Source organism: Thamnophis elegans, chromosome Z, assembly GCF_009769535.1.
Source record: "Thamnophis elegans isolate rThaEle1 chromosome Z, rThaEle1.pri, whole genome shotgun sequence".
NCBI classification, from domain to species: Eukaryota; Metazoa; Chordata; class Lepidosauria; order Squamata; family Colubridae; genus Thamnophis; species Thamnophis elegans.
In genome coordinates this window covers 78,193,832-78,265,920 of record NC_045558.1, presented here as the reverse complement: position 1 = coordinate 78,265,920, position 72,089 = coordinate 78,193,832, and the positions used below count along the sequence as shown (strand labels likewise).

Below are 72,089 nucleotides of genomic sequence, written 5' to 3'. Positions count from 1 at the left end.
ATAAAGCAAAGACAAGCCTTTAAAATATTAGACGATGATTACAAGAGACTTGAAAAAGAGTTACAGAAAACTCCACAAAAAAGGACATTAAAATAAAAATGGAAACAATTAAACATAAAATGGGGTTAATGGAAAAGGAGGAATTAGCACAAAAAATTAGAGGTGCTAAACAGAATTATTTTGAAAATGCAAACAAACCAGGCAGATGGTTAGCATACAAACTGAAAAAAGAGAATAAAGAAAAATAATGCAATTAATCAAGGGCAAATTTGTTATGGAAATGAAGGAAGAAAAAAATTATACAAGATTATTATGGAAAATTGTATGAACAAAAGAATACAGAAGAAGGAGAAGTTAAACTGTATTTGCAGAAAGTGAATTTACCCCAGCTACCTAAAGAAACTGAAATGATGCTTGAAGGCAATATAACGATGATGGAGTTAACTGAAGCACTTAAAAAACAAAACAATGGAAAGGCTCCGGCCCGGATGGACTGCCAGTGGAATTTTATAAGACATTGCAGGAATCATTGTGTCTTCCATTACTAGAAGTTATGAATGAGATTATGTCAAAAATGAGGATACCCAAATCGTGGTCAGAAGCACATTTTACACTTGTACCAAAAGAGGAGGCCGAACCACTTCAAATTAAGAACTATAGACCTATTTCTCTGCTAAACTCAGACTATAAGATATTTGCTTCAATATTGGCAGAACGACTCAAAAAATACTTAAACAATTTTATTCATCCTGATCAAAATGGGTTTCTACCAAGGAGACAAATTAAAGATAATATGAGAATAATTCTGGACACTTTGGAATACTATGAGGCACATCCTGAAAAACAAATGGCTTTGATATTTTTAGATGCACAGAAAGCCTTTGACAATGTGAACTGGCAATTTATGTTGTTACAGATGGAACAGATGGGTTTTGGTAAGCCATACAAATTATATGCCATAAACAAACAGCAAAGATAAATGGAGAATTTACAGACTCTATTAAAATAAAGAAAGGGATGAGACAAGGTTGTCCACTATTGCCTCTGTTGTTCGTCTTAACATTAGAAGTCCTAAATATAAACATCAGAGAAGAAAAAGACATAAAAGGAATGAAAATTAAAAAAGAAGAATATAAATTGCAGGCATTTGCAGATGACCTGGTCTTCATCTTAAAGGACCCACTAGAAACTGCACCTAAATTGATAGAAAAATTGGAGGAATATGAAAAAGTAGCAGGTTTGAAAATAAATAAAGACAAAATGAAGATTTGGCAAAGAACATGTTATTAAGACAAAAGGAAGAATTGACGGAAGCTTTGAAGATCCAAGTCACAAATAATGTCAAGTATTTGGGGATATATTTGACAGCAAGATGTAGTACACTTAAAGAGAACAATTACCATAAACTCAAACAACAGATTGCGACAGATTTGGCTAAATGGGGAAATTTACAATTATCAATAATAAGGAGAATATCAACAATCAAGATGAACATACTACCCAGTAGTTTATATTTGTTCCAGACAATCCCAATTAGATTAGCAAAAGATTATTTTGACAATTTAAACAAAATAGTGTTGAAGTATATTTGGCAGGGAAAGAAAGCGAGAATAAAATTAAAATTGTTACAAGGTGTTAGAATAAGAGGAAGATTTGGTCTACCTAACTGGGAATTATATTATCAGGCAACAAGATTGATTTGAGTTAAGGAATGGATAACATTAAGAAATTCTAGATTATTGACTGTAGAAGTACATGATTTGTTGTTGGGATGGCACACTTTCCTATGGTACAAGGGAACTAAAATGCAGGGGTATTTTAGAAGACATTTCATATGTGAGGCTTTGCTATTAAATTGGGAGAAGATTAAAAGGCAACATTATTTAAAAATTCCAGTCTGGTTATCAACTATTGAAGCTTTTTCATATCCAATAACATACAAAAAGGAACAAACAGTTAGATATGATGAAATATTGAATGTAAGGGGTGAACAAGAACTGGAACAGCAGGGTATAAAGATGAACTGGTTTTCATATGCGCAAATACATTCCAGATATGATAAAGATCTTAAAATGGAAGGTTTCCATGATAAAATGACTGAGGTAGATAAACGTTTGATGGTAATTTAAAAAACTATATGGATATTTATTAGAAGTTAAGATAGAAGAAGAACAAGTTAAATAATCTATGATTGCTTGGGGGGAAAACTTTGGACGTGGGATTGACTTAGAGAATTGGCAGAAATTGTGGTCTCAAAATTATAAAATGACAATGTCAACAGCCTATAAAGAAAATTTGTATAAGATGTTTTACAGGTGACACCTATCCCAATGAGAATAGCAAGAATGTTCAAGAATAAATCAGAAAAGTGTTGGAAATGTCATTATATACTGGATTCATATTACCATATGTGATGGACTTGCATAGAAGCTAAAAGATATTGGACTAAAATCCACACTGGTTGGGAAAAATGATACAAAAACATATAACTTTAAATCATAAATCTTTTTATTGGGAATTATACCGGAAACATACAATAGAGAATTGAAATATTTGATTGTAAATGTGTTAATGGCAGCTAGAATTGTATTTGCTAAAAATTGGAAAAATAAGAAAATACCAATTTAGAAGGAAGTTATTCACAAAATAATGGAATGTGCAGAAATGAGTAAATTGACATTTGAAATTAGAGAACAAGAAGATAAACAATTTTATAAGACATGGGATTTTATAAAACATGGAAATGAAAGATACTAGAGAATGTTATCAATACAAGAATAATAGAATGATATTGAAAATAATATAAAGATATATTATTATTGAATAAATTGAAGATGATGTAACGAATTTTTATAATATAAATGATCCCAATATTTAATATATATCATTGAAAATGAAGGAATAAATAGTGATAGTTAAATAAATAAGATAATGATAATATAATGATAATAATGTACATAAACATATTTGATTTGATAATATGTGATTTCATATAAATTGAAAGTGATGACTATGGAAAGGATGAACAAAAACCTTGTAACCAATTGACACACTGTACCTAATGGAAAATGGTTTTTATGTTTTATCTCTTGTTTGTCTATGTCTGTCTAAAAATTTAAAAAAATAAAGGAAAAAGAGATTGACACTTGTGATTTGCAAAATATCTTCCATGTATGTGCTTATGCCATAGAGAACCAAAATTACAAATGTACCATATGTAGACTAAAATGAATTATTGGAAGAAAAAAATAAAGGGCCTAAAGACAACTCTAGCCACTGTGAAACTCAGCCTACGAAAGCCTAATCTAAGCAAGAAAACTATATCCAAATTGAATATACTAAAGAACAAATAGTTTCCAACAGAAATGACTGTATATGAACCTTTGGAGGAAAACTGATGGAAACATGTCACTCATAGAAGAAAACAGCAAACTTCAGAAGTTCAAAAACTTCATAAATTGTGGGTGTTTCATCACTGGGGGCTTTCAAAAAGAGACTGGACAATCTATCTGAAATGTACAGGAGGGTTCAAGGAGGGTGTTGGATTAGAAGACCTGCAAGATCTTTTCCAACTCTACTTTTCTATGTTTTATGTTCTAAGAACAATGCTCCTGTTGTCTATCTAGTTCAACCCAATTCAGTTCAGCACCACTGGAACTGAGCAATCAATTTCATAGCCTGAAAAATGCTTTGGACATAGTACACTTGGATTTCAGTAAGACATTTGACAATGTAGATCTCAGCCTTCTTCTTGGTAATCTAGAAAAATGCGGTATAGCCAGATCAGCACCAGATGGATTTGTAACTGGCTGACAGATCACAACATTTAGTCTTTAATGAAACTATTTGCCAGACTTGTCCTAGCTTGCATATTTAGGAAAGAAATATCATCAACTCTATTTGTAATGAAAGATGTGGTTTTACGGAAACCATGGTTACAGCATAGTCATTTTTTTTTAGTCATTTTATTGACATTTATAGGCCGCCCTTTTCCCTAAGGGGACTCAGGGCGGCTTACATTTCATAGGAGGGGAGTGTAAGACAGGACACAAAAGAAATGTGAATAAAAGAAAATAACCAATAAAACACAACATTCATTCAACATTCAGGCGGGGCGAGATTAGGGACTTATCCCCAGGCCTGATGGGATAGCCAGATCTTGAGGGCTGTGCGGAAGGTCTGGACGGTGGTGAGGGTGCGAATCTCCACGGGGAGATCGTTCCAAAGCATCGGAGCTGCAACCGAGAAGGCTCTCCTCCGCGTAGTCGCCAGTCGGCACTGACTGGCGGATGGAATTCGAAGGAGGCCTACTCTATGCGATCTGATGGGACGAAGGGAGGTAATTGGCAGAAGGCGGTCTCTCAAATAGTCAGATCCACTACCATGAAGGGCTTTATGAATGGTGAGTAGCACCTTGAAGCGCACATAGCAAAGCCAGATCTGAGGATTTCCCACATAACTCTAGTTATTTCCCCTTCTCCCAGGCCCTCCCTCCCTTGATCACCTTGGTGATGTCCAATAAGTTTCAAATTATGTTTTTTAGTAACAGTTCCACATTTTGGCACCTCTTTAGATGGGCATTTTTCATTCCATTCCCAAGCTTGTGTCCTTGGATTTTTCAAACATTGTCTGTGGATGACCAGCTCTGATTCCTGTCAACCCCCTTCCTGTCTTCTCATTCCACCTCCCCACATTTTATGGCAGGCTGCCATCAGAGTGAAGTGAAACAATGCTGAGGTTTGATGGCAGATCTGACATTATATCTACGTGCAGAGAAGTAAACAGTGGAGTACTGTTTTAGGTCCAGTACTCTTCAATATTTCATAAACAATTTAAATGGGGGAATAGAAAGGGAATTCATCAAATTTGCAGAAGACACCAAGCTGGCAGGAATAGCCAATACCCCAAAAGATAGGCTTAATATACTTGAATACTGGGCCTAGCTAAAAAAAAAAAGGAAATTCGATGGAGAGAAATGTAAGGTTAGACAGGAAAAACCATAGGTACAAGTATAGATTAGGAATAACCTAGCTTAATAGCAGTAACTGTGAGAGGGATCTTGTAGTCCTAATGGACAGTCACTTAAATATGAGCCGGCAGGGTGCTGCAGTCACCAAAAAAGCCAAGGCAATCTGAGGTTGCATTAACAAAGAAATAGAATCAAGATCATGTGAAATGTCAATATTGCTTTATGATTCCTTCACACTTTGAATACTGTATCCTGTTTTGGTCACCACAATATAAAAAAGATATTGAGAATCAGGAAATAATGCAGAGAAAAGCAACAAAGATGATTGGTGGCTGAAGAACAGTTGCAAGAATTGGGTATGTCTAGTCTAGTGAAAAGAAGGACTGGATGGAAACTAATCAAGGAGAGAGGCAACTTAGAACTAAGGAGAAATTTCCTGACAGTGAGAATAATTGACTTATGGAACAGCTTACCTTCAGAGGTAATGGGTTCTCTCTCTCTCTTTTAAGAAGAGATTGGACAGTAATTTGTCTGAAATAGTATAGGACTGTGATGGTGAACCTATGGCACATGTGCCAGAGGTGGCATGCAGAGCCCTCTCTGTCGGCACGTGCACCATCCCAGCTCAGCCAGCTGGTTGTCAGGTTTCGGGTGTTCTGGCACACGCGCATGCACCTTCTGGTTTGGGCACTCTATGCCAAAAAGGTTCGTCATCACTGGTATAGGGTCTCAGGCTTGAACAGGGGGGTGTTGAAGACGTGAATACTTCCAAGTCTTTTCCAGCTCTGTTATTCTGTTATCAAATAGATATTAGTGTAATAATAGATAATGAAACTCTCTATTTGTTGAGGATTTTAAGCTGTGCTAATAAATGTGAGAAAGGAAAACTCTAGTCATTTCCTATTCAGAACAACAAAATAACAGAGTTGAAAGAGACCTTAGAGGTCTTCTAGCCCAACCCCCTGTTCACGCAGGAGACCCTATACTAAAAGTAGTGACATCAAAAGTATAATGCTTTCTAAATGCACAGTCTCTAATGACTGGATGTTAGATCAGCGAGAAACAGCAGACGAGAGGTGCGAGTTTCAGCACTTTTTATTTCAAGAGTAAGTGACTGCGCTCTGTCAACTGGGCTGCCAGAGCTGGCCTTTTAAGGAGCTCCAGCAGACCAGCCAGCCAATGACAGTTGTTTAAACTTCCTGGGGTTTGGACAACCAATCCCCAGTAAGCATGTGAAAACATGTAAATTTAACAATGTATACATAATACCACCTCCTAGAATGAACAATGTCCAATCCCCGGCCTAGGTGACGTAGTCTTTCAGGTAGGCGGGGCATGCCGGTCTCCTACTTGACCTGCACAGATCACTTGTCCCTGGGCACTCAGCTTGCTGTTCCTCCGGCTGCCTGGGAAGGAACCTTCTGAAGCTCCTTGGCCCACGAGTCGAGCTCCATCCTGGTTCCTTCAGCTCCTGAGATAAAATTTCTTCGCGGGATGGCTTCGGACACAGCTACGTGTTCGCAACTCGGGTTGGATGGTCATCCCTTGATCTCCTGGCTTGGTGGGGTGTGTTCTGAGCCAAGGTGGCGCAGTGGTTAAATGCAGCACTGCAGGCTACTGCTAGATCAGCAGGTCAGCGGTTCAAATCTCACCGGCTCAGGGTTGACTCAGCCTTCCATCCTTCCGAGGTGGGTAAAATGAGGACCCAGATTGTTGGGGGCAATATGCTGACTCTCTGTAAACCGCTTAGAGAGGCCTGAAAGGCCTATGAAGCGGTATATAAGTCTACTGCTATTGCTATTGCTATCTGCTTCCCAGCTGATGATTGAACATGCTCTGCGGGCCAGAGACCTGGGGTTCTTTTCCATTCTCCCACCACAGATACCCCAACTTATTTCTACTTAAGCCTTCTATATTTACTTGCAAAATATGTAATATATTAGGATTAATGACACTCCAAACCGGCTGAATACCATACCTGGATATATTCCTTAGATATTGAATTATAACATCTATCCTATTGTGATTCTATGGAGCCATCTTATGGTGATTTTTATAGTTTTATTTTAATATTAAATTAATATTAGGTTACCAAAGATGTTTGAAAACTTATCAGCTAAATGTTGGATGTGTAATCAGACACCAGGTTCATATGCCCAAAGGCAAAAAAATAAATAAATAAATACTGGATTAAAATACATGCTTGGTTAGAAAAAATGATAAAGCAACATATAGATTTGAAACCAGAAATTTTCTGTTTGGGATACTACCAGAACAGTATAATATAGGGAATACATATTTAATTCTGCATGTAGTAACAGCAGCAATAATAGGGTTTGCACAACAATAAAAAAATGATGAAGTTCCAACAGATGAAAATATAATTAAAAAAATACTAGAATGTGCTGAGATGGGTAGATTGACACTTAAGATGAAAGAGGAACAAACAGAATACTTTTTACCAATAGAAACAGAGGTAAGAATTTAAAGAGATAATAAACATTTGTATTGAAAATATGGACAGACAAACTAACTATATTATTATTTTGTGATTAATATTGATATGTTTATTAAGATTACTATGGTTATGATATTGTTGTGTTATTGTTTATGGTTATTGTTGTACCTTTACTCAAAATTAATTATGCCAGACAACACACTGTTCAGATAGACATGGAATTTTTTATGTTTTTAGAGAGAAAATGTACGTATAAAACATATTTAAAAAAAATCACAACTGCTCTATACTGCACTAGTAATATTGCATCCACTTCAGGTCTCCAAATGAAAAAGATGCTGAGACCCTAGAAAGAGTGCAAAGAGCAAGAAAGAGGATAAGGAGTCTGGAAGCTCAATCATATGCTACAGGGCTAACGGAACTAGGTATGTTAACTTTATTAAAGAGAAAGCTTGGATGTCATGATAGCCATTTTCCAATACTTGAAAGGCTGTCATAGAAAAGAGGGAGTTGATTTATTCTCCAAATCAACTGATGGTTGGCAAGAAGCAATGGATGATATTGCTCATCAGAAGGAGCTCCAACCTGAAACTAAGGAGAAATTTCTTGACACTAAGAACAATTGGTCAATGGAACATCCTGGTCCCTGGAGTTGTGGGTACTCTATTGCTGGAGATTTTTAAGAAAAGGTTGGACAACCATTTGAGGTGGAATAAGGACTCCTGTCTTGGGAGAGGGGGGCTGGACTAGAAGATTTCCATGGTCCTTTCTAGTTTTATGATTCTTTTATTTTTTTTTTTATTATTATAATTTATAGGCCGCCCTTTTCCATGAGGGGACTCAGGGCGGCTTACAAAACACGGGAAAGGGGGTACAAAGACAAAAAACATAAGACAATACATAATATTAAAAATAGAGCACAACATTCATTCATCATTCGGGAGGGGACAAACTAAGATTTTTTATCCCCAGGCCTGACGGGATAGCCAGATCTTGAGGGCTGTGCGGAAGGCCTGGGCGGTGGTGAGGGTGCGGATCTCCACGGGGAGATTGTTCCATAGCGTCGGAGCTGCAACTGAGAAGGCTCTCCTCCGCGTAGTCGCCAGTCGGCACTGACTGGCGGATGGAATTCGGAGGAGGCCTACCCTGTGCGATCTGATGGGACGCAGGGAGGTAATTGGCAGAAGGCGGTCTCTCAAATAGCCAGATCCACTACCATGGAGCGCTTTGTGAATGGTAAGTAGGACCTTGAAGTGCACCCGGAGATCAACAGGTAGCCAGCGCAGCTCACGGAGGATCGGTGTTATGTGGGCGAACCGTGGTGCACCCACGATCACTCGCGCGGCCGCATTCTGGACTAGCTGAAGTCGCCGGATGCTCTTCAAGGGCAGCCCCATGTAGAGCACGTTGCAGTATTCCAGCCTGGAGATCACAAGGGCTCGAGTGACTGTTGTGAGGGCCTCCCGGTTCAGGTAGGGCCGCAACTGGCGCATCAGGCGAACCTGAGCAAATGCCCCCCTGGTCACAGCTGACAAGTGATGGTCAAAACTCAGCTGTGGGTCCAGGAGGACTCCCAAGTTGCGGACCCTGTCTGAGGGGTATAAATTTTGTCCCCCCAGCCTGATTGATGGAACATTAGCCAAATTATTGGGAGGAAAACACAACAGCCACTCGGTCTTTTCCGGGTTGAGCACCAGTTTGTTAGCTCTCATCCAGTCTTTGACAGCCTCAAGGCCCCGGTTCATCACTTCCACCGCTTCATTGAGTTGGCACGGGGCGGACAGATACAACTGTGTATCGTCCGCATATTGATGGTATTTTATCCCGTGCCTCCGAATGATCTCGCCCAGCGGTTTCATGTATATGTTAAATAGTAGGGGGGATAAGACCGAGCCCTGCGGCACCCCACAAGTAAGGGGCCTCGGGGACGATCTCTGCCCCCCCACCAACACCGACTGCGACCTGTCCGAGAGGTAGGAGGAGAACCACTGCAAAACAGTGCCGCCCACCCCCACCTCCCGCAATCGTCGCAGAAGGATACCATGGTCGATGGTATCGAAAGCCGCTGAGAGGTCAAGGAGAACCAGGATGGACGCATAGCCTCCATCTCTGGCTCTCCAGAGATCATCGGTCAATGCGACCAAAGCGGTTTCTGTGCTGTAACCGGGCCTGAAGCCAGACTGGAAGGGGTCAAGATAGTTAGCTTCCTCCAAGGTACGCTGAAGCTGGAAGGCCACCACCTTCTCAACAACCTTCCCCACAAAGGGGAGGTTGGAGACTGGACGGTAGTTGTTAAGAACTGCTGGATCCAAGGACGGTTTCTTCAGGAGGGGTCTCACCACCGCCGCCTTCAGCGCGGTGGGGAGATGCCCCTCCCGAAGAGAGGTGGTAACAACCGCCTGGATCCAGCCTCGTGTCACCTCACTGCTGTTGGCAACCAGCCAGGAGGGACACGGGTCCAGTATACAGGTGGAGGCGCTCACAGCTCGCATAGCCTTGTCCACATCCCCGGAGGCAACATCCTGAAACTCAACCCAGAGATGGTCTGCCAGATCATTCCCTTGTGTCTCGGCTGGATCTGCAGGAGTGGAGTCCAGGTCCGATCGAAACCGAGCAACTTTGTCCGCCAAGAACTGTACATACTCCTCAGCCTTACCCTGTAAGGGGTTCTCCGTCTCCCTCCTATTTAGGAGGGAGCGGGTTATCCTAAACAGGGCGGCTGGGCGGGACTCGGCGGACGCTACCAAGGAGGCAATGTGTGATCTTTTGGCTGTTCTTAGAGCCCGAATATACTCCTTGGTGCAAGCTGTCAACAGTGCCCGGCTCGACTCGGACCTATCGGACCTCCACAGGTGCTCTAGGCGTCTCCTCCGGCGCTTTATCTCACGGAGATCCTCGGTGAACCAAGGAGGCCTCCGTGGGCCGCTGACCCGGAGGGGCCGTAGTGGCGCAATCCGGTCCAGAGACTCTGATGCTGCCGAGTGCCAGGCCGCAGCAAGAGTCTCCGCCGAACTGTGGGCGAGAGCATCTGGAATAACCCCAAGCTCCGTCTGGAACCTTACTGGGTCCATAAGTCGCCTGGGGCGGAACCACCTGGTCGGTTCCTCCTCCCTACGGTGGGGGTTTGGCCTCCGGAAGTCTAGCCTCAGTAGGCAGTGGTCTGACCACGACAGGGGAATGATCTCATTTCCCCTCAGACCAAGATCATAACTCCACTGCTCCGAGAGGAATACGAGGTCGAGCGTGTGACCCGCTGAGTGGGTTGGGCCTCGAATTACCTGGGTCAAGCCCATGGCTGTCATGGAAGCCATGAACTCCTGCGCTCCATCAGAGTGTTCACCGAGCGAAGGCAGATTGAAGTCCCCCAGAACCATAAGCCTAGGGAACTCAACTGCCAGCTCGGCTACTGACTCGAGGAGCGAGGGGAGGGCTGCTGCAACGCAGTTGGGAGGCAGGTACGTAAGCAGCAAACCCACTTGACCCTTGAGGTCCAGCGTCACCAGTAGGGACTCACACCCGACAAGCTCCGGAGCAGGGATCACTCTATAATATTACTTATTTTTGTGTTATGTTTTTCAAGCAAAAGCATGAATAAGAGTTGGGATTATATATTCTTACAGAACATCAAGATATTTAAGTATCACCCTAGCCTTACTGAGAATCTGCTGTAATTTTGCACATTTTCATAAAATTAATTGGGGATTAATCATTGTCCTCAGAAAAATAAAAGATAACAAAATTCTTTTGAAATAAAGTGTGAGATTATTATTCCCTTTTAATACAATACTTCCTTAAACTGCATCCTATTCAAATGTATAGACTTCAAATTTTTCCCTTGTCAGATTTGCTTCAGAGAATATTTGCTTCAGAGCAATATACAGATAGAGTTAGGGATATTAATCATATTTGCTTCAGAGCAAATATGATTAATATCTCTAAACTCTGTATCTTTAACATCATGCATTATATCAGCAGTCAATTAAATTAAAATCAGGCTTCCAAAACTTCAGCAGTGATTCAAGTACAGAGTATGGAAAAAAGTAGAACAGTGATATATAATTCCAGAGGTGCATGTTTAAAAATTATAACTACAACTGGGTTTATTAGGAAGGTAGTTCTTGTGAAGTGAATTAAGGACAATAGTGTAAAAATTCACATCTAAATAGGATCATTTAATGGTGTACGGTTAAAATAAGGGCATTTATGCAGCCAATCCTGCCAAGTCTTCCTCACTTTTGCCAATTAATCAGGCATATACAGAGAACATCAAGGCAAAGGAAAGTACTCGTAAAAACCTTATTTCATTCATTTCATAAATGACACAGTACATAAATGGGATATGAGAAAAATAATAATAAATGATTTAAGGAGCACTAGAAATTCTTTAGAAATGTTAAAAATTTTCAAGACAAATGAGTAAAGCTATATTCAAGAATTTTACTAGCTACAAAAACACACCATTGCTCGATTTTTATGACTCTTTAATATTTGGAGTTCTTCCATTTAGGACCATTTAGTCCATAAAATATCCATTTATATATATTATGTTGATTAGTGTTGCATATAAAAGGCAAGAACACAGAGCACTAATCAACAAAAATGCTGCTAAGATTACTCTTCTTAAAAGTTATACATTAAGCCATTAAAATCAAATCATTTTCCTAAATCAGACTGAGCAATGCGGCAAGCATTGGAGGAATATTATATAACTCCAATATGAATAAGAAGTCTACATGTGTTTAGCTCCACCGATGTGACGAATTCTGAAAGGAAAACTCACCAACTTCAGCTTTTATCTTACAAAATTTGGCACAATTCATTCTGGACACACTATAAACCTTCATCGCTCATTTAAAAAAAATCACTTTATAAATATGGTTCAATAGGTCTCTTGTTATTAGACTTTCATTATTCACAAACAGCAAACTGAGCATCAGGCTTCCTTGTGTACTATGGCATGGAGTTCCAAGTAACTCTTTTTGAATCAATAGCATTTTAGTGCAAGACATGTTTTCAAATATTTATCATGTAAAACATTGTCCTTTCTCACCTCTCCAGTCAATAAGATTTTTTCATGTTCATTCTGCTGCATTTAATTTCACAATTAATAAATTAAGTACTTTTCTGATTCCAACATGTATTGTTTAGATTCTAAAAGCAACTTGTTCTTCAGAGACATAAAACAGTTCATTTGGAATATAGAATTCTTACCTTACATAAGTGGCAAGCTTGCAGTAAAACCTGATGGTGATGGTGTTGGCTTATCCCACTAAAAATATGGTGGCTGTTTTCTACATCTTCCAGAAGAAGCAATCCAATGAACTTTGGATAATATCCTTCCTCTTTTCCTCATAGATGAGATTATAGCAGTGCACTGTATCATGGACAGCTGCACACATTTTCGTGAAGCGTTTGACAGTAGTCTTGTGTCTTGGACAATGACCCTAACCCTAGAACTGCTTTGGCGGGGCAATTTTTCCTCGTTTTTACTAGCTTTCAAATTCCATGAGATCTTTGTTGGAGATTTCTTCCATGTGTGTGACTAATTGCTTATCTCCAAGTCGAATTGAAACTCCCTGCTCTCCCTCCCTCCCCCCACCCACCCACCCCGGTGCTTCATTGCAGACATTCAGTTGCCAGACACCACATACAACTTAGCAGCAACAGTACTGATCTGTGTCCGAGTGGATCTGAGAACAGTACATGAGAGATTGGCGAAGTTGAGAGAAAGCAGGAAAGGAAGTTGAGAAAAGGTTAATTTTCAGCAGGCCACATATGCATGTGATAGAAACTAACTCTTTCCCGCCTTCTCCTGACTTCTGGAACCTTCTAGGATGGACTTGTGAACCAATTTGTTCATATCACTGAAAGTTTGCAACTCAAAAGTTTGTAAGTTGAGCAATATTTCTGTATTGATATATCATCACTCAGCACACAATTTCAAAAAATTTTTTTTAAACTTCTTAAATGTTTCCTGTAAGGTGAAATAATATTCAAAAATGTTCTTTAAGGCATTGCCTAACAAATTTCCTGCAAATTACTTTTTCATGATAAATTATTTGAAAATAACCATTTACAACCATATCAACAGAGTATTAAAAACAGTTTTATTTGTAGATAAACACATGACTTTATATAATAGAACTACCTTCCATCATCATAGAATGCAGTCTTTGGTGTAAGCAAGAATACTGCTACATTCCATAATTGTTATGAAGTCCATTAAAGAATTGAAGTTCTATCTTGCAAAGATTTTTAAATCACCTAATTTTTAACTTTGAAAATAGCAATATATATGTAATAGAAAAAGTTGCATTAATTTTATTGCAATACATTTTAATTGATTAGCCATGATTGAGGAAATTATTCAATTTATGATTTCTTTTAAATAGCCAAGGCTACAATAGCTTCAATTCAAAAAAATCATAAATACAGAATGTAGCCATAACAAATGGAAATAAGTATAGAACATTAGAAACCATTATTTATTGTGAAACAAGTACCAAATCAAAGCATACAATCACCATTATTTTTAACATGTAAATGGTTTTCTTACTTTCAAATATAACAATTTTGGTTAGTTCTATCACCTATAGGATTAGGAGTTGCTCATATATAGTGGCAGACCAAAAAAATTAATTGTTTGATACAAGAGAGATATCGTAAGTAGAGAAAAGCAAATCACTTAAGGCTATGATATTTAGACATTCAAGAAAAGTTCCAAAGTATCTTCAAATATACAATTTATAGATTTAGAAATAGTATTCTTCTTCCAGAAGAATAAGCACCTTTAGCATAATTGGTCCTTCTCCTGTAGCCCTTTATATAGATTCCACAGGATTAAATAATTCTGTAAAGTCATATTGCATAAGAATAAATCTATTTCTATAATATTGGGGCTAGGCCAATGGAAGAATAGGCATAAGAAGCTGTAAAAATTCCTATTTTACAGATATTGATCTCTTAAGAAAAGATTCCTGAAATTAACCGAAGACTGAAAACACAGAAGACTGATATAAAGAACTTATAGAAGAATGCTTAGAATTTGTCTGAAAAATACTGAAATATAATTCCTAGATAAATGGCAAAGGGCTCATATTGCCTTTGCCAACTTATGGAGTAGCAATCCAAATTACTTGTGTAAGTTAGTCTTCTTTTTAAAACTAATATTATGCCGAATAAATTATCAAGTAGTTCAGGTTTATGATTAATATTTCTCCAAAGATGGTGTTAAGTTTATTTGCAGTGGTTTAGTTGGAGATCCAAGAATATTGACACAAATTGTACTGCATGTTATCATATTTATGTTCTCTGCATACTCTACTGGCATTGGCAAGTTTGTGTTGGAAAACTGTATTTGTTCTAGATTTTCTTCCTCAAAATATTTTTAGATCTTTATAAATAATTTCAACTTAAAAATTATTCTCTCATTTACAAATTGGGAGTGTTTTATAATAATAAAAATAAAACTTAGAAACCTTAGTTGTACATACTTTGTCATTGCTTTAATTCAGTGTGGGTGATTTTTGCTTCTCAAAATAATTATGATAGGATAATTTTCATGTTTTCTGGTTTTTGAAATAGTAGAAATATAATATTATAACAGAAATGGTCAGACAAAGTTAACATATACTAAAAGACTGAAGCACCTGTTTTTACTTTAAATATAACTATCTTGTCATGGAAGTATTGATTGGAATGAGTTTTAATACCTACAAGGGAATTTTTATTTAACATGTATTTTAATTTTATTTAAAAATGGAAGAAAAGAAAAATGAACATAATGCTGGGCTTTATTAATGTAAAAAAAGTGTTTTTTTCATTATGTCTCAACTGAATTATAAAGACCTGCTCTTTATAGATTCAAAAGACCTACTCTTGGCTTTTGGAGGACAATGGAACCTTCTTCTGAAAGCTTCAAAAGTATTGGCAGAGAAGATTTCAGAATATGTCAATTATACTTGTTTTCAAACTATCAAAATGAGTGATACAGGTAACGAGTTACAAATGTAATGGAGCCTGCCAATTACATTCGTAACTTGAGGATTCATAGGAGTGACCCATATAACTTGAATGTGATCACTTCCTAATTTCGTCCATGCATTCATGAGGTATCTCAGGGTGGGGAAGGCCATGGGGGGCCTAGTGCTTCTCACCACACAAGGCTTGCCCTGACCCACGGAGATATTTCATGCTTCCTGCCCGACCAGGTCACTTACCTTACGTACATCTTGATGATCAAGGGAACTATCTCCTCTCCAGCCTCTCCACTGTGGTTTTGCCTTGAGCAAAGGCTTGCCAAGGCCTGAAGAGATGAGAGATTGTATCCCTGTAGGCTCCAATCATCTTTACAAAAAATCTTTGCTGCCGAGAACAAAGACCAAGAGGGGCTCCATTCTTGGTGGCAAAGGCCTTGAGGAAAGGCCTTTGCGGATGCAAATGGAGGAACAAAAGAACACATGTTCCCCTTCCCAGGCTCTGTTTTTAGCAGCAAAGGCTTTTTGTAAAGACGGTAAAAGGCTTTATAAATGGAGGGAAGGGTTCGGTATTTTAAGCCTCCATTCTTTGCAAATGCATCGAAGGCCTGAAGCACCGCACCGAAGCAAGCCAAGAAGCCAAAGGCTCACTAGATTTTCGCAAGGTGAGTATCCACAGGCTCAGTGCCTGTGGAGACCTGGTCGGGGGGCAGGATAGGCAGTGCCTCTGCGATCATTTGTAAAACTGCTGCAACATTTGTAACTTTGAGACTGTGTCGTAAGTACTTGGGTGGAGAGGTTATGTTGAAACTTCAAACTGTCTCTAAGTGTCATAACTCGATTACTAAACAAAGAATATTCTTCCAACTTTACAAGTTTTTCATTTCTCAATTTTAGTTGATCATATCAACCTACTGAATTATCATACATCTCAACAAGCACACTTAGGATCTATACTTAAAAGGTCACGTTCTTTGTTGTATTATACTGGATCGGAACATATACTGCTACTTTTCCATATAATTTTTAAACATATTATGATGGTGCAAGAGAAAAACAGAAAAAACTCTAAAATAGACAAAATTTCTACCTACTCACCTATTTTCTCCTTATTTCCTCAGATGAACTCTTTAATTAATTGACATGCCATGCCATGCCATTTATAAGGTTATTTCAAGCTGAAATAAATGTAAACAGATTTCACAACATATCTTGGGAAAATGTCTTTCCCAAACCAATTTAGATTTATGTTGAGGTAGAACTTAATTTTAATTTCTTTCCATTCATTATTGAAAGCTGTCCAATAACATATAAGCAATTTTTCTTGATAAATGTAAATTTAACAGCAAAATGCATAATGGTGAAGGTGAGTAAGGGAATGAAATCTTTTTCAGCAACTTTAAGAGTTTGTAATGTTTTCTTTTTTATTTTTATTGTGGAAATATTTTCTAGTCCATGCTCCATTTAGACCCGTGGCATCTATTGCAATATCAATAAAATCATCTGGTATCAGCCATTTCAGAAATATCAAAAAAAGAAAGCTGAGCATAGCCAAAAGAGTAAAAATGCAACCAGTCACTGGGCCACAATGAGTGATAAGTCTCTCAAGTCGTTTGCCCATTGGCAACACAGTTTCCTTTGCCACTCTGTTGTACACCTGCAGGAAGATAAATACATAAATTAGGTTATTAGATTTGTTTGCAATATGTAAATTGTATTAACTCAGAGACACTCATTCTTAATCATAAATATATTATAAATGAAACACTAGAATACTCTAGGGAATATCCTTTGATATATCTAAAGGAGTCAGCTAGAAGAATTTATTTCCCTAATTTTCCAGATGTTTTCCTAGAATAATCTAGATTCCTAAAATTTGTCATTCAAGTAATTTTATACATTTCCTATCCATAATATAGTAGGTTTGGGCATGTAATCCAAACTGGATTAAGATTACAAGTGTATGATTATTAAATAATTACAGAATATAATTACATCTTCAAATGAATATGGACAATGAATTAATCAGACCATAATAACTCTTTCTTCAAATCTCTGGATATAAAATCAGATGTTAGAAACAACCCATAAAAAAATAACTTTTACAGCAGCATCAATTGGTCATGGTTTTGTGCCACATTGTTGGCTCCCAAAGATTATTTTTCCAAAGCAAAGGGTTATGGAAGAAATTTCTCCTACCCATATGCAGTAACTCCAATCTTAATAGGACAGCAAGCAGCTTTTAAAATAAGTAAGATATACTGGACAAGTAGCCCACAAAAATGAGACTGAGGTTATCAGATGGATATGAAGGGATCTGCAAACTGCTGTAGGCAGAAATTTTCCATGTGAGCTAGTACACCATTAATAGATAAGTCCCTTGTCTATACGTATTCTGGCACCCCAAATTCTCTATATGTAAGATCCTAGCTGGCCACAGGTTAAGTGCATAAAGAAAACAATATACCGTAACTAAATTTCCACAATGAGATAAATTATTAGAAAACATGAAGATGTTTTCAAATGAATGTAGAGTTTCCAAACAAGAAAGTCCACCCACTTTTTCAGTTCTTTTTGCAACATTTCTCCAAGTGTAGAATGTTCTAACTTTGTCATGCATAATTTCTGGAGACAATAATGATCCTGACTTCAGTTGACTAATAGCCTTTTCCAATCCATTACAAAGGGATTTCACTGAAGGTTCACACAAAATTATAAAATCATCTGGAAGTACTTCAGGAATCCCACCAACTCTTGTACTGACCACCTGAAACAACAGATAAATTATTATGCTTTTGCTAGGCAATTTGTGCCCCCAAAATACAAATACTATACAGATAATATATAATAGTTTGTTTTGTAAAAAAGAGGTCTATTGTTTTTCTGACAACTATACAATTTTTTTAATATAATCATAAAACCTTTATCTCACTTCTGAACTATTTCCTAACAATAACCAGCATTATTTTAATTTGTTTGTAGGAATCTTTTTCTCAATAATTCTGCCTATTATTATTCTATTAAAATATTTCACATTACTTGCTTTGACTGTATTGTATTCGTTCTTAATCTGCTTATCCGCTCTTCCTTTGTAAAATACTTATTACCTTCAATCATTTAAAAGCCCAGTGCTTTGAAAAATGTTTACATGGGGACCTGCATTAAATAAGTCTGTTTAGATTGTCCTGCCACTCCAAAGTAGAAAATAAAGCAATTGATTTACCGTTACCATTCTTTAAAATAGTACCAGTTTGTGTAAAGATTAAGGCACCAGGCTAGAAACTGGAAGACCACGAGTTCTAGACACAACTTATATGCAAAGTCAGTTGGGGAACCTTTAGCCATTCATTCTCTTTCATTCCTAAAAAAAAGGCAATGCTAAATCATTTTAAAAAAAAAACAACCCAAAAAACCCCCAAGAAAACTGCAGTAACTAGTCCAGGCAGTTGACGGGAGTCAACCCTGATTTGAAGGCACACACACACACACACGAAAGGATACAATTGTCATTTGTTCCCATTTCGTTTTTTTAAAATGTAATTTTCATATTTTAGTAGAAGTAGAAAAAATATAAAGAAGAATGTAAATATATTGCTACCAATTTCTTCACAGTAGTTATAAATGCCCATTTTTCCTTCTGCATAAAATACTTGTATTGATAGCCTTTATGCTGTTTTCAGGAACAACCTGGATTTGTACCTATTCCACATTCTCTATAAGCGGATCTAACATAATGATTTTTGAAATCTGCATTGACTTTGGCATATCACAAATATCCATACAGCCAAATATCAGGTCATGTCCTCCTAACTTTTTTATTTAGTCTTTAATTTTCAACAATACCCAAGCAAAACAATGAACTGTAAAATTCAATTTCAGATTAGGTAAACTTAATCCTCTTCTTTTCTTAGCATTTCATAACATATTTAACACATAGCTTTTTCCTTGGCATGCAAATTTAGAGATACCTTTTAGGTCTTATTTAAATGGTCTATCAGTTGCCAAAACAGGTAGTGTCTGGAAAATAAAATCATTCCAGGCTGCTGGTCTCAGGTTGCTGATGCTAAATGCCAGGTCTGTGGTTCACAAGGCTTCCCTCATCCAGGACTTAATTATAGACGAGGGGGCAGACCTGGCATGTATTACTGAAACCTGGCTGGGCCTGGAGGGAGGCGTCCCCCTCACAGAGATGTGCCCAGAGGGTTTTCAGGTGCTTCATCAACCGCGACCCCAGAAAAGGGGCGGGGGAGTGGCCATTGTTATCCGACAGTCCTTAGCTCCTCGTAGGATCCCTGCTGCGGAGCTTGTCGGGTGTGAGTCCTTGCTGGTGAAGATGGACCTTGCGGGTCAAATGGGCTTGTTGTTAATGTACCTGCCTCCCAACAGCGTGGCAACAGCCCTCCCCTTGCTCCTCGAGTCAATAGCCGAGCTGGTGGTTGAGTTCCCCAGACTTATGGTACTGGGGGACTTCAATTTGCCTTCGCTCGGCGAACGCTGATGGAGCACAGGAGTTCATGGCTTCCATGACAGCCATGGGCTTGACCCAAGTAATCCAGGGTCCGACTCACTCAGCGGGCCACACACTCGACCTCGTATTTCTCTCGGAGCAGTGGAGTTGTGATCTTGGTCTGAGGGGTAGTGAGATCTTCCCCCTGTCATGGTCAGACCACTTCCTATTGAGGCTTGACTTTCGGAGACCAATCCCCCGCTGTAGGGAGGAGGAACCGATTAGGTGGTTCCACCCCAGGCGTCTTATGGATCCCCAGGGTTTCCAGACAGCGCTTGGCGTTATGCCTGATACTCTCGCCCGCAGTTTGGTGGAGACCTTAGTCACTACTTGGAACTCGGTAGCATCTGAGGCTCTCCACCGAATTGCGCCTTTACGGCCGATCCGTGGCAGTGGACCCAGGAGGGCTCCTTGGTTTACCGAGGACCTCCGAGAGATGAAGCGCCAAAAGAGACGCCTAGAGTGCCGCTGGAGGACCAGTAAATCCGAGTCAGACCGAGCACTCTTAAAAGCCTGCATCGGAGCATATCTATCGGCATTACGGACAGCCAAGAACAACCACATTGCCGCTCTGATTGCGTCTGCTGAGTCCCGCCCTGCCGCCTTGTTTAGGGTGACCCGCTCCCTCTTAAACATGAGGGTTGCGGGGAACCCTTTACAAGGTAGAGCAGAGGAATATGTCCAGTTCCTCGCGGACAAAATTGCTCGGCTTCAGATGGACCTGGACTCCAATTGCGCAGAGCCAGCCGAGGTACCGGGGAAAGGTCTTGAACGACACCTCTGGACTGATTTTCAACCTGTTGCTCCTGATGAAGTGGACAAGGCCATGGGAGCGGTGAGTGCCTCCACATGTGTACTGGACCCATGCCCCTCCTGGCTGGTCGCGAACAGCAGGGAGGTGACGTGGGGCTGGATCCAGGCGATGGTGAATGCCTCTCTTCGGGAGGGTTTCTTTCCACCGACATTGAAGGTAGCAGTGGTGAGACCCCTCCTGAAGAAGCCATCACTGGACCCAGCCAGTTTGAACAACTACCGTCCAGTCTCCAACCTCCCCTTCATTGGGAAGGTTGTTGAGAAAGTGGTGGCCTCGCAACTCCGGCGGTCCTTGGATGAAGCCGATTATCTAGACTCCTTTCAGTCTGGTTTCAGGCCTGGCTGCAGTACGGAAACCGCTTTGGTCGCACTGACCGATGATCTCTGGAGAGCCAGGGATGGAGGTCATTCCTCCATCCTAGTGCTCCTTGACCTCTCAGCGGCCTTCGATACCATCGACCATGGTATCCTTCTGCGACGGTTGCGAGAGGTGGGGGTGGGAGGCACCGTTTTTCAGTGCTTCTCCTCCTACCTCTCGGACAGGTCGCAGTCGGTGTTAGTTGGGGAGGAGAGGTCGACCCCTAGGCCCCTGAAATACGGGGTTCCTCAGGGTTCGGTCCTGTCCCCCCTGCTATTTAATATCTACATGAAGCCACTGGGTGAGATCATTCGACGGCACGGGATAAAACACCATCAATATGCGGACGATATATAGTTGTTTCTGTCCACCCCATGCCAACTCAGTGAAGCGGTTGACATGATGTGCCAGTGCCTGGAGGCTGTTAGGGTCTGGACGGGGGTTAACAAGCTTGTACTCAATCCAGACAAGACCGAGTGGCTGTTGTGTTTTCCTCCCAAAAACTTGGTCAATATTCCATCACTCAGGCTGGGGGGTGAAAACCTACGCCCCTCAGACAGGGCTCGCAACTTGGGGGTCCTCCTGGATCCACAGCTGACTTTAGAACACCATTTGTCGGCTGTGACCAGGGGGGCATTTGCCCAGGTTCGCCTGGTGCACCAGTTGCGTCCCTACCTGGACCGGGAGGCACTCGCAACAGTCACTCACGCCCTCGTGACCTCAAGACTGGACTACTGCAATGCACTCTACATGGGGCAGCCCTTGAAGAGTATTCGGAGACTTCAACTCGTCCAGAACGCAGCCACGTGAGCGATTGTGGGTGCACCTCGGTACACCCACGTTACACCTATCCTCCGCGAGCTGCACTGGTTACCGATCAGTCTCCGAATACGCTTCAAGGTGCTAGTCGTAACTTATAAAGCCCTTCATGGTATTGGATCTGGGTACTTGAGAGACCACCTGCTGCCAATTACCTCCCACAGACCCATTAGATCTCACAGGGTTGGCCTCCTCCGGGTGCCATCTACCAGCCAATGCCACCTGGCTATTACCCGGGGGAGGGCCTTCTCTGTGGCAGCTCCGACCCTCTGGAATGAACTCCCCGCAGGGATTCGGACCCTCACCTCTCTCCAGGCCTTCCGAAAAGCTGTCAAAACCTGGCTTTGCCGGCAGGCCTGGGGGTGATGAGTTCCCTCCCCTCTCGACATGTATGGTTGTGCGACTGTTGTCTACTTTTATTATTTGTATTTTGTCTTTTATGTTCCCCCTTTTTTTCCCTCTTGAATTGTTCGCCGCCCTGAGTCCTCCCGGAGAAGGGCGGCATACAAATAATAAAATACAAATACAAAACATTTATTTTTATCATACAAATTCTTCCCAATCATGACAAATTTATTTTCTCCCACATTAGCATGTACTTTTAATTTCATTCCATATCTTACATACTTATTTTGCAATAACATATAATTAATATTTGTGATAGTGATACACAAATATTTTATTTTTTTCTCAATTCTAAAACCAATTTTCTTTATCATTTGTTTGATCCTTTATTTTTGTAAGCATTTCTGTCTGCTAACACTTAATCTTAAAATTTGCTAGCATACCAAATAAGTCTGAATTACAGGCTTCCTCCATTTGTTTTTTGTTTTGCCTTTCTTTATCCTTAATACCGTATTTTTTGGTGTATAAATTGCACCTTTTCCCCCCAAAGAGGGTGAAAATCTGGGTGTGTCTTATATTCAGAATGTAGCACCACCCACCTGCTCCGCTCATTGCATTTTTGGGTGATTCCAGGAAGCGGAGATCCTCACTTCCACTTGGATTTTGATAACGAGCTTTTAATCCATTTAAAACAAACCTATCACCCCATGCGTATTTTACTGGAGGGGGTGGGGTGGAGTATTATTTTCATGGAGGCAGAGGGAGGGATTTAGCACCGAAGGCTCCACTCCCGAGACACCCCATCTTCCTACATAGGTAGGAAGACGGGGCATCTCGGGAATGGAGACTTCAGTACCAAGTCCCTCTTCTGCCCCCATGAATATCATACCCCACCCCATCCCATTCAGTTAAATATGTCTAGGATGATAGGGTTTGTTTTAAATGGATAAAAAGATAGTTAACAAAATCTGAGTGGAAGTGAGGATCCCCACCGCCTCGAACCACTGGAAATGCAAGGCACAGAGGCAGTCTGTGGCAATTTCTGCAGCCTGGAACAGCTGATTGGGGGTTTTACACCCACCAATCAGCTGTTCCTGCTGAATCAGGCTGCAATAAGGGGCTGAAGCTGACCAGGCCCTTTGCTGCAAGGATGCTAGCCAGATTAATACTGATGAATGCTGGTAGGCAGAGGCAGAACTTTTTTTTCTTGTTTTAGTCCCTCAAAATTAAGGTGTGTCTTATACTCCAGTGCATCTTATACTCCAAAAAATACAGGTAAGTCTCCTTTGACTCTCCATAATTAGTCATACAATCTGTCCCAAATTCATTTTTATTTTGTCAAATCCACTCACTTCTTTAATATTAAAGAAACAACAATGTTAATTATTGTTAATTGTTGATAGATGATAGATAGATAGACAGATAGACAGACAGACAGACAGACAGATGATAAATAATTACTGATATTTGTGATAAGGTAGAAATAAGGTAAAACTTGTATGCAACTGTGAGCAAGTATAAACAGAGGGATAAAGATGGCAACTATTACTACTTTAACAAAGACAGGGAAAAAACCAACATCCAACCCTTCGTTAGCAGTATCCTCACCCTCAAACTAAAGATCTATCAAGCGTGCATTGGGGCTGCAGAAAGGTGGATCGGCAGCAGGAACAGCAGGACCGGCACAAACAATGCAAAGTATGCAAGTAATGCTACAGATGATACAAGTAAGTAAGTAAGTATAATCTTTATTGTCATTGTACTTAAATATAATGAAATTGGTTTTAACCTCACTGGTGCAAAATTGTAACAGAAACAAAAAAAGAAAGAAAAAGAAAAAAAGTAGTGTGTGCATGGAGTGATTGTGGTTGTATTTAAAAGTTTGAAAGCCCAAGGATAGAAACTATTTTTAAACCTGTTTGTTCGGCTGGCTATAGTTTGATGTCTTCTGCGTGAGGGTAGAAGTGCAAAGAGACACGGACCAGGTTGTGAATCATCTCTGAGTATCTTCCTAACTCTGCTAAAGCAGCGAGATCTGGAGATGTCATCCAGTGGTGTCAGAGGGAAACCAATAGTTTCTTGTGCCGAATTGATCACTCTCTGTAGTGCCTTCCTGTCCGCAGCTGTTAAACCACCATACTGTACTGTAATATAATATGTGAGGACACTTTCTATAGTGGACCGATAGAAAGAGGTCATCAGCCATTGTTCCACCTGATTTTTTCACAGGACTCTAAGGAAATGAAGTCTCTGTTGGGCCTTTCCAATCACCAGAGATGTGTTGTTTTTCCAGGTGATATCTTGACTAATATGCACTCCCAAGAATTTAAAAGAATAAACCCTCTCCACACAGCCCCCCTTGATATAATGGGGCAGGTTCCACTCTGTGCTTCCAGAAATCTAGTACAATCTCCTTTGTTTTACTACATATCAGAGGATATGCAGTCATATGTATACAGCGAATACAGGTATGGCTGAGCACACAGCCCTGAGGGGAGCCTGTGCTGAGCTTAAGCGTGGAAGATGTAAAGGACCCAACCCTGTTTTTGGATGATCTGTCAGGAAGTCTTTGATCCATTCACAAGTGAGGGAGGGAAATTCAAGTCAGTCAATTTTTCAATGACAATGCCTGGTAAGAAGATAGTGTTAAAGGCCAAGCTATAGTCTATAAAAAGCATTCTGACATAATTCCCAGATTTCTCAGTGTGGCTCAGTGCAATATGTAGAGCAGTGATGATGGCGTCCCGTCGACTTGTTGCTTCTATAAGCAAATTGGTGTTGATCAAAATTTGGTGGTAGACAGGACCTAAAGTGTTGTAGGACCAGTCTTTCAAAGCACTTCATCACTATAGACGTCAGTGCAATGGGTCTATAGTCATTCAAGCTTTTTATGACTGCTTTCTTCCGAACTGGGATAATTGTGGCTGCTTTCAAGCATGATGGGACTCTAACCTGCTGCAGGGAGAGGTTAAAAATCCTTGTCATGACCCCTGTTAATTGGTCAGCACAGGTTTTTACCACTTTGCCCAACATCCTGTCTAGACCTTGTTGGGATTTACAGCCTTCAGCTCAGCTCTCACTTCATGTTCATCCAGGGTGAGTGGCTGGAGGTCAGAGGGCCTTTGGGCTAGAGCCACAGAGACTGATCTTTTGACCTCAAAGCGGGTGAAGAAGCTATTTAGCTCCTTTACTAGCAGGGCATTAGCATTGGCTATTTTTTTCTTATTGCCCTTATAGTTGGTTAGATGTTGTAGCCCCTGCCATACTTGTCTTGAGTTATTATCTTCCAGATACTTCTCTACCTTTTGTTTGTATTTCTGTTTAGCCTCCTTAATGCCTCTTCTCAAGTTTGCCCTGGCTTCATTGTATTTGTCTTTGTTTCTGCCTTGAAGGTGGAGTTTCGGGTTCTCAGAAGTGAATGTACCTCTGCTGACATCCAGGGTTTACAATTACTGTAAACTCTGATGTGCTTATTCACTGTTACATTGCATGTGCATGTTTTAATGTATGAGAGTACAGTGTCAGTGAATTCTTGCAGCTCCAAATGTTTAAATATACTCCATTCGGTAGTCTGGCAGAATGCTCCCTCCGGCCAGATTTTGACAGTTTTCAAGACTGGTTGTATCCTTTTCCTAAAGGAGATATACTTTGGGCACAGTAGCAGAGAGATGTGGTCAGACATAACCAGATGGGAGAGGGGGATTGCTCTATATGCCTGTCTTAAGTTTGAGTACATATGGTCTAGAGTATTCTTACCTTTGATGGTACACTGCACATACTGCACAAATTTAGGGAGAATTTTAGACCTGCTTGATTAAAATCCCCCGTCATGATAAAGCGCCCTAAGGGTAAGTTTGCTGCTGCTTCTCGATGGCATCATGTAACTTAGAGAGCGCTGCACTAACATTTGCATAAGGTGGAATATAGACAGCAGTGATAACTATAACAGAAATCTCTCTAGGTAAATAAAATGGCCGACAAATGACAGTTAAGAATTTCACATCTGTAGAACAGTATGTATAAGCAACTCTACTGTTAGTACAACAGTTATTATGTGTGTAAATACAAAGTCCTCCACCTTTCTTTTACCAGAGTTGCTGTTTCTGTCAAAGCGGTGTGTGGTGCGGTTAGTTAGCTCCACTGACGCATCCGATACAAGTGGATGAAGCCAGGTCTCTGTGATGATCATCACACAGCAGTCACGAATGAGCTTATTCGCTGCCATCCATAGCTCTAGTTCATCAGTTTTGTGGACAAAGGATCTAGAGTTGATTAGAAAAATGCTGAGTAATGCTGGTCTGTGAGGCTGCTTCCATAACCGAACTAGCAAACCAGCTCTGCATCCCCGCTTCTGCTTTTGCTCTCTTCGCTGCCTCCTAGGCCCAACAATGATCCATGGAGAACCTGGAAGTCTTACTATATCACTCGGTATATGAGACTGCTGGAAGTCGCTGGTAATATCTAGTTGACTAGAAGATCCAATCTTTAATAACTCCCTGCGGGTGTAGACTAGTTTTTGCCTAACTCTACTGCGGCACCAGGAGCTCAAAGCCGCAGTGTGTAAGCGCGCCACCATCTTGGGGGGAGAAAAATACAAGAGGCAATGACAAAAACACAAGAAGCGATAGCTACAAATCAGAAAGAGATGGGGAGGAACCATGAGGAAATTAAAAATGAAATGAGAGGATTGAAAGGAGATATCAAAAACATGGATGACAAAATTGAAAAGATACAGAATGCCATAATAGTCAATGAACACTGAAAGAAAAATAGAGCATACAGATCAGAGGATAGAAAAAATGGATTTGAAATATACGCAGGTTAATAAAGAATTAGAAGAATCAATAATCTTCCTTATATAATCTAAGATTTCAAAACATAATTGAAGAAAAAGAGAAAGACCTGAAAGAAAAAATGACCGAAATTTTTGCTGAAATTTTACAGATAAAGGAACAAGTGATGAGAGGAGACATTGATGAGGTCTACCGTGTACACACCAATTATGCCAGACGACATAGATACCGGAAGAAGTGCAGATGTAAGATTTGCCAAAAGAACAACCAGAGACAAAGTGTACAGAAAACCCAGAGAAAAACAATAACATACAAGGGAAAAGATTTGATTACTCTTAAACAGATACCATGGAGAGTCAGGGAACAAAGAAGACAGTTCCAATTTTTAACTAATCAGTTAAATAAAAACAGAATAATTCACAGATGGTTGGTACCGGAAGTGATTTGCTCTGCTTTGCTGCTGCTTCAGCTGCCATTGAAATGGGGAGGGGGGACATGGTATTTGGGAAGGGAATCATTATGTGCTGGAGGAAGATTCTAGACGCTGGCCTGACCATCTCATTGCGCATGCGGAGGAAGGGAGTTTCCCGCCAAGGTTAATTGTCTAGCATTCCATCCTGGTGATGTTTTTTGAAGATATCTCCCACCTGACAGTTGGGTGAATTATAATTGGACTATGGATTGGGGTGGCAAGGGGAGGGGATTGAATTATACATGATATTCTTTACTTTCGCGCCTAATTAACCAGATTCAGCTTTGCTTCGCTACTATTCGTTTGTAATTAGTAAAAGTACACTTAATTTCAAGCAAATGGAGTTGAATGGTTTCTTTCCTGATTATTAAATGAAGTAGCATCTGACTATTGGGCTCTTGGCAAGAAAAAGGATATAAAATAGATAACATAGAAAAAGCTCAAGAATTCTGCAAAAAATACTTCACAAGGGAAGAACAACAAAGAAGAGAACCTAGAAAGTAGAAGTGAAGAAGAAGAAGAAGAAGAAGAAGAAGAAGAAGAAGAAGAAGAAGAAAGAAAGAAAGAAAGAAAGAAAGAAAGAAAGAAACAAGGAAGAGGAATAGAAGCAAGAAAGAGAGAAAGAGAGAGAGAGAGGGAGGGAGGGAGGGAGAGAGAGAGAGGAAAGGGAACACATCAGAGGGAAAAGTCAGATGCAAACCAGAAGTAATAAAAAACACCCCAACTAACGATGCACCAAGAAACAACAATTATCTCGGTAAATTTGAACGGCTTGAATGCACCAAAGAAAAGAGCACAGATGTTTAATAAACTTAGGAAACTGAAGGCAGACATAATCTGTATACAGAAAGTGCACATTAAAAGGGAACATTTTAACTTACTGGAAAACACAAAATTAGTAAATTATATACAGCACTGGCAAATAAAAAAGAGGGATAACAACATATAAAAGAAAAAATAAATTCCAAATTAGTCTATGCTGATGAAGAAGGCAGGATTCTAATGATTAAATTAGAAACAATACAAAAACCGATCTTATTAATAGTGATGTATGCACTAAATCAGAAACAAGAGGAATTTTATAGGAAATTGCACAATAAAATGAATGAATTAGATTATGAAAATATTTGCTTAATTGGGGATTATAACGCAATAGCGGATAAAAAGATGGACTATGAAAGTAAAAAAAAAAACAAGAGAAAGAAAAATACATTACCTAAATCCTTTTTCGAGATGTCAACAGAATATAAACTACACGATATTTGGAGACAAATGCACAAAACAAGAAAGCAGTATACCTTCTATTTGAATCCGCATCAGTCATGGTCGAGAATAGACATGGTCTGGACATCATCTGGACTATGTAAACAATTAGAGGAAATTGAAATTGAAAAAAATGAGTGGGCGGATCATAACCCAATAAAATTAAAATGGAAAGGCCAAAAAAGAAGAAAAAGATAGATGATGAACCCAGATATCGTAAAAGAAACAGAATACACTCAAATGCTAGAGAAAGAATTAAAGTTATTTCTCAGAACAAACAAAAAAGAAGCCATCTCAATGCAAAATCTCTGGGATACCATGAAAGCATACATAAGAGGCCTCATGATTGCCTCTATAGCAAGAAAAAAACAGAAAACAAAAAGATCAACAAGAACATATGCAAAAAGAACTTAGTGAAGCTGAAGCTGAATTACAGAAAGACCCAAAGAATAAAACTAAAAAAAGGGGGGAGATGATAAAACATAAGATTAATTTAATAACCCAAAAAGAATTAGCGCAGAAAATGAAAGTGACCAAACAAGATTACTTTGAACAAGCCAACAAACCCGGACAATGGCTGGCATATAGATTGAAAAATGAAAGAGAAAAAAGAATGATGTATCAACTAAAAGATGACGAAGGAAATATTCAACATAAACCAAAAGAAAAGAAGCAAATTATTCAAAATGTTTCAAAAAATTATATGCGCAAGGTAATATGGAGGAAACTAAGATAAAACAATATTTAAACCCAGAAAAGATAAATCCAATCGCGAAGGAGGCAATAAACAGACCAATAACAACAGCAGAAGTAGAATTAATCCTCAAAAACCAGAAGAAGAATAAACTATAGAACCAGACAGAATCCTGGTGGAGTTATACACATATAATCAAATAATATTGGAAAAACTAGGATTGGAAATGTTTAATGAAGTTTTAGAAAAAGCCAAGATGCCCGAATCATGGGCGGAAGCAATAATATCGCTCATCCCCAAAGAAGAAGCTAACTTACAAGAAATTCAAAACTATAGACCAATTTCACTATTGAATTCTGATTATAAATTATATGCAGCAATTATGGCAGGAAGAATTAAACAAGTGCTAAATGAACGAATACATCATATCAAAATGGATTTTTACTTTACAGGCACATTAAAAATAATACGAGAGTCATCTTAGATGTATTAGAATATTATGAGATGCATCAAGAAAAACAATTGGTATTGGTTTTCTTTGATGCACAAAAAGCATTTGACAATGTAAACTGGAAGTTTATAACAACTCAATTAGACAGGATGAAATTCAGAGAAAAATTCACAAAAATGGTAGAAAAACTGTATAACACCCAGACAGTCAAAGTTCTGATGAACAGAGACCTAACAGATAAAATTGAAATAAAAAAATGAGTTAAACAGGGATGTCCTGTCTCCTTTGCTGCTTATATTAATTTTGGAAATATTGTTAAATGAAATTAGGAAGGACCAGGGAATAAAAGGTTTAAGACTCAAAAATAAAGAATATAAGACCCAAGCTTACGCTGATGATTTAGTATTTGTTTTAGAGAATCCATTAGAATCTAGTCCAAAATTAATTCAAAAATTGGAAGAATATGGGGAGGTAGCAGGATTAAAAATTAATAAAAGCAAAAGAAAAATGATAAGAATATGACAAAAAAACAAGAAGAGAAATTGGAATTAGTGACTAAAATGCAAACAATTAAGAAAGTGAAATACTTGGAGATTTGGGTGTCGGCAAAGTGTTTTACAATTAAAGATGATAATTATAATAAACTAATGACACAAATAAAGATTTAGAAAATTGGAAAAATATTCAGTTATCTCTAAAGGCGCATACAGTGGGGCAAAAAAGTATTTAGCCAGCCACCAATTGTGCAAGTTCTCCCACTTAAAAAGATGAGAGAGGCCTGTAATTGACATCATAGATAGATCTCAACTATGAGAGACAAAATGAGAAAACAAATCCAGACAATCACATTGTCTGATTTGGAAAGAATTTTTTTGCAAATTATGGTGGAAAATAAGTATTTGGTCACCTACAAACAAGCAAGATTTCTGGCTCTCACAGACCTGTAACTTCTTCTTTAAGAGGTTCCTCTGTCTTCCACTCATTACCTGTATTAATGGCACCTGTTTGAACTTGTTAGCAGTATAAAAGACACCTGTCCACAACCTCAAACAGTCACACTCCAAACTCCACTATAGTGAAGACCAAAGAGCTGTTGAAGGACACCGGAAACAAAATTGTAGACCTGCACCATGCTGGGAAGACTGAATCTGCAATAGGCAAGCAGCTTGGTGTGAAGAAATCAACCATGGGAGCAATAATTAGAAAATGGAAGACATACAAGACCACTGATAATCTCCCTCGATCTGGGGCTCCACACAAGATCTCACCCCATGGGGTCAAAATGATCACAAGAACGGTGAGCAAAAATTCCAGAACCACATGGGGGGACCTAGTGAATGACCTGCAGAAAGCTGGGACCAACGTAATAAAGGCTACCATCAGTAACACACTACGCCGCCAGGGACTCAGATCCTGCAGTGCCAGACGTGTCCCCCTGCTTAAGCCAGTACATGTCTGGGCCCATCTGAAGTTTGCTAGAGAGCATTTGGATGATCCAGAAGGGGATTGGGAGACTGTCATATGGTCATATGAAACCAAAGTAGAACTGTTTGGTAGAAATACAACTCGTCGTGTTTGGAGGAGAGAGAATGTTGAGTTGCATCCAAAGAACACCATACCTACTATGAAGCACAGGGGTGGCAACATCATGCTTTGGGGCTGTTTCTCTGCAAAGGGACCAGGACGACTGATCCATGTACAGGAAAGAATGAATGGGGCCATGTATTGTGAGATTTTGGGTGCACACCTCCTTCCATCAGCAAGGGCATTGAAGATGAAACGTAGCTGGGTCTTTCAGCATGACGATGATCCCAAACACACCACCCGGGCAATGAAGGAGTTGCTTCGTAAGAAGCATTTCAAGGTCCTGGAGTGGCCTAGCCAGTCTCCAGATCTCAACCTCATAGAGGAGTTGAAAGTCCGTGTTGCCCAGCGACAGCCCCAAAATATCACTGCTCTAGAGATCTGCATGGAGGAATATCAGCAACAGTGTGTGCCAACCTTGTGAAAACTTACAGAAAACGTTTGACCTCTGTCATTGCCAATAAAGGATATATAACAAAGTATTGTGATGAACTTTTGATATTGACCAAATATTTATTTTCCACCATAATTTGCAAAAAAATTCTTTCCAAAGCAGACAATGTGATTGTCTGGATTTGTTTTCTCGTTTTGTCTCTCATAGTTGAGGTCTACCTATGATGTCAATTACAGGCCTCTCTCATCTTTTTAAATGGGAGAACTTGCACAATTGGTGGCTGACTAAATACTTTTTTGCCCCACTGTATATCCACAGTTAAAATGAATATTTTACCAAGAATTTTATTTTTGTTGCAAACTGCATCTATAAATCTTGGTAAAACTTTCTTCCAGGAACTAAACAAACTAACATCTAGGTTCATTTGGCAAGGACGAAAAGTGAGGATTAAACTAAAGTCAATGCAAGACAGCAAATAGGAGGCTTAGCATTACCAGATTGGGAGTTATATGCACAAGCAGTAACACTAACATGGTTGAAGGACTGGATGGAGTTAAAAAATAAAAGAATCTTGACCTTAGGGGTTATGATCTGCAAGTATGTTGGCACATGTTCCTATGGGATAGTAAAAACAAACCCACAAATACTTTCAAAAATATCTAATTAGAAATGCGCTATTGCAAAATTGGCTCAAAATTTTCAAAACCCACTATGTGAAAATCCCAAATTGGCTATCCCCGACAGAAAGGGTGATGCACCCAAACTAACAGATATTAATAAAGTCATAAGATACAGAGACTTAATTAATGGACAGGGAAATTTAAAAACAATCAAAGAATTGGCAGAAGAAAACATGAAAGTCAACTGGCTAACTACAGCTGTGTGAAAAAGTCCTGCACGCTTTACGGTTTATAACCTTTCTTGGATAGGCAATTGATTTTATATTTTATGCTAACTGCTATGCAAATATTGTTATATTTAAATAAATACTGGTGGTTTTTAAGTGAAAAGCATAAGCTTTTTGCAATTTGGTACTGTTTGAATGGAGATTACAATGACTATGAAAACAGATTAACTGAGGCATACCCAGTGGCATACATGTTGCAATTACTAAGGCTGATGCTAGTGTGTTGTTAACATTTTGATTGTTTGTGGCCCTGAAAAGGACCGTTTAGGTAACCAAATAGGGTTACTAATATGAAATTGTCCAGCCCTTATTGCTTATCACCAGGCAGCATCGCTTCAGCATAAACTGTATAAACCTTTGCACATGATCTTTTGTGACAATGTGGTGCCAGGCTGCAATAATGGATTCAATCAGCTCCTGCTTGGTCTTAGGATGCTTCTTGCTTATTTTGTAACCAAACTTGGTCCACAAGTTCTCAATTGGGTTCAAATCTGGGTTCTGAGCTGGCCAATCCAGGAGTTGAACACAATGCTTCTTTATCCTCTGCTGGGCGGACTTGGCTCAATGACAAGGAGCGTTGTCATCCTGGAAGTAAAAGTCCTTCCCTAAAAGTTGCTGAGCTGAAGGAAGCATGGTCTTTCAGGACTTCAACATACTGCTTGGAATTCATGATTCCCTGCACGATTTGTATCCAACCAATACCAGAAGCAGCGATACAGCTCCAGATCATCACATGCAATGGATGCTTCATAGATAAATTCAGGCAGTACGGCCAAAATTCTTCAGCTGGAAATCTTCTGACATACTTATTGCTCTGATTCCCAGTCAAGTAGAAATTGCTCTCGTCACTGAAGATGATCTTGGCCCACTGTTTGTTGGTCCACCTGACATACTTCTTGGCCCATGCACATCGACGGAGAGCGGTGACCGTCTGTGAGGTTTACTTCGAGCTTTGCAGCCTTTGAGCAAGTGTGCTTGTGCACATTTTTACATTAGGTTTCACTCCAAATTCTTATAACCTGAGGTGAGGCGAGCTTCCTGTCATCCATTGAAATGCGTTGCAGAGCCTGATCTTGCCGTTTTGTCAGCTTTCTTGGTCTTCCAGAGCAGAGCCTGTCATCAACTGAACTAGTTATTTGGTATTTTTCAACCACTCTGCTCATTGTGGTGCGATGGGATTTCACTCTCTTGGCTATTTCTGTACAGGAGTAACTCTCTTCATGAACCACAATGATGTGATGCCGCTGCTTAGCACTGGTGAAATCAAAGGCCTTCATCCTTGTCCGCAGCCAGAGCTAAATTAAATTTCTCACTGCTTTTCATGCCTATTTATAGTCAGCGAGTATAACAACATTGATTGGCTCATAGATTTAGCCTCTGTGCTTTTTGATTGGTCAGCCAAAGCTCTCTGCTGATTGACTACTTTCGATCCTAACAGTCTCAAAGAATTGAGAAACCAAGAGAAACATATGTGCCAAATTTCATGTTTGTGGGTTTTACAGTTCTGGAGATTTCATGATCCTGCATGAGTGGTATTTTGTTTGTGTGTGTGTGTGTGTGTGTGTGTGTGTGTGTGAGAGAGAGAGAGAGAGAGAGAGAGAGAGAGAGAGAGAGAGAGAGAGAGAGAGAGAGAGAGAGAGAGAGAGAGAGAGAGAGAGCGCGAGCCAAGCTGCGGGAACCGGGGGGCAAAGGTAATCGCATTGCTTGGTGCCTTCGGGATACCACTCCCAGAGCCGGGCACAGCAGCCACCCGGCAAACCCCCTTTCCAGCCGGGCACAGCGCCATTCACTGACCTAGGGGTATCACCAAGCCATGTGAACACCTGTTCACCACTGCCCAGCTCTCGTGGCTTGGCGCCTTCAAAATGCCAGTGAATGGCGCTCTGCATGGCTGGAGAAGGGGGTTGCGCGAGTGGCTGTTTCGCTCCCACTCGCTTGCTTCCTAGCCTCACGATGCCCTGGCCGAGCTCTCCCTGCAGAGCCAGGGCACTTCCGCCACCGCCATCCCAGCATGGCTTTTTTGGCAGCTTCCAAACTGAGTCTTCCGGCAGTGGCCGCTCTGAGCGTATGGTCCATGGTTGTGGGATGGCTGTAAACAACCATAGAGCGTATGCCCAGAGCAGCCCCTGCCAAAAAACTCGGTTTGGAAGCCGCTGAAAAAGCCATGCTGGGATGGCAGTGGCAGTGGCAGCGGAGGTGTCCTGGCTCTGCAGGGAGAGCTGGGCCAGGACATTGTGAGGCTGGGAGGCGTGTGGGCAAGAGCGGAACAACTGCTCGCGCAACCCTCCTTTCCAGCCATACAGAGCGCCATTCACTGGCATTTCAGAGGTGCCAAGCCATGGGAGCCGGGCAGCGGTGAACAGGCACTCACATGGTTTGGCGATACCCCTAGGTCAGTGAATGGCGCTGTGCCTGGCTGGAAAGGGGGTTTGCTGGGTGGCTGCTCATGAGCGTGGTTGTTTCATGGCTGTTGAGTTGTGCTGCTGCAACAATGCAACACAGCCATTCGCCCATGAGGCTGTGCCCAGCTTTTTGGAAGCCCGCTCGCAAGAGAGCAGCCACCCGGCAATCCCAAAACAATAAACCCTCCCCTCATAATAAGGCCCAAGCCATATTTTTTGTGTAAAGAAAATAAGACCCTGTCTTATTTTCAGGGAAGCATGGTATGTATGTTTGTGTGTGTGTGTGTGTGTGTGTATAAACATAAATAAAATAGGGATTTAAAATAATACACATTAACTTTAAAATAAATTATGTATTATAATAATACAAATGATAACATGAAGAAAGAAACCCTCAACAGAGCAATTTACTCCTCAGAAGGAAATGATAAGAGAACTGCCATGTTGAGGGGAGTAGGAGTAACTAAGAAGACAATGCTTCCTTGGCCCCTAAAGATAGCAATCTCTAATCAAAGATATATTTAAAAAGCTTGCCATACTATATCAAGCAACAGATGTTACTACGAAAAAGTGACAAGACTTTAAAAGTGACAATCAGCACTCTGAATTATGTCCAGAAGCTAACTGGCAAATAATGCAGCTCTTAGCATAGAGATTTTGTTCCTATCATTGTAGTTTTATTAAATTCTTAAGAACATGGTCCATTTAATTTCTTTGAATAACAATAAGCTTACCTGTAAACCACAACTGGCAGCTTCCACAATTGCCATACAAAACGCTTCTGTGAGAGAGGTGTTAAGAAAAATATGACCTTGAACCAAGATGTTTCTAACTTCCTGGTGTTCTAAAGCTCCTAGAAGACGAACTCTATAAAGTTTTGGGAAACAGGTAAAGAAAATATTGATAGAAGTATTTTTATCAATTGAGAAAATCACAATCCAAAATAAATACTTGCAACTAAACCTGAAACCAATAGAACTGGATTATGAATAAACTACTAATGCTATTGGTATCAATGAATTTTCAAAGTGTTTAATGTCATAAGGAATGTAGCTAAATCAATTCTCAATTTTTCCCAACTCTTGTCTTCAAAGAAGGCTAAAATGCTAAATATTGGTTCAGCTATATTGCAACTATTCAATAGTCAAGTACAAAGAAACAAAATAGCGAGTTCTAAGTTCATCTAAACATCTCATGTCACTGCAATTCTTAATATTTTTACCAATAATATTTGATTTATTTTCTAAGTAATAAATAGAAAAAATAATCAAGAGAAACAGAAATTTTCTCATTTAAAATAATTTCTATTGATGCTTCATGGTTTTTATTTCTGAGATTTATAAAATTATTTCAGTATTAGATCGATATCCATCTGCAGTTTCACACTGAAAATATAGGTAGTCCTTGACTTACAACAGTTCATTTAGTGACCGTTCAAAGCACTGAAAAATGTGATTTATGACCATTTTTCACAGTTACCACCTGTGCAGTATCCCCATGATTATGTGATCAAAATTCAGATGGTTGACAACTGGTTCATACTTATGACCAATGCTGCATCCAAGGTCACGTGATCACTTTTTGTGACCTTCTGACAAACAAAGTCAATGAGGGAGCAAGATTCACATAACAATTGGGTTACTTACTTATTAACTGCAGTGATTCATTTAACTATGGCAAGAAAGGTCATAAAATGGGGCAAAACTCACAACAAACGTCTCATTTAATAACAGAAGTTTTGAGCTCAATGGGAATTGTAAGTCGACGACTACCTGTATTCAGAAGATATCATCCTGAACAGGAAGATAATTTATAATGATCTAAAAAAAAGAAACATGGCATGATAAGCTGCTCCAAATAATCATAAGAAAACAATTAAAAGTAGCTTATGAATAACAAATGCCAGAATATTTAAGGATAATCCAGTTAATTTCTCTACTTTTTCCAATAAGACTTATTTTAGTATACAGACATACACTGACACCAATGAGCACACAGGTTCATGCACAGAAAATACTGCGACATCTCCAAAGAAATATAAATTTATAAAACAATCAAAACACTTTACTAGTTTATTTAAAATTACCATAATCAATGATATAATCTCAGGGCAGCATTATTGCAGAAAGCTAAAATATATTTCGAAGATGAATATGAAAGGCATGCTGTAAATGCAACTGACATAAACTAGATTTAGCCATAATTTCTTTTCTGTTCCATGTTTTAAGTTTTTTTTTATTTACTAGTTTTTATACCTTTTCTACATTTTTAAAATGGAATAAAATAACATGAAAGGTATACATGCATAAACAAAACAATATTATCCATTGTGTAAAATCATAATCCTATTTCTTTCTTCATTTCCCTGCTAAATCTTCGATTAGCAATATTAAATGCAATGCAGAAAACATACCAATTTTGTTGTATTTAATAATACAACAATAAAGATTATACTATATCATACCTCTCATGTAGTTGATATCTTTCCCGTACTTCTTCTAATACAATTCTTTTTGGTCCTTCTCCTCCAACTAAGAAATGTAAATCTGGATATTTCTGACATAGCTCAGGAATTATACCACTAAGTAAATCAATACCTAAAGGAAAAATATTTTTTCAGTTTTAAATAAAATTATTTATTAAGCAATAATCTTAGAATTTCAAAACCAAAGTACAATTTTTCAAGTATTAGATACCTTAATAATTTACTAACCCATATTATATTAATATTGCATTTTTTGAAAAAACTACTTACAACCCCTTCTGAAAATTATGATTCTTATACTACCACCACCCCTTGCAGTTGTGATTGCATTTTCAGTGCTTGACAACCAGCTTGCAATTATGACCAGTTGTAATATCCTGGTGTCATGAGAGTGTAATATGGGAACTTCTATTTTCCAGCATAAAATGTTAATTAGATATGCTGATTTTGTTTAATGACATGATTTGCTTAATGACTGAGGTGGTTTGTTCTATAACTATCGTAAAATCATAATAAAATTGAGTCAAGTAACACAGTGACACACTGAATTGTAACAAGGTATGAGCAAAATTCTGAGGTCAAGGGTATACAACTTACTCTTTTTATAAAAAAACAATCTTATTTTCAATAACACTCTTCATTTCATTTAGAATTAAATAAAAATCCTAAAGCTTCAGATTAATGGCTGGCAATTTTTAAGGTAAAAACACCACTATGCCTTATATTTAAAAAGAAATAAAGCATTTATTATTTAAACGCTTAAAATGTACTGAATATCAAGAATGTCATGCAATATTTTGGAAGTTAGTAGTTAGTGGACATCTTTTAATTACCATATTTTTCAGAGTATAAGAAACACTCCCCCCCCCCCTAAAAGAGGGTGAAAATTTGGATGCGGCTTATATACCAAATGTAGCCCAACCCACCTACCTCCACCCTTTGCCTCCCAGCAATTTACCTCCTTGCAACAAACAGGAAAAATGGGCTTGTAGAATTGGCAATAGGCTATGGCAATCCCTGCAGCCTGAAATAGCTGATGATCGGGAGGTCCCTGCTGAAATTGAAAGTGAAAGTTGTTGGTTGCTGCACAGAGGCAAATTGCTGAGGCAGAGGCAGATTTTTTTTTCTTGTGCTAATTAGGCTGTTTGCTGCAAGGAGTTAACTCAGTAACTATAAATGCCTATAGAATGTTCAAATTATTAGACTTATTTTTTAAAGACTGCTTTATTATTATTCTAGACAATTTAACAAAATGAAGAAGCTTTTTAAAATAAATGCTTGATCTGAAGAGGCCCAGTGCTATTGTATCTTATTTTAAATAGCAGAGAAAGGCACAAGCCAAAATGAAAACCCAACAAGCTGATGATTTAAAGAGAGCCCTGAAAGCAGCTTTGGAGGAGGATAAGTGATTCCAAAGCCACAAGGGGAATGTATAATGCAAGATGGTCCAGCTTGGTGGGAGTCAAACTATATGTCCCACAAAGCCAATGGTTCTACAAAAAAGCTAATTCAAAAATGGCGGGGCATTTTGGTTTTATAAAAACTCTGCACCTAATCAAGTGGTGGCCATCACTGAAAAAGGATATAGAGACTTGTGTGGTTAGCTGCCCCACTTGTGCCTCTGCCAAGGAAAAACACCTGGGCTTCTCCAGCCAGTAGCCGTACTTAAAACCCCATGGAAAGATATAGCAATAGACTATCTTAGAACTGCCCAAAAGCTCAGGTAATATGGTAATTTGGGTGATAATCAATTTGGTTTACAAGCAAGTGCACTTTACATCATGTCAAAGAATTTCCTGTGTGCACTTTGGCTAAATTATTCATGCAGCAAGTCTACCAGCTGCATGGTGAGAAAGAACAATCTCAGATTGTGGAGTCCTGAATTTTGTGATTTTGGCAGGAGTTCCTAAAATTTTTAGGGACCATTCAGGGGCTCAACTCCTTACATCATCCAGCTACTAATGAGAGCTGTGAATGGCAATGGCATCCTGGAGCAGTAAGTCAGATGATATATTACCTCCCCTTTCACAGAGATCACTTACATTTAAATTACATTTAAGACCTTTGCTTAAAATTTAAAGACCATGCCAAGTAACACCATCTCTTTCCTCCCTCTCTCTCTCCCTTAAGTTGGTTACAGTTGATCCAGTTTATAGATTCAATTCATGTCACATTACATATTAATCCAGAATTAAATTACATCAGTCATGGGTCTAAAATCAAGTTCAGACAAGATAGAAACATCATAGGGCTTTAAAAAAATTACTCCTTATGTCATGCAAAATATTTAATTATATTTAAAATGCAAAATCAGTAATTTCTGATCCATACACATAAAAAAGCATTTAAATACATCTTACCCTTCCAACCTTATTACCTTTTCTATATACAAGTCTGCTAACCACAACAATAGTTATTGTGTTGTCGTCACGTTCAGATGCATCTGGAGTGAAGTCAGTAGGATCAACAGCATTAGGGATGACAGAAACTATTTCTGGATTAAGTGCTGCTCTCAATACAGTATTCTCTTTGCTTGTGTAAGAAACACATATTATGTGGTTTGTATCACATAGTGATACAGTCAAGAGTTTATTTGTAAGCACCGAACTGACATCAGCAAATCCAAAAAGTGAGTGATCTGTAAAAATTGTCCGTAGCTGCATTGTCTTAGCGTGAAACAGTGCATCATGAGCCAGGGAAGAAAATGAACTATGTGCATGGACAATGGTGATTCTTTCTCGAATAAATATGTACCTGAGAAGAGGCAGACTGTGAAAAAGAGTAGTGGCTGTAGATTGGTTGTACATTACTCTTAATGGTAAATAATAGACCTTTAGTCCATTGGTGAGGTATCGAATGCCTTTGCGATCATCATAAGCATGGGTGATTACAATAACTTTGTGCCCTCTTTCAATTAGGCACTGTGACAACTGGTAAATATGGCTTTCCACTCCACCCATGTTTGGATAAAAAAAGTCAGACACCATACATATTCTATGAACTTGACTGGCACATGCTGGATGATTATGAGAATTCATAGTTGAAATGATGGAAGCGAGAAGCTGTTCTTGAGTTTCTTCTCTTCTACAGGCCATATTAATTAATAATTAGTCCATGTAAACACCATTCACTTTGAAAAGGAAATTCCTAGATGGAGAAAAATCCACACATTAAGACAAAAAGTGTTTCACTATAGGAATTATCACTTTGAAAGGAATAACATTTTATAATGCAATCCTACACATAATTACACAATCAAGTACAGATAGTTTTTGAGTTACAACAGTTCATTTAGTGATTGTTTGAAGTTACAACGCACTGAAAAAAGTTGACTAATGTCATTAGTTTTTCACACTTATGAACCATTGCCGCATCCTCTTGGTCACATGATCAAAATTCAGATGCTTGGCAATTGGTTCATTCTTATGACATGTGCTGTGTCCCAGGGCATCTGATCACCTTTTGAAACCTTTGGACAAGCAAAATCAATGGGAAGCTAGATTCACTTATCAGTCAAGTTATTAATTATCAACTGCAATAATTCACTTAAAAACTGTGGCAAGAAAGATCGTAAAGTGGGGCAAAATTCACTTAACGAATGTTGCACTTAGCAACAGAAATTCTGGGCTCAATTGTGGTCATAAGTCGAGGACTACTTGTACAGTCATATCTGCATTATGAGAGGGGTTGTAGGAATGAAAATCATACACCTATGAATTAAAATGAAGCTTTAGAAGCACTGTATTCAATGAGGCTTATTCAGACAGGGTTACCCAAATTAAGGCAGGCCTCTGGAATACACGCCTATGATAGAACTGGATCACGAAAGCCAACCTATCCTTTTAGTTTAGACTCATGTATTTAGCTCACATACATACGGTGTTGCTGTGCTAATCTCAAAAACAAAACGGGTAAAGGTATTTACACAAAGGCAATTTATGAACGGCTCCACAGAACCCTACCACTATCAACTCTTGTGGAATCCCAGTTTTGACAGCGAAACGATACCCCTTTCTGCCAGCACGGAAGAAATCTCTTTGAGTTCCCCTGTCTCAATCAGAAAGGGAAATGAAAAGGCGCCTACCGTTTCTCGCCCACAACCGAGTCGTTTTCAAGAGAAAACGAAACTCCTGGCGATGCAAACCACTCCTATGGCGACAGCTCTAATCTTTGTCAGTCACTCACATACAATTACATCCTGACATTTCTAAACCCAATCAAAGGCCACAACGCAATTCCGCAGTCAACTGTAGGCGGGAACTTTCTGAGTCAGGCGGTCTCCCACACTCATCCCCCCCACCCCGCGCGTCTCTCAGCGTTATCGCCTCAACCAACCGTCTGTCCCACTCCCATTTGCCCTTTGTGAATGGTCTTCATAGCCGCGCAAAAAGTAACCAGTCATAAGCCTCTGCTGGATCACGTGGGCAATGAAAACCAATCTTTGAGAAGATATTTTGGAAGGAATCCTTTGGTATGTAATTATCGCCATTGTCTGGCCGGGATTTTTCTTATATTCCAAAAGAAGTTTCTTTTCTTATTGGAGGTGTGCCATTCCAGCATAGATCAGCGTTTTCAGAAAGTTGTTTCTCTTTATCCTTCCTTGCTCTTTTCCTATCAAATTGCAATCTAAAACTTTTTATTCTACCCAGACTTCCCCTTTCTACGTGCTTTAGGATCATATCTATGGTATTAACCCTCAATTAGCCCGAGAGGGAAAAAAGTCCTGTCGCTTGCTGGGGAATCTGATGATTGCTTGGTTTTTCTCTTGCCTTTTTAGAAGCCTCCGGATGTGACATCCTGTAGAAAATATGCGTCGACTTGAATAGCCAGTTTTCCCGGTCTATCTTACAGAAGAAAAAGATACAAAGAGGCTGATAGCTGAGGAGCTTTAAAAGCTCAATTTGTGTGAGGAGGAGGCAGGAGCTAAAGGTAATAAAATGTGTATTGTCATAAAGTTCTAAGTCCAAATTGAGAAATGGTTCCAGACAATACATGCACGCTGATTTGTGTATTAATGGAAAATTGCTTTTAGCAATTTTTAAAATTCATTTCAGTTCCATGTTGAACTTAAAAAAATAACAATGGGAATGTTATTTTCTACTTTAGCATGAAAGGAATTGCAAGCATTGTGGTTATTATTTTTTGGGGTTGGTAAAATGGAATGATTTTGTTTGGACCTTTGGCACATGATAATTTGTGGATTATACTTTTTTGATATATTGCATAATTTTTATTTCTGAATATAATCTTCTATTTCCCACTCAAAGAAGTGAAATAGATGGCCATTTAAATTGTTTAAAATATAGATCTCACTTCAAAAAATAAAAATTGAACACTGCAATACAAAAGTGACACTGCAGTATTCCTTCCCAAATACTCTCGGAAATAATTGTGACATCATAGTTCTTATTAGTCTGCAATTTTTGTATGGTTTCTGTTTATTATCATTTTTCCGTAAATGTATTAAGTACCAGGTTTCTAAAACTAGTTCCCATATCAGATGGCAAATATTCAAATGACCACTAAGTGGCAACATACATTAAGAGTTTTCTCTCTGTCTTTGCTGCCATGCAATTCTCATCCAGATTCTTGTGGATTAGGTAGGATAGCCTTCCTCAAAAATTTAAATTCAACTTTGTTCCTCAAACTATTGGATTATATTCTCACCATTTTTTCTTTCTTTGTCATTATATAGGTCACAACAATTTTATCTCAACAAATTCTTCCATTTGAGGGTCTGGAAAGCAGGAGGGGGGGGGGTTGATAAAAGTAAGCAGAAGGAAGGGAGCAAAATCTGAGCTGATGCTGAATGCTGATGAAGGAAACATTTATATTGTTAGATATTAGTTTTGTGTCTTGAGAATCTCCCTGCTTACAGGAAGAGACCCCTGTGTTTTGAAAAGAGGAACAAGAGATATGAGTGTTCAGGCTTCGCCACTCCAATATTGGAACTTAGAGCCAGAGATTTAAGGACATGACTTTTGATAAGATAATTGTTTTACAGATACTAGAAATTATGTTAGCACAAAGAAAGCAAGTGTAAACTAATAGTCATATAGACATACTTAAGGTAAAGTCTTAACTCTTTCCTGCCCATATGGGTAGCCACTAAATGGGGAGAGGGGAATCTCCTCAGTTGTATCATTATTGATTTTAGAATTTATGCTTATGACCTCATCCAAGCCAGTCATCATACCAGGACCAGGCCACAGAACTCTTGACTTAGTTATGTAATTTATATGCTTCCCAACTCAGTCAAGTGACTCTGGGTGACTTCACACTACAAAAGTTGGGATGGGACAAGGTACTAAGTGAGGAACTTCCTTTCTTCATTTTTTTAAAAAAAAACTTTTTTCAATTTATTGTGAAATCATATAGTGAAATCGCATAGTGGTCTTTCTCCTTTTTGTGCCAGTTAGCTAAATAAAGGAAGCAGACTTGTTCAAAAATATGGTAGAGTCTCCATCTCAGGAGCAAGGTATTCTGGAGCTTTAATGTTCCTTTGGCTGGAGAACAGTCATGATGGATGTACACAATGTATATATATATTAATTGGACAAAGTATAAAAAGAATTTTTCTTACCAAAAGAACTTTCCACAAAGTATACAATTTTCTTTCTAGATTTCCCTCAAGCAATTTCCTCAGCTGACTAATTTTTATAAACATGATGATAAATCACACAAATATATTTTTCAGCAAATTACTATCTTAAACAAACTTGGTAATTTGTATTCCTTTTCAGAATTCTTAGGCTGTTTCTTTAAAATTCAAATATTACTTTTAATCACAGATTTCAGTTGATATCATACCATCAAGCCATTTGATCAAACCAAATATTCATTTAAATAAGTCTACATTTTAATACTCTTATCTTGAGCAATCTTATTTCCAAGAATTGAATTCAAGAATGCTCTTTATCACATTGTTTCACACACTGAAAAATATAACGCTCCATTTCCTTATTCCTACGTTTTCAAATTCATTTAATTCCTTGAAGAAGTAATAGTCTTAGATAATCCAGAACTTCTTTCTGCCCAGATGGCTGTTATTCAGATTATTTTGTGCCCTTTTCTATTTTTTTCAAAGCCAGCAGTACAGACTTTATGATAGCATTATAATTATCTAAAATATTCAAATTCTTATAATTTTTTTCAGCAGTGCCCAGCATATTTTATCTCAAAATATTTATGGAATATGTTCAGAAGTGTGTTACTATAGAAATGCCAAGAATTGAGGCAGTTGTTTTATTATGCCTGTTATTATCAGCAGCCTATAGTCCAAGATTCTGCACTGTAGCTTTTTTGTTTTTGGTAACTTCTTTATCCAGCTGCTCCCCATGTGTTTTATTCCTTCTGTTCTCTCTGCCACTTAGCACTTTATTTCTGCCATTTTGGTATCCTGATAAAACAGGGATACAAGAAAAATAGAATTTTACAAGCATTCAGGCAGACTGTTCAAAAGGCTTCCACGAGAACACTGTTCTTGCTCTTTTCAGCAAACTAATGATACAATCACTCCTAGGTCTATGGAGTATCCAAGGATGTTGAAATGCTCTGATAGTCTTGTTTTTGGTCCTCATTTAAAATTTAATTATTCATTAATCCTTTTGCTCAAAGTTTGTCCCATTTGTCCTATGTTGAACACTGCTAGCTGGTTATGTTAGAAAAACTATAATGGTATATTTCCAAATGTTTATTGGGAAGTCAGTGAAAGCCACTCAATTACATCCTACTTAACTTCCCATTAGCAGCAAGATACCATCATATAAACACTGTATTTATATTTGTGTAACAATAAGCAATTTTAAACACATAGGCATGTTGTCACCAAAAGATGGTGGTGTTAGGATTGAATTTGGATATAGATTAAGCTGAGGATAATTTGTATGCATTAAGAAATACTCATTTAATAGTGACTCTTGTTCCTCCCCCTTGCAAAAGAGTTGCATACTTTCTGGAATGCAAATTGTCCCCATTTATGATTGTACTTCCCTGTTGTGAATTATCTTTTATAGGAAATTGTGGATATTGTGCTGAGACTACATTAAGTTGTTTTGATCTTTGCCTCTTTCTTTCTCTTTTCTCTGGAAAATCTAAAATAAACTGGAATTGGCATCTCATTCTGCTGCCCAGAGAGATTCTGCAGGAAAGCATATGAAAGTAGGGAGGCAGTTATTTGAGTTTGTCTTTTGCCTGCTCACTCATTCTTTGAATGTTCTCCCCAGGAAGTCTGCAAATGCAGCAGCTACAAGAGAAAGAGGAGGGGTAAATGAGGCTCCGTTTGCAGAAATAGGTCCTCCCTACGAAGCCGTCACTGCCGGCAGCCGCCCTTCCTGGTATTGCAAAAAAAATAAGACCATCCAATCTTTTTCGACAGCTGCCCTGCAGGCGCAAAGAAAGAAGCCTAGAATTTCCCATTGTCTTTCTTTTGTCTCATGGAATATGCCAGCTCAACAATTTTGGGGCCCTACTGCTGCTCCATGAAAGACATCTGTTGAGCTGAACTGGGCCAGACTAATTAAGGCAGTTGGCAACAGCCCTATTATTGATATAAAGCCGGGACCCTTTGTCTCCAATCCATCCAAAGCAACGTCAGTGGCAATAGCATAGTCAGCCTAAAATTTCTGCTGCCACCAACTGAGATTCCAGGTCATGTTTCCACAGCCCCTATTTCTTTAGTGACAAGAGCTAAAGAGATGGTGTCTTCAGTGCATCGGACGACCTTGTCTGTCAAGAATCGTTCTCGTGGTACCAGTAACTCTATGCTGCTGCCTTCCATGTTGATGTTTGGTGTAATTGTGGCATCTAGTGGCTTACTCCTTATGATTGAGAAAGGAATTTTGGCTGAGATGAAACCTCCACCCCTCCACCCCTCTGCTAAAGAAATGTTTTGGAGAACTGGCAGTAGGAGAACAGCAGGAGATATGGATTATCAAGTGCTGCAGGACATCCGAAATAGGACCATCCATACCATTTGCAGACAAAAAAACATGCCTCACACCATTTGGGATCTAGCAGCAGGCCAGAGGAGGACAGTGCTCAAACATATCCTGGTTAGTGACAAACATCGCTTTTTATACTGTTATGTTCCCAAAGTGGCTTGCTCCAACTGGAAACGAATTTTGAAAGTTTTAGATGGTGTGTTGGAGAATGTAGATGTTAAACTTAAGATGGATCATAAAAAGGACTTAGTTTTTTTAAATGACATGAAACCAGAAGAGATTCGTTATCGATTAAACCACTATTTCAAATTTGTGTTTGTCAGAGACCCAATGGAAAGACTTTTGTCTGCTTATAGGAATAAATTTGGTGAGATTAAAGAATATCAGTTAAAATATGGTATAGAAATAGTCAAAAGGTATAGGAAAAATTCTGGAAAAAGCATGGGTGATGATGTCACCTTTTCTGAATTTCTCCAGTATCTCATAGATGAAGAAACAGAAAAAATGAATGAACATTGGATGCCAATTTACAACCTGTGTCAACCCTGTGCTATAAAGTATGATTTCATAGGATCCTATGGGAGACTTGAAGAAGATGCCAATTTTGTTCTTGAAAGAATACAAGCACCATCCTTTATACATTTCCCAGAACGGCAAGCATGGTATAAGCCTATAAGTCCTGAAACTCTGCATTATTACATGTGTAATACTCCAAGAGAACTTATAAAAGAGCTATTGCCAAAATATATTCTGGATTTCTCTTTATTTGCATATTCTCTTCCAAATGTTACTAGTCAGTTTTGCCGACAATGAAAGTTTCTTTTGTGAAGCAAACTGTATCCTATGCAATTTTTCTAATTTCATGGTTTCCTTTTAATACTTTTGATAACATTAGTTTACTATACATGCTATCTTTTAAAAAATAGCTTTACATTTTAATTACAAAATAGCAACTATAGGACAGTAAGTTTTAGGAAGTTTATAAAACAACCAGGGAAACATAAAGCAATATCAAAAACTAGGCTTGTACAGCGGAATCAGAAAAACCTGCTCGGTGTGCACCATTTCACTTTTCCTGATACAAATGTGAAGCAGCAGTTTCGCATAATATTTCATTGAAGTACAGTTACATAGGATAGCTAATGTAGCTATTAAGGCAGATAGCAGCCCTAATATATTTGAAAGCAAGTCACATCCTGCTTGTTAGACATATTTCCGTATAACAAGCAGAAGATCAGGATTTAAACTAAATACAATTTACATAATGGCTTAAAATATTTATCAAAGCTTATATGACCACTGAAATATAGGAAAGGCCATTAATAAAGCCAGTTGAAATTATGAGCAAAATTAGATTATCTAAAATGCTTCACAATGTTTTGAAGGGAAGGGTAGAAAGGGTGAAGGTATGAATTTGTATATGCAATTCAAATAATGTGTAGGTATATGTACTTTACGTTCCCATAATGGACATTGTATTTTTCTTTCTTTGATAGTTTTGTAGGCTATCATGATTTTTTTATTTCCTTATTGATTATAAAGTTGTTTGTGCTTTTCTTTGTGAAGGAAAATACATTTTGTAATCTTATCTCAGGATTTACTTCTTGTAAACTGCTACAATTTTAACAGCCTGTTGTTCTGTTCAGATCATGTGTTAAATTCTGATTATCTACCTGAATCCTTGATTGTTTATGATCATTTCATTCCCTAGAAAGAATAAAGCAATTTACCTTTGCACATGACTTTGCATGCTGGACAGTTATGCGTATCACTGAACTGCCTTTACCATAGAAACAAGACTATTGTACAAGAGTAGAGGATACTGCACCATACAGTATTCAATATTTTGTGCATAGGCTGGAAGACTTTTGCTTCAAGCAGGAAAAAATCCAAGCTTAAAAAACTCGATAGCTTTAATTTTCAGATGTTTCCTTTTCCATTTTAAAAAAAAAGTGTAATTATTTACTTGGAATTTTATTTTGTCTTTTGCTATTAATTTTTGAAGTAAAAAATTAAAAAAAACTACCATTATAATTTGAAAGGAGATTCATCTAATCTTTTATCTTTGTTCAACTAGTTATGTTTAGATACTGTGGTTAGAAATTAAATAAGCTATGTGTTGAAATGTGTGTGGAATATGCCTACTTTACTGAACCATTGGTGGTTGACAGCATAAGCCCATCCATGTTTTAAATCCTTGGAGAAAAAGACATCACTTACTATCCGTGCACAGCTGTGAAAACTGAAACAATTTAAAGTGACAAAACATGACACTGATTTAATCCTGCATGATTTGTATGCTCCAGTTTCCTTTGATTGTACAATGTGATCTCTCAAGGCTCCTGAAGTTGTCTAAAAAGTAGAGCCTGCTTTTAAAAAATGAGGTGCCCCCTGAAATTTTGAGGAAACTCGTTTGAATTGTTTAGAAGAGCCATTAAGAGCTGCAAGGTATGCTTGCCACATTTTCAAAAAGTTTTATTGTAATTTGATAGTAAAATAAATTATTTTAACTTCTACTCGCAAAACGACACTATAGCTGCACACCAGAACTAGACACAAAGACAGTTTTTCTCCAAATGCCATCATTCTGCTAAATAACTAATTCCCACGACACTGTCAAACTATTTACTGCATTACTATTATTCTTCTCATCCTCCTTCTTACTTAACTCCTTGTCAAGGTTCCAAAAACACCTTGTTTTTTGTATCTCTATAATCTTGTTGCTTGTATCTGATTTATATTGGTTTGTTTCCTAATATGATTTGATTGCTTATTTAGTAACATGACTATCACTAAGTGTTGTATCTTATGATTTTTGATGAATGTATTTTTCTTTTTATGTAAACTGAGAGCATATGCACCAAAGACAAATTCCTCGTGTGTCCAATCACACTTGGCCAATAAAGAACTCTATTCTATTCTATTCTATATGCTGAGTATCTTTGGGAATCAGAGGGTATGCAAAATAAATAAATAAAAAGGCTTTCATAATATCTTTTCTTGACATTATTGGTCACATTAGCTATATATTGCCATTAGGATCATAAGTAGCATGACTGAATTCCAATGATCAATGACATGATCAGATACACATGCTTTACATTTTTTAAAATCATTTGAATGCATTAAACTGGCACATTGTATAAAATGGGTACTTTATACTTTTGTAAACATTAATTTATGCTCCAATTACCTGATAAAACATAGGCCTATCCTTACTGTCAAATCTTCATCATAGTAAATTATTTTTAAAGAATAGTTTATATCTTTAATTATAATTATTATAAGCTTGATCTGAGTGAGTTACAAACTACATAAAACATGTTCAAATAAATAATAGTCTATAAAAGAGAATATTTATATAAATAATATTGACCACTAAACTTTACAGTAAACATAATAGAAGGTATAATAAATTATCAATCACAATGTTCAATTTCTATGGAACACCAAAAAGTGAGGCACCTTTAGGGCTGTGCATAAACTTGGGTAAAGTAAAAAAATCAGTGGACCTTGTATCCAACTTTTATTTTAAAATATGTTTAGCCTATCAATGCAAAATGAGAATAGATGTGTTTGAAAACGTGTTTCTATATGTGTCTTTGTCACAATTTCAGAATCTTAAAACTAAAAACTATTTTGCAACCGATATCCAAGTGGTTTGTGTACTAATACAGAAATTCAGAGATACAACACTTTTTAATTCCAAAACAAATCCTCTTATTTTATTTTATGAAAATAAACAAAAGTAAAGCTTAACATGATTATTTGCAATCTTTTGGGTAGAAACTTTTATTTCAAAACTTGTCAACAATAATCAACTCCCATTAAAACATTTGAGCAACAAAATAATAGTTTTGTTATTTTCTAACAAAATAAAGAGTTAATATTTTAATATATATACAAGTGTTATTGCATATATATAAACAGACTGATTATCACAATAAAAGTTTTACAGTTATTTAAGAGACACAGAGTTCAAATATCAAAGAATATATATGTTTAGCAAATAGTTTTCCAAATTAAAAAAATGAAGTGTTTCTCACCATTACATTTTTAATTCTTATTGGCAAGAATACATCAATGAATTTGTGGCACTAATAGCCATAATCCCTGTTTGTGTTAATTCAGGAAAACCATGCTGAGTTCAATAAGTTATTCTTTGGGTAGCACTGTTTAAGCAAACTAGAGAAAATTAGGATAAGAACAGTAAAATAATTGATAAGCCTCTACTATTATCTTAAGTTTACTTAATGTCTCAAGGATGCTTTCCCTTGGAATGAAAATGAATTCTAAACATTTCTTTCTCTTTCCACTTCATTTTCTTAAAGGGAAAACTAAGCTAGCAAAGTCTTAAAGTTTTGAAGTTTAAAGAGGTTGCTTTCTCCTACTTTCATCTTTAACATCTTTAACTTTTTCCTGTTATAATCAGCACATTAATACAACATTCAAAGCTGTTTTTAAAACCTACATATTTTTATTGTCAAAATGAAGAGGTAATCTATAACTCTTAATAGTAGTGAATAATACAAGGCAAAGAGCAACCTACCAGATAAAAGTATCGAGGGAACAAATGTTAAAACTCAAATATTTATGAAAAAATGTACTCTTAACCTGCACTCTTTATTCTTTAGATGATTCTGGAAATCTTAACAAATTGCCTGTTTTCCTTTCATTTGAAATATTGCTATCAACTTTTAGTACATTATCTCTTAATAGAAACAATGTCAATATTAATATGAATAATTATGTTAACATAAAGAAAAATTAAGATGAGCGAAGAGAACCTAGCCTCCCAAAGAATCACTGTGTGTACGTCAAAAACTGTTTCTTTAACAAGTTGGAAGAGCACCACTATTATCAGGTGTTTCTGTGAAGAAGTTACACTATCTGCAATGTGAAAGAAATGTAATTAAAGATCCTAAAGTGCACAGAACTAATTCCAAGGAAATGTTTCATAAAGAATTTTTTTTTAAAAAAGACAAATGATCTCAGCTATTCTGGAATAAATTCTTAGCACGAAGGGGACTAAATATGATTAATCAAATATGAAGCAGTGCAAATAGAAGGGAATTAGTTTTTTTACTTTGATAGTATTGTAAATGGGTGGCAAAAATAAAAATATTCATATATCAGTTGATCATACTATGCAACAGACAACAGAATGCTTAATGATAAACCTCACTAATTCAACCTCCCCCCCCCCTTTTTTTTTTAAACTAAAGTACAGAAGGCTTTTCTGGTACCAATTATCAAAACATGTCTTTGTCAAAGTCACAGTAATTTTATTTTTTGCCATGATCTTTTTCAGATTCCAGAAGTGCAGATTGAATTCCTAATTTCTTAAGCTCTTCCACTAGGTCTCCACTTTGATGCATCTGTAGTAGTATGTCGCAACCTCCCACAAATTCACCATTGAGGTACACTTGAGGAATAGTAGGCCAGTTGGAATAATTTTTAATTCCTAAATGAAAAAGTAAAAGGAAGTTAAATAACATATGTTGCAAAGAGAGTAGCTTCAGATTAGAATGGAAGCAGCATAGGGAAATGGATAATGTAAGAATACAGGAGCTGACATTGTATATATAAAACAAAACATTTGAGTCTAACAGTGGGGAAATGTTTACGTAGGAAAACTAAAAGAGAAGAGATCTCCATGCGCAGAATAAGAATGCCCACTTTTATCCCCCTTGTTTATTATATTTTTGTTATAATTTACATAATTTCATAAAACAACAATTAGTATGTTTTTCATCTGTTATACTGAAAGATGGCAGCATAAAGTGGCTAAACCAGTTAGATAGTTAATTAGTCTGAACAAAGGTGTACCCATTCCAAGCAGCTACATTACACACTAATAATCATTTTGTTTTTAGCATTTGTTGTAATATACAGACTCAAAAAATTCTAAAACTGGGAATCGCATATGAAAAATCTAGGTTTTAAATAATAATATACAAATAGTAAGATTAATAAAATATTTTACTGTATTTCTCTTTCCAAAAAGAATATTTTTATTTTAGATTCCACAAACTATTTCTTTCAAGCACAATAATCTACTACTCTTATTCCTTGTATGATCTCTCCCATTTTTAAAAAACCAATACAATACCTATTTGCCCTATTTACTGGTGCATGAACTTATTAACATTCGTAACTGATCTTAATTTTAGAAACAATATTTGGCTATCAATTAAAATTCCAGCAGAGTTGCTTTGTCAAAGAACTACAGAAGTATTTAAAAAATCATGCTATGTGTAAAAAACATTTTCAAAAATCTATATCTTAAAATTAAATCTAAGTTTTTACATTAAATATTTTGAAATATTTAAATATTATGGTACCCACTGGAACTATAAAATTTTTCACTATGTACTAATTTTTAAAAAGCTGCAAAAGGAGTGTTTTTTGTCACCATGCCCTGCTGAAGCCTTCAGTTCTATTTGCCAATCTATTTTCATCCAAATTCTTATCTCTTTCTAACAGGTCCTGGATAGTTCAGTGTGGTGTAGCTTGTTACGTATGTATGGCATAATTTTTCTCATTTCACAAAGCACAGAAAGTCAAGAAATGGCATTCTTAACTATAAACCTCTTAAGTATGGTACTATTCCATAAGTTCACAAATCAATTATAAATAATGCAGTGTAACTTTAATTCGTAGTTACCATAAATATGTGTGTTTGTTGTACATACATACATGTACACACACTGTATATGTGTGTAATTGGATATTATGCTAAAAAGCAGAGAGGAGAAAACAAACAAGGAAGAATTCTTTGATACACATAAGTAAAAACAAAACCATATTTAAGTTAGCACAGGACAGATTGGATTTTAGGTTTCTATTAATGTAAACCTGAACTATATAAACTAATCTTTATAATTTTATGAAATGAAAGATGCCTTAAATCACTTGCCAATTCAGATCTTGTTTAGAGTTTCTAAAGCATCTTCTGGAAGAATTCCATCTTCAGGCAAGTAAATTTGGGAATAGTTAAGGGAGTACTGTGAAGCCAATCCAGGGAATTATAAAGCAATGTTTTAATATTTTCCCCTCAAAACAGGGAACCATAGCTATTTTTTCCAGCAAGGTCAGGCCAATTCAAATGAGCAAATATGGTCCTCATGGTAGCATACTGCAAAATCATAAATAACCTTTTAAATTTACACATTTTAAATTGGGCTTGGCAGCTTATACAAACCTAATGTAAAGGTGTAATATAACAGGTATAATATGCTCCAGGTAGTAAAGGAGGACTCTCAAGTTGCAGACCTACCCTTTCATAGATAGTATTCCACATCAAATCACCAATGGAATTGCCTGAGCAACCTAACAGAGTTATCTGTCTTGCTAAGCTTAAGTGTTAATATATTCTCTCCCACACAAACAAACCCTCACTCTCTTCAGAAAACAAGAAAATACTTTAACAATCTCACCAGAACAGTAGCAGTGGCAATCTGCCAGTGCAATATGAGATGGCACTTGTTCTAGCCTGCTTAAGCCTGAATACAAAAGTAATTGTGAGAGAGGAGGTGATCTATTTAAGAAAGATCAAAATCGAACATAGCATGCACTTTCTGAGTCCTAATATTTAGTAAGCCAAATTGCATGGATGCTATTTTGTTTATGTGATTCTATTTTCTGAATTAGTGTAAAATTAGGTAAAAAGGAGAACAAAAATTATTGTTTTAATCAGGCAGAAAAGACCACAAGCTGCCTAGAATGCTTTGTATCTCAGATTTAAGCCCCCAAAATGTGGGCTACATCTATAGTAGCAATGTATCTGCCTTCACCTAGCAGTTGTCTGCATTTTTCTTCTGATAGTCTTAGTCATGATGAAGGCAAGCAAGCGGAGCACAAATGAGCATGTTCTCTTGTGAAAAGACAGGCCTGAACAGAGACCATTACTGCCATTGTCCAACATCCCCCACTCCCCATTCCCTGCATGGTTAAGTCTTGCAACAGAAAACTGTTTGCAATTTAACATTCTTGGTGTGATCAGCAAGAATGGATGTCCCCTGTCCAGTCATCAAGTAAGTCTAACTTGCTTCTTAAGATAACTGAGGAAAAACAAAAGATTGGACCGGAGGCGAAAACAACAAATGCTTAGGAGGAAAATAAAAGTGATGCATATAACCTAAAAACTATTAACGAAATGCAGGGAGGGGGCTAAAAGGGGGGCTCTCAATGGCTGAATAGATCTGGAGCTCTGTGGGGCTCAAGTCAGTTGGAAAGGAAGGCTGAGCAAGGGCAACGCCTACCTTGCCGGAGGTCGGGATCCTGGAGGACATCGTAAGCACGATAATCATTAACACCATGAAGGCGCAGAATCTGCACCACCGCGTTGCTGAAGCCGCACTGGGGCTGGGCCGGACTCCCCTTCATGAACACCACCACCGGATGTGCGCGCACCAGTCGCTCAACCGCCTCCTTCGACCCATCGCCCCCGCCACTGGAGCTCGGCCCCCCCTGACTCAGCTGCTGCACAAGATATCCCGAGGGTCGTGAGCGTCCAGCCAGCCGCAAGGCTACAGGTAACCGGCAAAGCGACCCAATCATGACCACCACAGGGGTCGCCTCCTCGACTTTGCCGAAGCGTCTTCCTCTGGAGCGACCTTCCACGCTTGGGACCACCCAGAAGCACTGGTTGGGACAGTTGGTCCCGCCCGCTGGTCAAAGTAGTTCTATGAAAGGTAGAAGTTGGTGTCAATCACTTTTCAAGATATTGGCAGCAGCTATGAAAGGCTGCCTACACTTTAGCCCTGCGCTGTGGACCAATCTGGTGGAACCAAGTTACGCTTCTACATTGCGATTAGCTGAACTCAAGCTCCAATTGCAGCGCTGTGGGTCGGGCCTTTAAAATATTTTACTATGAAAGCATCCTTGCGGGTTTTTTTCGACTGTGAAGGAATGGGCGCGAGGGTCTTTCTTTGGCGTGTGGAGTAAGTAAGCAAGGAGACAGAGCGAGTTAGGATCTTGAAATGTGAAGCTGACAACATATTTTTTTGAAATTCTGCTCCAAAGAAGAATGATAAGGAGGCACTTTCCTTTGCATGCCGGGCAGATATTGAACTAACAGAAAGGTAGCGTGCATTAAGATGAATCATAATTGTCGTATGTATAAGATCAAGGGCATCTTGATACTGTAACTCGGCGTTACTCTTTATTAGGGTTTGCTTGGGATGGAATTGAATTTTAGAAGAGGAACGGGGACTCTTTAACTGCAGTCTGGCTCCCAACTCCCAGGTTTCTATAAACGGCTTACCTAATGGATATCGCCAAATTTTCCAGTTTCAAAGTAAAGGATTATATCAGGTTAAGCAGCAAGCCTATATATTTCTTCTGTTGTGGAGCTCATTAATTTTAAGTTTAATAGTAGTGGTGGGCTTCAATTTTTTTAGAACCTATTCTGTAGGTGTGGCCTGCTTTGTGGGAGTGGCTTGGGGGTCATGTGACCAGGTGGGAGTGGCTTGGTGGTCATGTGATTGGGTGGGCATGGCCAACTTATAAAATGTGGTGAAACTCACTTAACAACGTTCTTACTTAGCAACCAAAATGTTGGCTCAGAAACTGGCATTTGAAGTGTGCAAGTCTTAAAACTGTCAAGTTACCCTTGCACCCCTAACCCTTAAGAAAAAAAACTCCAGGGATGTTCAAACTTGACAGCTTTAAGACTTGTGGACTTCAACTCCCAGAATTCCTCCTCCAGTCATGTTGGCTGAGGAACTCTGACATTTGAAGCACGCAAATCTTAAAGCTGTCAAGTTACAAGACCCTTGCACCCCTAACCCTTTACAAACCCCCCCCCCCAAAAAACCCCTAAAACTTTATTTTTTAAAGCATTTTGCGCCCAGGGAAAGTCAGAACAAGGCACACCAGCAAGACACCACCTCCACTGACCTTGAAGTCTTTCTCTCGCTCCGCCAAAACCCTCGGCACTCTTCACCTGTGGTCACCCCTTCAACCTCCCATCCGTGGAGGATACATGGTGATCCTCCTGGAGGGGAACCAAGGGCCACTTTCCCCCACCTCCCAAATAGCACGTAGGCTGAGGAAAGTGACAGGGGAGAGGGGAGCTGTTCTTTTTTTTTGCTTCTCGGCCCGAAAAAAAAGCGACGTGGTGACTGCAGCAGCAGATGTGGCTATGTCGGCTGAAACACAATCCCGAGCAGTCAAATTACAGGCTTCGGGCAGAAAGTCGTGTTGTGGATTTCAACTCCCAGAATTCCTCTTTCCCTTTCCCTCCAGAGAGCCCGTGCCGAAAGTCAGGAGGGGATGGGCTGGTTTGAATGCGGGCGAGCAGGCGGTTTAGTGGCCCACCTTCTTTGCTCAGGTGAATGGAGAAAGAAAGAAGGCATGCAATAGCCAAGGGCATGAGCTCTCTGGAGGACGAGGAAAGGTTCTTTCCAAAGACCGGCTTCTTTCCTTTCCTGCTGCGGGTGGAAAACAGCCAATTCCTGTTGTTGCTAGAGTAGTTTTTGCTGAATCCAGCGCGACGGCAGGACTCTTGCCATCGCTGAGAGCTTCTCTGGCAGCCGCTTCTTGCCATCGCCGCCACACCAGATTCAGCAAAAGTGGCCCCAGCACAACGGGTCATGCTTGGGGAAGGGAGAGCCATAACTGACTGTCCGGGATTGTGCTTCTGCCGCTGCTGTGAAAATGTCTGTTTTCCAGCTGCAGGAGGGAAGGAAAGAAGCCAGTCTTTGGAAAGAACCTTCCCTCCCCCTCCAGACAGCCCATGCTCTTGGCTATCATATGCCTCCTTTCTTTCTGTGCCTGCCTGAGCAAAGAAGGTGGCCACTAAACTATCCACTCACCCGCATTCAAACTAGCCCGCCCCCTCCTGTCTTTCAGCATGGGCTCTCTGGAGGGGGAAGGAAGGTTCTTTCCTTGCCTCCTGCAGCTGGAAAACAGACATTTTCACAGCAGCGGCTGAAGAACAATCCCAGGCAATCAGTTCCAGCTCTCCCTTCCCCAAGCATGTCCCATTGTTGCTGGAGCCGTTTTTGCTGAATCCAGCGTGGCAGCAGGATTCTTGCCATCGCTGGGAACTTCGCTGGCAGCCACTTCTTGCCATCGCTGCCACGCCGGAAAGAAGCTGGTCTTTGGAAAGAACCTTCCCTCCACCTCCAGAGAGCCCATCCCAGGAGAGAAAAGGGGGCAGGTGGTTTGAATGCAGAGGAGTGGGCGGTTTAGGGCCAGCACCTCCTTTGCTCATTCGGGCAAGCAGAGAAAGAAAGGAAGCTTGTGATAAAGCACCCCTGCCACCAAGGACGAAGGGGAGCACCTTCGCCCTCGGCTATTGCATGCCTCCTTTCTCTACCTGCCCAAACTAGCAAAGAAAGCAGGCTACCAAATTGCCCGCTCGCCCACATTCAAACCAGCCCGCCTTCTCTCTTTTGGCATGAGTTCTCTGGAGGGGTACGGAAGGTCTCTCCCAAGACCTGCTTCCCTTATCTCGCGGCGCAGTTCCGGGATGGCAGGATATTCTTTTTCTCACTGGTACAGGGGCGTAGCCTTAACCCCTGCCTTCCTGCTGCCTCCAGTCCAGCCCCGTGCAATCTACCCACCGACCTGGGGACACTCCCAGCTGCAGTTGGCATTCTCCTAGCAATCCTACCTGGTTGCACCCCAGAGCATCACATGGTTGCGGTGCGGGGGCCGACTCAGGGCCCGCCTGGACTCCCGGAGAGGAAGGATTGGCAGGAGAAAGCCAACTGTTGCTGGCAATGGGGCACAAAGGAGCAGCCGCCCAGCAGCTGCTGCGTCCCATTGCAGGTACCCAGGGTAGCCTCGATGTCCCGCCTTCCTGCTGCTTTCAGTCCCGCACAACCTGAGTCCTTGGGTGTAAGTAAGTAAGATCCTTATTACGGTCAAAGACCAGCAATATACATTTGTCTTTACACTATATTAAAAATACTAACATTAAAATATAATTAAAAGTATTTACATTAAGTGGATAATAACGTTATGGTCCAAAGATTGTTAAAGGTATGTCCAGATAACAAGATGGTACTATACTGTAGCCAATTTTTTTCTTATGGACATTGCAGCAGCACAGAACTTTGCCACTGCATACGTGGTAACCGGGTTAGTGTCCTGGAAGAGAAAGCCTAGATAAAAATTGTCTGCCCTCCCTGGCAATCTCTCTAATAAGGGGAGAATATATGCAGATCTACAAGCTCTGTATAGCTCGCAGTGTAATAGTACATGTGAATTATCTCCCACTTCTCCTTTACCACATATACAAACGCATTCGGCTATAGGTGTTCTCTTATACCTGGCCTGGAGGAGTGCTGAAGGAGAGTCCTTGGGTGAATGGCGGCATATAAATCTAATAAACCAAACTGACCTCAGAACATTCTAGATGGCCTCTCCTTCATGTCCTGTTGCTGTCTGCAGCCACGTCCGGGCAGGTGCTGCGTCCCCAGAGTGGTCACATGGCAGTGGCGCATGGCCTGCTGACTGTCCCAGGGCCCACCCGGTTTCTTCTGGAGGGGCAGGCAGACAGGCAGCATTCCTCCCCCCCCCCCACCTCCCCGGCAGCTTGCAGCCTCGGAGCCTTGGCTGGACGGGCAAAGGAAGTGGGTAGGCAGGGCAATCATTGTGTGGACAAGAAGGGCAAGCGAGAGAGCGAACAGTGACCAGGCGGGCAGGGGGAGTGAGCGAGGGGGAGCAGGCGAGAGGGAGTGTTCCGGTACTGTCCCACCAGAAGAAGGGGTTCTAAAAGGTACTGTAAAATTGACGAACCCCTTCTGGCGTACCAGTGCGAACCGGGAGCAACCCACCCCTGTTTAATAGCCATGTATATAGCAAGTATTGCGGGCCCAATTGGCAAAAGAAAGCTCAGGGCCGTGTTGTTTGTAATCAAGAGGAAGAGGCCTCCATCCTGCAGTGCATAGATAATGGTCACAATGATGATAATGATACAAACATCTACCAGAGATAAGGAACATGATACAAATTCACTTCTTTAGTATTTGTGTAAAAGTTCACAAGTCCAAAAGGGCAGTGTCACAATTTTGCAGTGTCCATTTAATCATACATATTAGCATCATGAAGCCAGTCTTATAGTTTAAATGCTGTCTTTGTCTTCTGTATATATCTAGATGTTCTTCCTGAGTTTGTTATATTTACTCAATCATTTTATCTCAAGGCTAAACATATCATGCTGGAGCAGATACCTGCAAAGACTAGCATTAGACAGTAAAGTTTGGCATGGGAAAAAAGTTCAAGAGTCACATGTTATATGTTCAAAATTCATAATTCTGAACACATAACAGTTATTGGGGTTATTAAATTCCTATGATTTGAGAATGCATATATTAATGTGACCTAAACATGACTACAGTGAACTTAGACACTGCTACACTATCATTAAAAGATGGTCTGTCTCATGACTTATTTATACTGGAATTAGCAATGAGATGCCATAAGTGGATTGGAAAAATGGGATAATAAAATTATGTGTTCTAAAGAAAAATACAGGTATTTGCTTACCTTATTTGTTAAGTGACTTTTGTCCCGCTTTACTACTTTTTTGACACAATTAAGTGAATCACTGCAGTTGATAATTTAGTAACCTGAAAGTTAACTGAATCTGGCTTTCCCATTGATTTTGCTTGTCAGAAGGTCGCAAAAGGTGATGACATGACCTTGGGGCACTGCAACCGTCATAAATATGAACTACCATAGTTGCCAAGCATCTGAATTTTGATCACATGAACATGGGGATACTGCAAAGGTAACTATGGAAAGTGGTCATGTCACATTTATCAGTACTGTTGTAATTTTGAATATCACTAAACAAACTGTTGAGGATTACCTGTATTTAAATAGTAATATTATTTCAGGGGTAGGACTTATTTCAATAATTATTGCTGCTGAGAATGCAGGTAAAAAAATTATAATCATAGATTGATATTGAGAACAAGCATCATAGCATGATTTTTTCTATAAAAAATGTTCAAATTCCAACCTCACAACAGAGGTTTTTTTTTTTAAAGAAAAAAGATGTTTCCCAAAAATTCTAAAAAGGTAACTAGTGATCTACAAGAAAAACAATGGATGTTTGCGAGACAGTCAAGATTGTGTCTTGTGTGATCTACATTTTTGTAGGCAATATCCTATTTAATCAGCAATTTTAGAACTTGATACAATTAATTTGTTGGTTCTTTTTAAGTCTGCAGCCTTGAAATTGCCCTTAGTTGACTTGTACTCTGGGCATATTGGGTTTGCAAAGAGTATACAACTGAGGAAGCCGAGGCAGGACTGTAATAAAAGCAGCAACAGCTCCATGTGCAATATTCCTCTGACATATTTTACACTGTTACCACGGAGATGATGATTATTCTTGTATCATTATCCATCTGTCAGCAGTAAGAGTAAATTTGCAGTGTGATATTGTTCAGCAAATGAAGAATTTCTACTGAATACATTAAACTGCTATATTTATTTATATTGTTTAAAACCAAGTAAAGCATCTCTATATACTCCAAATATATATTTAAAATGTATGACTATTGTTTTTGGTGTGCTTCTGTTTTCAGATTGCAAGATATAATTGAAGATTGTATCTCAAGAACTTGCTTAATATTTAAGTATGCACCTTTAGATCTTATCTTTTTTAATTTTGAAAGTCTAATAACACAGAAGAGCGAAATGATAGTAAGAGATATTCTACTGTGTATCTGAAATAATTTCTCTCAAATGGATACTGTGCTTACAGTTTAATTATCCATCTTGTAGGGGATATACTAATGAAACTATTGAGCAAAGTATTGTTGTATACAGTATGGATCAAACTAGAAATTGCTCTGATAACAGTTTTCCCCATAAAAGCTACTATTTAGATCCTAACCATTATTTTAAATGCTATTATAATTAGTATATTGAATGTGCTCAAGATCATGGTTTAATGTTATATTTTGCATGGATTGTTGCAATATTAATACACATTACATTGCATGATTATGATGTTTTGCTCAATGAGATTGCTACTCAAAATGCTCTATGATTGTCTTAGATGTAGAAACAAGTGCTCAGAAATTTTGACTAGACAATGGTAAATGTATCTCATTTCACTTGCATTAAAAACAATTTTGTCACAGCTGAAATAAAATATATCTAACATACTGAATTCTTTTATCTTTGGTAATGACTGGGATCAATGTGAATAGAGGCCCTAATATAATAAGATATATATTAAAAATTGATGAGCCAGATCATATACTCTAAACAATTGGGTTTAGTTTTTTTGATTTCTGGAGTAGTTCTTTTTTAAATTTATAATTTTAATATTTAAACAGGAATGATATTATTATCCAACCCAGAAAGCTTCTAGTTGCAAATTCTATCCTATTTCCCCAAAAATAAGACCTTGGATAATAAGCCCAATTGGGCTTTTGAGTGCATGTGCTTAAAATAAGTCTCACCTGAAAATAAGCCCTACATGAAAATATTACAACACAGCAGCAGCCATGAAGTGAGTACGCTCACCTCCTTCTACACCTCAAAAATAATAAGACCTCCCTGAAAATAAATCCAAGCACTTATTTCGGCAGTCAAAAGAAAATAAGTCCCGGTCTTATTTTTGGAGAAACACAGTATAAACATTCCTTTGATCATGTTAATGAATACATTTTATCTTCAGGTTTTGAATTTCAAGCAAAATTACATGTTTAAGAGAAAATTACATGTTTAAGGGATGTATTTTTGAAAGAGAGGATATAAAAATCCTATATTAACAATTGCAACTGAAATAATACTTTTTTCTGGTCCCAGGTTGTACAGTAATTTACACCCATATATGTTTGGTCCCATATAATTAAAAGAATCAGTCATATATAAAATTAAGGCCAAAGAATAGTGGTTAAAGAAATTCTGCATTATTTTTTAACAGCTTTCATTCCATTTGATATGAATACTTTAGTTCATTAGTGCATATAATGATTTTATATTATACATATTCAGAAGGTTTCAGAGATTTTAAATGCTGGTACTTGCTCCATTGGACAGATCAATGGCTGTTGTTAAGAAACTAAAATAAATGTAAAATTTCTCTTTACTTATTGGTGTATTTTAATTGTATAAAAGGAATTAATTGTCCAAACCACCAAGACAATATTGCATTTACATGTCACATGACAAACACATAAAATTAAGCCTGTGTTAGCTTAACCGTGGTTTGAATAAAGCACACAATTGACTGAATTCACAGAACACACAAAGATAAAATATATATTGTGTTAGTATCATATGTGGACGATCAATGAAATCAATATACTTTTATTTTTCTCATGATTTGAAAATAAAACATTTATCTGCGAAGCAATAGCAAGCAACACCAAATTTGGAAAATTGGATTATTTTTCCTAGAAAAATAAAAAAACATTACATTGAAATATAAACTCTACTCTTACAAAAAGCGAGATAAAATCCACACAAGTGGAAATGTGACAGAACTAACAATAATAATAAAAAGTGTTAAACATGAGAGAATTTTGTTCATTTTCATATATCTGTTCCTACAGGCTGCAAATCAGAATGACTTAAGGAACAATATGTTATTTATTCTAAAGCTCACCTTGTTAAAGTATCATGCCAAGCAACAGTTGGCTAAATTATGGAAAAGAAATCATATAAGCATAATCCATAGCTAAATAAAACAGAAGAAAAGCCATTATAAAGTATGTTGTGTTTAGTCTTACAAGAAAACAAAAACATCAATTTAGAGACATCCTTTTATTAATCTGTATAAATAGGCAAAAAAATCCAATAGCAGAGAAGTATTTTAATATCTGTCAAGAATTAGATATCAGACCAGAGACCCTCCAAGGGATTATTTAAGAATATGAGTGATAACACTGTATAGCAGACACTGTAAAGGAAAACTATTATTTAGTGACTTTATAACTTTTATTACACAGAATGAAAGGTCTTGTAAAATATTCTAGAAACAAAAATTCATAAAGTAGAAGGAAAATAATTGGATGTTCAAAAAACATAGTGCAATCTGGATTTTATTAAGTTGCTCAAATAACTAGCAAACCCTTTGTAGATACTATTCAGGACCTTATTTAAAAGTGGAGGTAAATGTAAGTAAAGCCAAAAAGAAGATACATACTGTGATACATTGTTTACTGTAATATATATGAAGCCAGCAAATATTAAATTCTTTGTGATTGCAAAAGTTATGTACGCCTATATAATTGTACTACTATCCTTAAACAGTATCCCATTTTCACAGATACTACCCAGAAAATCAACTGATTGAACATTATTGCAATATCAAATCTGTAAAGATTACCTTTCATAAAACATCATCCTATAAAGTTTAACTTTTTGTCAATGGGATGTGATAGAGTGAGTAAAAGCAGAATTTCTGAATTCTTGCATCAGCTCCTATAACTGGTTATTCTTCATTCGTAAATTGGACTTCTTTGCTAGCACATTTCCCCCCTATACTGAATAGTAGAATTAGATCAAAGGAAAAACTGTTAACAGCAGTCAGGTTTGTATAGAACCGTGATGGTGAATCTATGGCACATGTGCCATATCTGCTGGCACACAAGCCATCAGCTCCAGCGGGCATGCATGCGTCAGCCAACTGATTTTCGACCTTCCAGAGGGCTGGGGGAGACCATTTTCACCCTCCCCAGGCTTCAGGGAAGCCTGCAGAAAGCCTCACTTTCAATTTCAGCACCGGCCTCCAGGGGATTGTCATAGCCCAGTGATGGCAAACCTTTTTTGGCTGGTGTGCCATAAGGGGGGGAGCGCAGGGGGTTAGTGCACGGGCATGGAGTGTGTGTGGTGCAAATGAAGATGAATGTACCCACTTTTAATTTTAATTATATTATTGTATTACTGTATTTTATATGTTTTAATGATTACAGTGGGATATGCTTGACAGAGTGTTTGTGGGGTGTATATGAGTGGACTGAGTGCAGCCTGGTGCCCCCTCCACTGAGTGCACAAGCAGAAGTGGATGGGGGCCCGGTTCTGCCTCCCAGTCCGGAGTGTATGATTTGTATGGCCTGCCGAGGAGAACGGGGGCTTTGGAAGAGAAAGGGGAGTCTACGGGCGCGGGGTTGGGCCAGAGCATTACGGGAGGGGCAGATACGACGGGAGCTTCAGGACTAGCCATTACCGGGGAAAGAGGGTTCGCTATGTCACAGCGATTCCTCCTTCCGGCTCTGTTAGCTCCACTCCAGGACCAGATGGTGAGATTTGTCAGGGCCCTGGTCTCAGGCTGCTGTTGCTAAATGCCAGGTCTCTGGTTTACAAAACTCCCCTCGTCCGGGACCTAATATTAGACAAGGGGGCAGACCTGGCATGTATTATTGAAACCTGGCTGGGCCAGGAGGGAGGAGTCCCCCTCACTGAAATGTGCCCAGAAGGGTTTCAGGTGCTCCATCAGCCGCAACACCAGGAAAGGGGTGGGGGAATGGCTGCCATCATCCGAAGGTCATTAGTTCCTCGTAGGATCCCTGCTCCGGAGCTTGTCGGGTGTGAGTCCCTGTTGGTGAAGTTGGACCTTGGGGGTCAAGTGGGTTTGTTGTTAACGTACCTACCTCCCAACAGCGTTACAACAGCCCTCCCTGTGCTCCTCGAATAGCCGAGCTGACGATAGAGTTCCCCAGGCTTATAGTGCTGGGGGATTTCAACCTACCTTCGCTCGGTGAACGTTCTGATGGGGCGCAGGAGTTCATGGCTTCCATGACAACCATGGACTTGACTCAGGTAATTCGGGGTCCGACTCATACAGCAGGTCACACGCTTGACCTCGTATTTCTCTCGGAGCAGTGGAGTCGTGATCTAGGTTTGAAGGGCATTAAAACCTTGCCCTTGTCAAGGTCTGATCACTTCCTACTGAGGCTTGATTTTCGGAAACCACTCCCCCACTGTAGGGAGGGGGAACCTATTAGGTGGTTCCGCCCCAGGTGTCTGATGGACCCTATGGGACTTCAGACGGCACTTGGGGAGATACCTGACTCTCACGTCCACAGTCCGGCGGAGTCCTTGGTCGCTGCTTGGAATTTGGAGGCTCTAGACCGGATTGCGCCTTTATGGCCTCTCCGCGGCAGTGGATCCAGGAGGGCTCCTTGGTTCACCGAGGAACTCCGGGAGATGAAGCATCAAAAGAGACGCCTAGAGCGACAGTGGAGAGCCAGTAACTCTGAATCTGACCGAACACAATTAAGAGCCTTCATTAGGATTTATGTGCGCATTTTTCCGCTCTTATTGCATCTGCAGAATCTTGCCCAGCCACCCTGTTTAGAATAGTCCGCTCCCTCGTGAAAGAGAGGGATGTGGACGACCCTTTACATGGCAGAGCTGAGGAATTTGTCCAGTTTCTGTCGGATAAAATCGCTCGGATTCAGACAGACCTGGACTCCACTTGGACGGTACCAACCGAGGTACCGGGGGAAGGTCTTGAGCAGATTTTATGGAGCAAGTTTCAACTTGTTACTCCTGAGGAAGTGGACAAGACCATGGGAGCGGTGAGTACCTCCACCTGTATACCTGACCCGTGCCCCTCCTGGCTGGTCTCAACCAGCAGGGAGGTGACACGTGGCTGGCTCCAGAGGATAGTTAACACCTCTCTTCGGGAGGGATCCTTCCCGCACCCCTTAAAGGATGCTGTGGTGAGACCCCTCCTTAAAAAACCGTCCCTGGACCCAGCCATTTTGAACAACTACCATCCAGTCTCCAACCTCCCTTTTGTAGGGAAGGTTGCGGAGAAGGTGGTGGCCTCGCAACTCCGACGGACCTTGGATGAAGCAGATTATCTGGATCCCTTTCAGTCGGGTTTCAGGCCTGGTTACAGCACGGAAACTGCTTTGGTCGTGCTGATCGATGCTCTCTGGCGAGCCAGAGCTTCTTGACCTCTCAGTGGCCTTCGATACCATTGACCATGGTATCCTTCTGCGACGGTTACGGGAGGTGGGAGTGGGAGGCATCATTTTACGGTGGTTCTCCTCCTACCTCTCGGACAGGTCGCAGTCGGTGTGACCTGTCCGAGAGGGTTCGCAACTTGGGTGTCCTCCTGGATCCACAGCTGACATTAGAACATCATCTGTCGGCTGTGACCAGGGGGCCCTTTGCCTAGGTTCGCCTGGTGCACCAGTTGCGATCCTATCTGGACCGGGAGGCCCTTTGGATGGTCATTCACGCCCTCGTCACCTCAAGACTGGATTACTGTAACACGCTCTACATGGGGCTGCCCTTGAAGAGTGTTCAAAGACTGCAGTTGGTCCAGAATGCAGCCACGCGAGTAATAGTGGGGGTGCTTAGATACACCCACGTTACACCTATCCTCCGTGAGCTGCACTGGCTCCCCATTGGTTTCCAGACACGCTTCAAGGTGTTAGTCGTTACTTTTAAAGCCCTACATAGTTTAGGACCTGGATACCTGAGAGACTGCCTCCTGCCACTTACCTCCCAGAGACCAATAAGGTCACATAGATTAGGCCTCCTCCGGATTCCATCTGCCGGTCAATGTCGGCTGGCGACTCCCCGGGGGAGGGCCTTCTCTGTAGCTGCTCCAGCCCTATGGAACGATCTCCCCGTGGAGATCCAGACCCTTACTACTCTTCCGGCCTTCCGCAAAGCGATTAAGACTTGGCTGTTCCGGCAGGCCTGGGGCTGTTGAGTTTATCCAGCCCCACTCTAAGCTGTATGCATGTTGTGAAATTTTAATGTTTGTTCTTTTTAATTTTTATATGTCCCCCCGCCATTTTTATCTGTAAGCCGCCCAGAGTCTCTAGGGAGTGGGCGGCATACAAATCCTAATAAAACCTAAAACCTAAACCTAAACCCATACTGCAATGTGCGATCCCCCAGTGTGCATGCATGCATGCGCGCATGAGTCCCCCCCCCCCATTTTTCCATGCTTTTTTTGCCCTCCTTAGGCTCCAGAGGCTTTACAAGAGCCTGGGGAGGGTGAAAACAGCCTCCCCCCCAGAGGCCCTCTGGAGGCTTCAGGGACCTTCAGGAGGCTTCCCTGAAGCCTGCAGAGGGCTTAAACCGACCCTCCGAGCAAACTGGAAGTGACTTCCAGTTTGCTCGGAGGGTCGGTTTAAGCCCTCTGCAGGCTTCAGGGACCTTCAGGAGGCTTCCCTGAAGCCTCCGGAGAACTAAAAAGGACCCTCCGAGCTTAAGTGACTTCCGGTTTGCTCAGAGGGTCCTTTTTAGTCCTCCGGAGACTTCAGGGAAGCCTCCTGAAAGTCCCTGAAGCCTCTGGAGAGCTTAAACCGACCTTCCAAACAAATCGGAAGTGACTTCGTTTGCTCGGAGGGTCCTTTTTAGTCCTCCTGAGACTTCAGGGAAGCCTCCTGAAAGTCCTGAAGCCTCCTGAGAGCTTAAACCAACCCTCCGAGAAAACTGGAAGTCACTTAAACTCGGAGGGTCCTTTTTAGTCCTCTGGAGACTTCAGGGAAGCCTCCTGAAGGTCCATGAAGCCTCCCGAGGGCTTAAACCGACCCTCCGAGGAAACTGGAAGTGACTTCCGGTTTGCTTGGAGGGTCCTTTTTAGTCTTCCGGAGACTTTAGGGAAGCCTCCTGAAGATCTCTGAAGCCTCCAGAGGGCTTAAACCGACCCTCCGAGCAAACCCGAAGTCCGTTCCCAAACTTCCGGTTTGCCCATAGGGTCATTTTTTTTTTGCGCTCCGGAGGCTTCGGGGGGGGGCTCTTTTCACCCTTCCCAGGCTCCTATAAAGCCTCTGGAGCCTGGTGAGGGCAAAAAATGACTTTATAAAAGGCTGAACCCAGCTGGCCAGTGTGCACATGCACGCTGGCCAGCTAACAGGGCAACACCTCACGTGCCCTGACAAATGGCTCCGCGTGCCACCTGTGGCAGGCCTGCCATAGGTTCGCCATTCCGGCCATAGCCTATTGCCGCCTCCGCAAGTCCCATTTTCTCTATTTGCTGCAAGGAGGTAAATTGCTCGGAGGCAGAGGCCGGTGGGTGAGGAGTACTACATTTGGTGTATAAGATGCACCCACATTTTAATCTTCATTTAGGGGGGGGAAAGGTGCCTCTTAAACTCTGAAAAAATATGGTAACTAAAAGTAGCTGATGGATAGAGGTTTTGAGATGTAAACGAGTGTATGTGGAGACTGGCTGTCAGTAAGACAGAACAAGGAAGTAAGTTGTGAAATGCGTGTAAAAAATATAAAAAGAATGTCTTGGGATGTGTTCAGGAACACTTGCTGTAGCTAATCCTTGCTGGACTCAGGTATGTCAGTGGACCTCATTGCAGGGGTCATTGATGTAAATAATGCTATGTGGCTGTTCATGTTCCAAATTGCTCATGAAATAAACCTCTGATAGTAAAGTAAGATTTATTGCTTGTTTGTCTGTGTTCCTCTTTGTTGGGATATTTTTACAACAAGATCAAGCATGCAGTTTCTTCTCCCCTGGCAACCGTACCCCACAGCCCTGCACCCCAAGCTCTGCAGCTGGAGTTGAAGGACATTCACTTTCCCTCCTCAGCTGGGATAGACCATTCAGGGATCCTCAAACTTTTTAAACATGGTCCCACAGACAGTTGGGGAGGCTGGACCAGCTGGGTGGTCATGTGACTGGGTGGGCATGGCCAATTTAGCAGTCCATTTTGCCCCTGTTCTTGCTGTATATGCCCCTCCCCTACTCACCCACTGGCCCTGGAGCATATGGCTGTGCAAAACATTCTGAAAGGTAGTTTTTAAAGCACTTTTAAAGGCTTTTAATGCACTATTTACAAGCTGGCACTAGAGTTGCTTTTCAAGCCAGCAGCAGCCGCTCCCCAACTCACCCACCGGCCCTGGATCATGTGGCTGCACTGGCAAAATCACCCCCTCAGTCAGCTGGTCCTCCCCAGCACCTTTCAGCCTTACCTTTGGCAGCAGGGGTGTGATCAGAAGTGCATCTCAACTGGTGAAATAACTAACCAGAAGTGCAGCTGGAGTGGATGCTTGCTGGAAGATAAGGCCAACTGTGAAGTGTGGGGTGAGGGGCGGGGCTGAATCCCACCAAGGGCTGGATTCTTTGCATTGGCGAGCCATAGTTTGAGGATTGATGATTAAACTAGACATACCTAGTTCCTGCAACCATTCTTCATATGTTTAGTCCCCTAATCATCTTCGTTGCTCTTCTGTGCACTCTTTCTAGAGTCTCAACATCTTTTTTACATCATGGCGACCAAAACTGAATGCAGTATTCCACATGTGGCCTTACCAAGACATTATAAAGTGGTATTAACACTTTTTGATTCTATCCCTTGATCTTGATCAAGGTCAAGGGATATCATGTGATCTTCATTCTATCACTAAACCTTGAGTATAATTGAACTGAAGTTTTAAACAATCAGGGAAAACAAGCCTATGGACTTGTTGAGAACCCACGATGGTGATAAATGATTTTTTTTAGTAAGGTCTTAATAAATCTAAGGAATGTTTTATAAAAAATTATAAAGCCCCAAAAGTTCAAACATTTGTTTATTTGTTTGTTTTAAAAGCTTTGTACGATATATCTTTGGAGAAGATTAGGGCTTCCATTCAAGTTGTACTGCACCATAACATTGTTATGATCCCTGCAAAAAATAAGATCTTAATAAATGTAAAAAATGCTTCTTAAGAATTAACAAAAAACTAGTTTCCTTGTTTGTTTGCTTCATACATCACATGTTTGAGAGATTTTTTTTACAAGGGTGTAATGGAGAGAGATACCTGATTAATCAACTGCTGTTTTATGTTAGGATGAATGACAATGTCAGAAAGAAACTGGAAAGAATATAAAGAGATGAGGAGGAATAAGCTAGCTCAACTATAAGAAACCAACAGGTAGACCTTGACTTACAACAATTTATTGACCATTCAAAGTTACAAAGGGCACTGAAAAAAGTGACCTAAGACAGCTTTTCAAATTTACGACTGTTGCAGCATCCCCATGGTCATATGATCAAAAGTCATGAGATCAAGAAGCTTGGCAACAGACTCATATTTATGACAGTCGCAATGTCCCAAGTCATGTGATCAGGGGTGGGTTTCAAAAAAAATTACTACCTATTCTGTGGGTGTGGCTTGGTGGTCATGTGACCAATTGGGCATGGCCAACTTGTGAAATGTGGTGAATCTCACTTAACAACCCTCTTGCTTAGCAACCAAAATTTGGGCTCAATTGTAGTCATAAGTCAAGGAATATCTCTGCCTTCCTTTGCATGGCAGCCTTGTCCTGGCAATTTTCTTTTCTGTTAGAGGCACCAAAATAATCCAGACAATGCTGCAACAGGGGTTGGACTAGATGATCTTTAGCCCTAAATTGCTGTGCTGTTCTTTCTCTCTTTCCTTCTTTCTTTCTTTCTTTCTTTCTTTCTTTCTTTTTTTCTTTCTTTCTTTCTTTCTTTCTTTTTTTCTTTCTTTCTTTCTTTCTTTCTTTCTTTCTTTCTTTCTTTCTTTCTTTCTTTCTTTCTTTCTTTCAGAAAAGGAAAAATAAGCTGCTAACAATGAAACCTGCCTGAGGCTCATTCCACATTCCTGCCAGATAATGAGATAATAAGCCTATAGAAAGTTTGGCTCCATTCACACAAGCAGGGAATCATCCAAACACAAAGCCCATATTGCACAAACCCCAAAATTTCAAAAACATAGAACTATATAAGAATCCTTCCTTTTGTCCAGTTTGTTGTTCATCTGACCCAGAAACAAATTGCTACATGTCACTTTGCAAACCTCTTTCCGAGCAGCTTTTCAATTTAAAGCAGGGGTCTCCAAAGTTTGCAGCATTGTGGACTTCAACTCCAAGAATCCATAGCCAGGCATGCTCAGTTTGGAGACTCTGGCAGGGAAAAGGGGCTTAAAAAAACAAAAAGCTTCTGAAGAAGCTTCTGACAGGAGAACTACCATTACTACTGGTCCAGTCCGGTCTGGTCCGCCAGATTTTCAGTGCCTCCTCTGGAATACAAGACGACGTGGCTTATGATATTGGGAGGATGGAGAGAGCAAGGAAAGGAAGGCAATAGTGTCCCGGTAGAGGTGGAGGTTTGCCTTAGGGAGGAACTGTATGAGACTCAAATTCGCCACTAATGTGGGACCAGCATGGTAAGATTCAGCCAGTTCACCAAACTGAACAAAAAGTTAGTTACCTGTTCTAGTAAACCGGCTGAATCCACCACTGCCTGATATGAAATATGAGCCTGGAATATGTATTTTATTGAAGGGTAAATATTCTTCCTTAATCACATATTCGAAAACTATTATTTTCTTAAATCATGGTTGAATCTACTGGCTGGGGATAAGTTAGATCAATTAATTTCCCTTTCTGGCACCAAGTCTTGCTATGCTGCCTTGTGGTGGGGTATTCCAGCAGCAAAGAACACTAGGAGTTTATGCCAAGAATATATATTTACAGCAAGATCATCCAATATATCCCAGCTGGCATCAAAAGCAAGTATTTTTATTTGGCAGCAGCAATA

The 72,089-nt window shown here is 39.5% G+C and overlaps 3 protein-coding genes, 1 long non-coding RNA gene and 1 other non-coding gene across 6 annotated transcripts; 3 read left to right on the top strand and 2 right to left on the bottom strand.

Annotated features, from left to right (window-relative positions):
- Positions 1-13,511: 13,511 nt before the first annotated feature.
- PIGA (phosphatidylinositol glycan anchor biosynthesis class A) lies at positions 13,512-41,915 on the bottom strand. The gene is made up of 6 exons (XM_032236866.1): positions 41,775-41,915; positions 40,068-40,837; positions 37,670-37,802; positions 35,940-36,072; positions 17,964-18,170; positions 13,512-17,060 (listed from the first exon to the last, which is right to left on the bottom strand). Exons 2-6 carry the CDS (start codon positions 40,783-40,785, stop codon positions 16,803-16,805), a joined length of 1,449 nt encoding a protein of 482 aa, XP_032092757.1. The 5' UTR covers positions 40,786-40,837; positions 41,775-41,915; the 3' UTR covers positions 13,512-16,802.
- Positions 41,916-42,002: 87 nt separating this feature from the next.
- On the top strand, positions 42,003-49,150 carry CHST14 (carbohydrate sulfotransferase 14). Of its 2 annotated transcripts, none has more exons than XM_032236868.1 (3): positions 42,003-42,161; positions 42,468-42,619; positions 45,916-49,150. In XM_032236868.1, the coding sequence occupies exon 3, from the start codon at positions 46,387-46,389 to the stop codon at positions 47,443-47,445; it is 1,059 nt and encodes a 352-aa protein (XP_032092759.1). In that variant the 5' UTR covers positions 42,003-42,161; positions 42,468-42,619; positions 45,916-46,386; the 3' UTR covers positions 47,446-49,150. The 2 variants fall into 2 exon arrangements, with proteins under 2 accessions (XP_032092759.1, XP_032092760.1); XM_032236869.1 differs by lacking the exon at positions 42,003-42,161 and adding an exon at positions 42,171-42,233.
- Positions 49,151-50,701: 1,551 nt separating this feature from the next.
- Positions 50,702-55,282, bottom strand: GLRX5 (glutaredoxin 5). The gene is made up of 2 exons (XM_032237838.1): positions 54,897-55,282; positions 50,702-52,096 (listed from the first exon to the last, which is right to left on the bottom strand). Exons 1-2 carry the CDS (start codon positions 55,192-55,194, stop codon positions 51,918-51,920), a joined length of 477 nt encoding a protein of 158 aa, XP_032093729.1. The 5' UTR covers positions 55,195-55,282; the 3' UTR covers positions 50,702-51,917.
- Positions 55,283-55,408: 126 nt separating this feature from the next.
- Positions 55,409-61,292, top strand: LOC116522489. Its single transcript, XR_004256973.1, has 3 exons — positions 55,409-55,718; positions 60,265-60,379; positions 61,185-61,292. It is a non-coding gene; the product is annotated as an uncharacterized LOC116522489 (long non-coding RNA).
- Positions 60,816-61,088, top strand: LOC116523122. The gene has a single exon (XR_004257049.1).
- Positions 61,293-72,089: the final 10,797 nt, after the last annotated feature.

Excerpts from the sequence above, each read along its gene's own strand:
- PIGA (XM_032236866.1), bottom strand. The coding sequence starts at position 40,785 with ATGGCCTGTAGAAGAGAAGAAACTCAAGAACAGCTTCTCGCTTCCATC. Across the intron at positions 18,171-35,939 it reads CTGCCAGTTGTGGTTTACAG|GTGGTCAGTACAAGAGTTGG; the intron begins GTAAGCTTATTG and ends CTGTTGTTTCAG. Across the intron at positions 17,061-17,963 it reads TTGCAAAAAGAACTGAAAAA|GTGTACAACAGAGTGGCAAA; the intron begins GTGGGTGGACTT and ends ATCTTCCTGCAG.
- GLRX5 (XM_032237838.1), bottom strand. The coding sequence starts at position 55,194 with ATGATTGGGTCGCTTTGCCGGTTACCTGTAGCCTTGCGGCTGGCTGGA. Across the intron at positions 52,097-54,896 it reads GGATCCCGACCTCCGGCAAG|GAATTAAAAATTATTCCAAC; the intron begins GTAGGCGTTGCC and ends TTTTTCATTTAG.
- CHST14 (XM_032236868.1), top strand. The coding sequence starts at position 46,387 with ATGGTGTCTTCAGTGCATCGGACGACCTTGTCTGTCAAGAATCGTTCT.